The sequence below is a fragment of the Cupressus sempervirens genome, chromosome 5 (assembly GCF_028749045.1).
Source record: "Cupressus sempervirens isolate cs-2001-9-10 chromosome 5, ASM2874904v1, whole genome shotgun sequence".
Taxonomy (NCBI): Eukaryota; Viridiplantae; Streptophyta; class Pinopsida; order Cupressales; family Cupressaceae; genus Cupressus; species Cupressus sempervirens.
The window spans coordinates 636,206,086-636,278,174 of NC_143122.1; the positions used below are offsets into that span (position 1 = coordinate 636,206,086).

At 35.0% G+C, this 72,089-nt stretch overlaps 3 protein-coding genes across 3 annotated transcripts; 2 read left to right on the forward strand and 1 right to left on the reverse strand.

Annotated features, from left to right (window-relative positions):
* Positions 1 to 561: 561 nt before the first annotated feature.
* LOC149557505 (ankyrin repeat family protein) lies at positions 562 to 50,403 on the reverse strand. The gene is made up of 6 exons (XM_089832160.1): positions 50,011 to 50,403; positions 49,257 to 49,490; positions 1,755 to 2,733; positions 1,591 to 1,627; positions 1,331 to 1,464; positions 562 to 1,229 (listed from the first exon to the last, which is right to left on the reverse strand). The coding sequence occupies exons 1-6, from the start codon at positions 50,366 to 50,368 to the stop codon at positions 902 to 904; spliced, it is 2,070 nt and encodes a 689-aa protein (XP_089688286.1). The 5' UTR covers positions 50,369 to 50,403; the 3' UTR covers positions 562 to 901.
* On the forward strand, positions 6,629 to 7,897 carry LOC149557506 (uncharacterized). Its single transcript, XM_089832162.1, has 2 exons — positions 6,629 to 6,754; positions 7,026 to 7,897. The coding sequence occupies exon 2, from the start codon at positions 7,049 to 7,051 to the stop codon at positions 7,835 to 7,837; it is 789 nt and encodes a 262-aa protein (XP_089688288.1). The 5' UTR covers positions 6,629 to 6,754; positions 7,026 to 7,048; the 3' UTR covers positions 7,838 to 7,897.
* Positions 9,228 to 40,098, forward strand: LOC149557507 (uncharacterized). Its single transcript, XM_089786023.1, has 3 exons — positions 9,228 to 9,398; positions 9,494 to 9,724; positions 39,917 to 40,098. The coding sequence occupies exons 1-3, from the start codon at positions 9,248 to 9,250 to the stop codon at positions 40,096 to 40,098; spliced, it is 564 nt and encodes a 187-aa protein (XP_089642149.1). The 5' UTR covers positions 9,228 to 9,247.
* Positions 50,404 to 72,089: the final 21,686 nt, after the last annotated feature.

Here is a 72,089-nt window from a genome sequence, read left to right on the forward strand (position 1 = left end):
TGTGTAAAACATCAATCACTTCAATATATGTTATGGCACTAAGTGAAAATAAGTCTCTTAAAATGTCATTATGATGTTACTTGTAAAGGATAATTGATGTTAAGGACAAATAATTTGATGGTAATTGATTGGAAGCCTTTTCAATGTTAAAACAATTCAACTCGTTGAAAAGAAACGCATTTAGCAATGAAGTTGTTGCATTTACTTTAGTCAATCTCTATCAAGCCGTGAACAGAATGCTCATTTGTGCAGCTACACTCCATGCTTGTGCAGTTTAAAGGTAGGCATCAATCTGGATGATGAGATTCATGGAAGTCAACTTATCTGAACTTCTCCTTGTTGACAAAACATCAATTATATTATATTGCCTAAAATTCTTATTATCTGCAATACCTTACCTAGATCTTTAACCTCCAGCAAGCAACACGCCGTGTCTATTATTTTCGCGTATATTTGGTGGCACGAATTTATAGGCATTGTATGTGAATTGTAGTCGAAGAAATCATTAGTCCCAGTAAAGAAGAGTGGTCTTCTACAAAATATTTTTGAATAGAGACACAGTTCAAGGAACTCCAAGCCTGTATAATTGAGTTCAAACATGAAGACCAAAGAATGAAATCACACAAAAACAAACGTCACAACCTGTGAGTTTCTGCAACTATTAAATTTGCATTAGATATAACACCTGGTGACAAAAACTACTCAATTTGAGCCTAGCTCGCAGGCACAAATTTCACAAATTTCTCCTTCTCACCAAATCATAAAGCAAAAGAATTACCAGTTCTTGCTATGACAATGTTAAACTGAATTTGGAATACCAGCTTGCCAATTTCAGAGGACCAGTATCCAACTGGTAAGACTAGAATACATATAGATGCCATTACTAAGACCATTGTAGTTCTTAGGAGGTGGTGGATTGATTTTCATGTTCTGCTACTAGAACAAGCATTTCCAATCTTTTGTCAAATTGCAAGGCACTCTCATCTCTTTTATCAAGTTCAGCTGCTTCCACCTCAAGCCATTTCTCACGCAAGTCGTCAAGAATATTTTCTTGATTGGACTTTTCCTGATCACCAGGTGCACTGGGAACAGTTGTACGCTGTGCTGTATCACCAGAAGGAGGTGGCAGTGTTAGTAACATTTTCCGGAACTCTCTTGTTTCAGCAAATGTCTCAAAGTTCAAAGCCATCGCATCCAGGCAATGCTCCCTGATCTTCCATACCCCGTACCTATGCAAAAAATGGTTGTTCAAAATGAGTAGTTAAGAAACAAATCACAACATGCTAAAGGATGTGGCAACAAAGAACTCCAAACGAAAGATATAACATACATATCTGCAAGCATTAGCCAATCACACAATTCTGCAGGCGATGCATGTTCCAGATGTGGCAACAATGCATCTGCGACAGCCCGTTTCAGGGGAAATAATAAATATCTTGATGCAGCATCGAACATCTCTTCTGCCTACAGGTACACGTATTTATAATATCAAGTAACAAATGTGTAAGGAACTTAATCCATTTTATTTACCTAAGACAATTCCAGTTAGATAGAAGTAAATAACTTGATGACACTGAGAAGATGACGTACATGTTCTGAGTCAACATCTGCCACTTTGTCTGTGTACCTGGTTATTCAACTTGCACTTAAGAATGCTGGCGTAAAATTAGCTTAATTGCAGAACAGTAAGCAAATATTAAATTTTTAGTAGTCAAATGTTTCAAAAAGTCACAAGCAAAATAAGAAAGACTCACATGTACTCCAGTAACTTTTCAAATGCTTCAGCACTCAGATCATGCTCCTCAAGTAGCATAAGATCCCCATCCTGCAATCCATCCTTTCCTTCAAGAAAATCAGTAGTTCTTGACAACCTGGCCTTGAAGTAATCTGACCTTGAAGCTAAAATCACTTGGTGGCTCCGGAATTTTTTCACTTCAACAATGAAACAGACATCAGCATGATCAGTCAAAGCATCATTATCAAGCTTGCAATACATTTTCGACTCTTGAAACCACTTTTCTTCCTGATTGCTGTTTGAAACTTCACATTTATCTTGAAACTGAATGTCCATTGGTATCTTCTGGCCACACACAGGCACATCCTGTCCAAATACCTCCTTTAAGTCCCCATTTTCACTGGAAGCTTCAAGGTTTCCCCTTCTATTTTTCACAATCTTGGATATATCTGCATCATCGACTGTCTCTGAAAAATTAGTAAGGCCAGTGCTTTGTCCTATATTTTCTGAACTTTCCATGTCTCTCTGAGACTTCTCAAGTGACAAATGCAAAAGCCGGTGCATGGCAGCAGGAAGCCTCTCTTGTTCTGGGAGAGAGGATCCCTGTAAAATGAATCTCTTTTGAGAATCATCAGCATCCCTTAGCAATTTATAGTTAGCATATTTTTGATGCTTAAGTTCATTCTCAACAGCAGTTTTCAGTCCCTCACATTTGCAAACCTTACAAATTCTAACCAAATCTTCCATGTCATCCACAGCAATATCAAGTCTGTCAGAATAGAAGAAATGAATCAGACTATAAAGTGCAGGAAAAGACAATTTCTGCTTAGAAAACCTAATTTCTTTGCGGTACTTCCAATCGGTCTGGAATTTCTTCTTGAAAAATGGTGAACGGGCTACTAAAATGGCTCTATGGGCTTCAATTGGCTGTCCTTGAACATAGAATGTAATGTCTGGTGCAAAACCACTGCCAAAATGCTCACTCAGAGATCCATTACCTACCAAGTTATCAAGAACAAAAGAGTTTTAGTGTCCACTAGCCAGTGATAATTGATTTGCCTAATTTCTCATTAATCCGTGACTTCATCAAAGTTATATATTAATAATATATATATTGCAATATGCACATAGAAGAAGGTTCATTAAAAAAGCTTTTCCAATAGCTGCTAATAAAATTTAAAAACTAGGACCTTGACTGATTTCTGTTAAAGAGTAAAATACAGCAGGTTATATTTACTAAATAGTTTAATTTCAAATGATATAAAAAGGACTCAACTTATGGTAATTGCATATACATACTATTATTCAGTGTTACCAGCCTCGGACTCAGCTCAGACTTGGTCAGGGCCAAATTGGGCTCAGACTATATCTCGGTGGCCGGAGTCGGCAAATTAAAAAACTCATGAAATTCAAAGATTTTTAAGGATTTTAAGTTTTTTTCATGCATCATTTAACCAATTAACATCAAATACACAATAATTGAGATAAATAAAAGCTACTTTGCACACATATACAACTTTTCATAGATCACTAAGTATAAATGCGAATTTTTGAAAGAAATTACATAAAGTTTAACTGAATCACATAATAGAAATCTGAAATATAGTGTAACTGCCAAATGTCTACAATATGTCAATATCCATGGAATCAAAAGTTCAAAACATATATCAAAAGAAAGGCTCATAGTAGCCTATGTCTTTCTACGAGTACGCCTAAGATAGGTCATGGAAGCCTCTAGAGCCATCCTCTCTCCTTATGTCTAAGGTTGAACTTCAGTGACATGATCATCCTCCTCATCCTTAGACTCATCCACATCCTCATAATCCTCATCATCAAAGTCAGATCCATCACTCTTGGCCTTAGGGTCTTGCACTGGGTATCCTCGTGCTCTACCCTCCTCCTCTACCATCGCCACTGCCTCTACCTCTTGATCCACTTGATCAACCCACTCCAAGTCCTCATCGTTAAAGATAGGTTCATCAACCTCTGTGTTCCACCTTGCTTGTATATCAACCTTCTCTGATACAATGAGAGATGTGTCGGTGCCCAAAATCTGTCTGTGGCGGAAGCGAAGGTTGTAGTGAAGAAAAACAAGACCATTCAACTTTTTTTGCTGCAAACATGTTGCGCCTCTTCGAGTGTTTATGCTCAAACATACTCTAATTGTGTTCGCATCCTAAAGCACTAGATGGCTGGCTCAACATACTCCAATTGCATTACCTCTTCAAATTTTCTCTAGAAATGGATATGTAACCCAAGTTTGAAGGAGCCTCCTCTCAATGCTTATATGCAAGCTACAAAGTGGCACAAACAATCAGCAACTGATAGATGAGAGTCAACCGATTTGTTAAGGTATCTCCCAAAACCACAATACTCTTCTCTCAACTCTTATTTCTCTATTCTTTGTGCTTGCAAGTGATAGAATGACCTTTCTAGGTCTTACTCATGCTTAACATACCAAAAATAAACAAAGAAAAAACATTAAAATTTAGTTTTTTTGTCTTTTCCAAATGATGCCTATTGGTCGAGTCAAGCTGACAGGACTCAGCTAGGACTTGGTTGAGTCCGAGTCCAAAGGCAATTAGCCTCGTTTTGATGGGCTTGCCTTGGGACTCGCCGAGTCCTGTAACACTGCTACTATTTACCAAACTAACATTAAATAAGTCTGATGATTTAATGGGCTGGTACTTGTGAGACCTCATCTAAAATCTAGACCTTGAGTTTGTTTGTAAGAATTCTAGTTCATAACTTTATAGGCATAAGTGGCTACATCTGCAGAAAAAATTGAGTTGTTACATTTAACAAGTATCCTGAATTTACATGGCCTAAAGTTGCCTATTTATAGGAATTCAATGTTGTTGGGATAACGTGTCATTATTAGAATAGTTTAAATATTTTTAGTGTCTCGCAATATTTAACTTATTATTCTAGAACCATAGTTAGTGGTTATTTATGCTATTTTTTAGTTTGCTCATTCAATTCTATTTATAGATGACGTCTTTATTAAGACAACCTTGCTTTTTTGTTCACGCTATTATTAATGTTTTTAAACTCTATTTAAGAGTTCATTTTAATGCAATAATTTTTCCGTTTTCTCCGTTCATTCAGTTTTTAACAGTTTCATAGTATTAGAGCAGGTCATAGTTACACCGCCCTGGGAGACGGGGGGACGGGGGGACGGGGGGACAAGTTTCCGAGACGGGGGGACAGAGGGGCCTTGATTTGGGGACGGCAGGGGGACGGCGGGGGGACGGCGGCGGGGGATGGGGGGGTGGCGGAAGGAGTAGGGGTGTATATACTATACATATGGCATAGCATATACCATATCAACTGGAATATCATGATTCATGATCAAATGACAAACAAACAATGAACATTAAACATTGAACATCAGCAAATAATAAATATTAGTCTAAACTCTATATATCAGCCTTCAAATCAATAGTATGAGTATCTAGATTCTACTATCTAATAGTAATCAATGATCATATGAGTCATGACATAAAGATGATTACAATAAGTATCATGTGCCATGAATCATGATATCAAAATAAGTATATAATGCAAACAAAAACTACAAGTCTCCTAGAGTCCAAATCAAAATGTCAAATCAATGGAGACTCCTTGGCGTCCCCCCACAATGAAGGAGACTTCTTGGCGTCCCCCCTCAATGAAGGAGACTCCTTGGCGTCCCCCCGCACCCCCACACTCCGAGACCTCTAGCCGTTTCGGAGACGTCCCCCCCGTCTTGGAGACCTCTAGCCGTCTCGGAGACGTCTCGCCGTCTCCGGCGGCGGTGGCGCTCTAAGTGGCGCCACCCGAAACGCCGAGACGCCGTCCCCCCGTCCCGGGGACGCCCCCGTCTCCGAAACGGCCCAATTTTGGGGGGGGGGACGCGTCCCCGTGTTACACTGGAGCAGGTCAATGGGGTTTCTAAAAAACATTGGTGTAGCCTCTTTATTTTTTGGAAATTTTTCTACAAATTTGTTTCTTGAAGAAGAAAATCTAATGGGTTTATTATTTTTTCCCTTAAAAATTCTTGAGAGGGTTCTAATAATTTTTTCTCAAAAGTTATCTCATGGGTTTTCATTTTTTTTTTCCCTTCAAAATAATTCAGACCTAGTATTCTTTGATCCGTATCTATGGTTTTGTTTGGTTTTGGTCGATTTTTCTCCTCAAACACCGTTTCTAGTTTCTCTAAAACATGAAGTTCGTGCATAATGCTATTTTCAGTTTTTTCAACCATTTTTCTCAGCAAAAACAATGCTTCGTACTCTTCGAATTGTGATATTTTACAATCTATTTGGGAGCAATCTGCTTATCTACAGTAGTTTGGAGGGTTTCACAGTTGTTCTTAGTGTATCTCTATTTCTAGGAAAGGAAAATTCAATTATCCAACATCAAGTTGGATGTTCTTGTGATGATTTATGCCACCTATTTTGCAAATTCTAGGAGGGTCAGTGAAAGAGTCAACGGCAGGCTCTACTCTCTTGTTGCAAACCATTTTGAAGAAGGGAATCATCTTCTCTATTTTTTCTTGGCTACTCTTGGTCATGGACAATCTGCAGATCCAGGGGGGGTCTTAGCGACAACAGAATGTTCAAAATTTGTAACTACAAGACATGTATTGTCTTATGCAGGGTAGTTGATATTATAGTTGGAAAACTCGCCGAGTTTCCTAGCTCGGCGAGTTTTTCACCAGTTAACTCGCCGATTTAAAAACCCAGCAGACTGGTAAAAACTCGCCGAGTATTCGGTGAGTAATCGTGAAAAACTCGGCGAGTTTTTCATAAAAACTCGCGATTTACTAGTGAGATTTTCGCCCGCGGCCTGTGACGGATTAAAGCAGCAGTGAATGTGTTTTTTCTCATTCTTTCTTGTATTTGCATTGTTTAGAGCCTTGAGGAGTGAAGAGAAGAAGGTTTGGAGGCATTCTTGGTTGATTGCAAGTGATTCAAGGCGGATTTGAGTGGATTGTAGAGGATTCTAACCGATTTTAGAAGACAAATTTCTTTCCAGGTATGTTCATCTTATCATAGTTTAAAAACTTTTTATAGTTTTATAACAAATGTTCTTTTGTTTTTGTTGTTGTTAACTTGTTTGTAAATGTTTTCAAATCATTTAAAATCATTTTGAATCATTTGAAACCCTAGCTTCTAAGGATATGGTTGAAGTTTGTTGTTTGCTAAGGATATGGTTGAAGTTTGAAGTTTGAAACTTTGAATCATTTGAAACCCTAGCTTCTAAGTTCTAACTTTTTTTATTCATTTTTCTATATATTTATGTGTAGGGCAGCGGTCAACCATTAAAAAAATGACAAACTCGCAAGAAGAGTGGCCACAAACACCATACCCATCTGGATATATAGGCACTCGGCCTAAAAATGCAAGAGATAAGGCATGGCGGTATGCCTATGAAGCTCCAAATCCAAATGATATTGGGAAGGTGATATGCATTCCCTGTGAGAGAATTATTTTTGGAGGCATAAACCGCCTCAAATACCACCTTGCAGGCATAAAGAAACATGACTCAAATCCTTGTCTCAAGGTAACTGATGAAGAAAAAAGATTCATCCATGCCCTACTTGCAGCTGCTGAAGACAAAAAATTGAATAGGGAGAGGGCAAAATTAGCTATGAGGGCAGCCATAGCTGAATCAGAAGGAGGTCCTTTTGATATGCAAGAGGGAGAAGAAGCGCTTGAGAACATACCAGGATCTCTTCGTGGCCCACGGATCCGCAAACAAAATTTCTCATTTACTGGTTCCACTTCTTCTACATCTCCTACTTCTTCATCATCACCATCCGGATCCCCATCAGGGATAGGTGGTTATTTTGTGCCCAGGAACACACCTGGAGCACAACCATCATTAGAGGGCACTGCATGGTTTAAGGAGGTGCATGAGCAAACTGATATTGCAGCAGCTGATTTTTGGTTTTTCAATAATATCTCAATGAATGCCGCTGATAGTCCCTATTGGGTCAATATGGTGAATGCAATGACAATATCAGGCAAAGGGTACAAGCCGCCTAATCGCAAGGATATGAGTGGAAGGTTAGTATTTTACTATTTAGTAATTGTAAATAATTGTGATTCACTTTAGTTCATTGTTATATTTTAAATCTTAATTGTTATAACTTATTTCCTAATTTTTTACTAACACTTACACTTTATTTAATATTACACCTAAATTTTGTAGGTTGCTTTACAAAGCAGTTGGTAGGGCAACATTGTTGATAGAAGACCAAAAGAAAGAGTGGAAGAAGTATGGCTGCACCATTTTATCTAATGGGTGGACAGATGGAAGAAGTAGAACCATTATTAACTTCTTGATTGTTTGCAAAGATGATGTGGTGTTTTGAAAATCTGTCGATGCCTCCAACAAAGTGAAAAATGCAGCCACATTGGCTTTAATGTTGGAGAATCTTGTCATGGAGGTGGGAATAGAGAATGTGGTGCAAATAATCACAAATAATGCAGCAACATATGTGGCAGCAGGTAGATTTAATTTTTTATATTTGAATCAATATGAATCATGAATGTAATGCTATGGATAATGGTATTATTCAATTTAGATTTGATGTAATTTGTAAATACTAAATATGGAAAGTTTGTTACTGATTATTGATTTTTTGCTAATCTTTTAAGTAGAATCCTCCAAGAGAGGCATCCCGCACTTTTTTGGTCACCTTGTGCAGCACATGTCCTTGACCTTCTTTTGGAGGACATAGGAAAACTTGATTGGGTGAGTCCAATTGTGGAAGATGCTAGGCGAGTCACGAAATATATCTATAATCACCCATGGGTTCTCAGTTTGATGAGAAAAGCCACTAAAGGCAAAAATTTGATGAGACCTGCTATGACAAGGTTTGCAACGGTCTTCTTGACGTTGCAAAGTATTCTTGACCACATATTGGCTTTGAAGCAAATGTTTGTGTGTGCTGATTGGGTTGCTTCACCTTACTCAAAGAAGCCCGAAGGAGAGGCTGTGGCACGAATAGTGTTTGATGATAGCTTTTTTACAAAGGTTAAGGAGATTGTGGAGGTAACTTCATTATATTTTTAGTTTATTCAAGTTTCATTATCAATTCATAACTTACTATGTTATTAACTAATTTGTATTTTTCAAATTTCAAATGTAGATGTCTCTGCCCCTGGTTCTAGTCTTGCGCACATGTGATGGGCAGCAATCCCCAATGGGAGGTCTTTATGAGGCCATGGATAGGGCGAAAGAGGCTATTAGAAGTTACTATCACGGGGATAGGCTCAGATTTGACCCCATTTGGGAAATAATTGATAGGAGGTGGAACAATATGCTCCACCAACCTATTCATGCAGCAGGCTACTTCCTCAATCCCAAATTCAGGTACTATGATAATTGATTGTCCTTGAAGTTGGGATTTTAATAAGTCTTTATTTTACTTTACTTTTTAAGGTTGTGTAGTAAGACTTGATATCATTTTCTATTTGTTTTAGGGCTGATGATTCCTACTCAGATCCTAATGGAGAGGTCATGGAAGGTCTCTCTAAATGCATTGAGAGAATGACATCAAGTGAAGAGGAGAGAGACTTTATTGTGACCGAACAACAAATCTATGTGGAATCAAGGGGTCCTTTGTTCTCTTCTATGCTAGCAAAGAGAGCAAGATCTACTCAAGCACCAGGTAAAGCGTCAAACTTTAAAATTTTTGCTAATTGATAAGTTGTGCTTCTAATTTTTTTTTTATTGCTTTATAACTTTTTTAATTTTGTTTTGCAGATGCTTGGTGGGCAAGTTGGGGTGGCAATACCCCCAATTTAAGGAAATTTGCTCTCAGAGTCCTATCCCAACCTTGTAGCTCATCCTATTGTGAGCGCAATTGGAGCTTATTTGAGTCCATCCATACAAAAAAAAGAAACAGATTGACTCAAAAACGGCTTAATGACCTTGTTTATGTGCACTATAATCTTAAGTTGAGCATTAAAAAGGCACAACTCTTAGAACTACCTGGTCCGCTTGATCTAGATGAGATAGATCCTTATTCTGATTGGACAGCACAGGAGCCAAGTCCATTGTTTACACCAGATGAGATCGCTGATTTGGAGAGGCAGGCCATGGAGGGGGAGGCTAACACTGATTTTCAGTTCACTATGGATGACATTGAGGATGAGGACGAGGATGATGATGATTTAGGCAAGGATCAGGCATTACCATTAGGAGGAGATGCATTCTCTTCTAGGACGCCGAGCCAGTCAGTAGAGAGGTCGAGCGAGGGGGCTCAGCCATAGAGTTCATAGTCACGCAACTCACGCCCTATCCCAGTGCGGGGCACTTCTTCTAGGACTAGACCCCCTCGCTTTCCTGCTAGTGTAAGTGGAAAGAGGAAGATGTGATTGACATTGTCACATTGTATTGATGTATTTAGACTTTTAGTATTTACTTCCAGTTTGATAGATTGAAACTATTTAGTAATTTACTATTTTGCTTCCTACCATGAGCATTCTGCATGAGAATGCAATTTTGTACGCATTATGCATTTATATATATCTAAACTTCGTTTCTTTCTTTTGTATTGTCTTTAATTAACTTATTAGATGCATCTTCTCATTAAATTTTGCAAAATAAATGTATTTTTAATTAAATTTAAGTGGTTTTTTAGGTTCCCGAGTTTTTTCCAAGTTTTTTTTTTAAATCGCCGAGTTTTTCCCAATTAAACTTTTGGGGGGCTTGGCGAGTTTTTGCATTTGGCGAGTTTTCCAACTATGGTTGATAGAATAGCCATTAAGGGAGGGTATAAGAAAATTTTGATTATTTTTAGAATGTTGCTATATTTAGCTTATACTTCTAGAACCACAATCAATGGTCATTTAGGATTACTTTTAGTTTGCTCTTTCATTTCTATTTATAGACATTGTCTTTATTAAAACAACCTTTCTTTTTGCTCATGCTATTATTAGTGTTTATAAACTCAATTTAAGAGTTCATTGTTAACGCAATTCCGTTTTCTTCGTTCATTCAATTTTTAACAATTTTATGGTATTAGGGCAGGGCGATGGGGTTTCAAAAAAATTTAGCAACTTCTTTTTTTTAATTTTTTCCAAAAATACTAATGGGTTTATTATTTTTTCCCTTCAAATTTTTTGGAAGGATTCTAATAATTTTTTATTATTTGGTGGGTTTTCATATTTTTCTTTTAAAATACTCAATTGGGTTTTATTGTTTTCCCGAAGAAATAGAGTTTTGTATTCTTTGATCGGTATCTCTGCTTCTGTTTGGTTTTGGTCAATTTGTCTCCTCTGTTATTTCAAGGTTGTTACCATTTTTCTCCAAAAAAAACAATTCTTTGTACACTTCAAAACATGGTATTTTGCAATTTGTTTCGATGCAATTTTCTCATTTGTAATAGTTTGGAGGGTTTCGCAATTGTTCTGAGTGTATCTTTGTCTCCAAGGAAGGACAATTCAGTTATCCAACATCAAGTTGGATGTTTCTGTGATAATCTACAATCAGTTGTTTTGCAAATTCTAGGAGGGTGAAAGAGTCAGTGGCAGGGTCTCTCTTGCTACAAACCATTTTGAAGAAGGGGATCACCTTCTCTATTTTTTCTTGGCTACTCCTCGTCATTGACATTTTGCAGATCCAAGGAGGGTCTCAACAACAAAATGTTCAGTATTTGTGACTACAAGACATGTATTGTCTTCGGCAAGGTAGTTGATAGAATGACCAAGTGAAGGTATAAGAATATTTTTAGTAACTTGCTATATTTAGCTCGTTCTTCTAGAACTGCAATTACTAGTCATTTAGGCTTTCTTTTAATTTTCTCATTCAAGTCTATTTATAAACATTGTCTTTATCAAGACAACCTTGCTTGTTTGCTCATGCTATTATTAGCATTTATAAACTCTATTTAAGAGTTTATTGCTAATGCAATAATTATTTCGTTTTCTCCATTCATTTAGTTTTTAACAATTTCATTGTACAATGTGCATAATATTTGTAATGTATGTTTAATTATTATGTGTTGCATCTAGGTGCACCTAGATGGACATGCATCACAAAGAGATTCCATTTTTGGGGCCACCTTGTGTTCAATTCTAACATTGGGGATTATATTTAAAGCAGATGTCACATTGGGAGATGATCATAGTAACATGGGGATGCGTCCCCCCCCTTTTGTCCCAACGTCCCAGAGACTTGGACGCACCAAGGACTTGGGGTCTCTGTTCCCTCGTCCCCAGTAGCACCACCAGATTCTGCCACCTTGGATGAGGATGGGGGGCGTCTTGGTGTTGACTATTTGTTGATTTGACTATTTATGTTCAATATTCGATGTTCCAATTCAGTGCAATGTTCTAGTATTAACTCTTTTACATCTTTATATCTTATATTGCAATACATCTTTACATAACTAGCATTTTAAGTACCATATGAATAGTATACACAACCCCCTCCCAGTCCCCCACCACCATTCCCTTGCTGTCCCTCAACTATCCCCAAATTAAGGCCACTCTATCCCCCATCCTGTAAACTTGTCCCCTTGTTCTGCCGTCCCCCAGTCCCCCAAGGCAGTGTAACTATGGAGATGATATTGTAATTATTTAATACTAGGAAAAGATATTTAATAAAGTGTAAACTTAGTACCCAATACCAAATGAGGGGTCAATGGTATTGCATTAACAAGGCTTTCCGGCACATGATTTTACTTTACCACTAGTTTACGTGAGTTTGTTCCTATAGAAGCAAATACATGCTAGTGGTTTGGGTTGGCTAGTTGAGTGGGCTATCATTATTGAGTATTTCAGAGGGTTACATTTGTGAAGCATGACATTGGATGTGTATTTAGTAACTATTTACATCTTTGGACACATGGGAATGTATTAGAGGGTTTGGAATTTCAAGGTGTTCATTGCAACTATGTAAGTGCTTTGGATTGCTTTACAATTAAATAATACAATGGAGTATAGAAGATTTTGGACATTGGATTATTCCTCGTGAGTTTTCCTAGGATGTATCTTGTATTATCTTGTGGCTTGTCTATTTAATCTTTGCATAATGTTGCTTTTGTAAACTTGTATATATACTTGTCTCTCATGGGTTATGTAGGAAATAGATTAAATATATCTCAGTATTCACATTATTTCCTAACAATTGGTATTAGAGCTTTCATTGTTGATTTATAGTTATAACCTTAGCTTGAGTAGGCAAGGTGCAATGTTGAAGCCATGGGTATGAGGAAGCATGTGAAACATTAAAAGGTGTAGAACAAATTTGAAAGTAATTTCCAAGGGTTTGGGATTTGCTATTGTGATGGGTTGTTTGCAGATTTGGAGTTTGAGAAATTTTGGGTCAAATAGATCTTTTTAGTATGCATTCACATAAGGGTTTTGTAGGAGAGTTTAATAGATGATCTCTTGAAATAAAAAGAACCTCACCATTAGATCCATGTTGGCTAACCAGTGGATTGTGATATATAATTCAACCAATTGTGGCCTCAATTGAAGAATAACCCAAACAATTAATATGATGGTCATACGACAAATTTATGTTGTAAACAATAAAAAATAAAAAACAATATCTTGTTGGTGACAAAATCCTGCAAATATTTCTAAAAAATAAAATTATTTAATATTTTTGCCACTGACACAACCCAATAACAAATATTAACTACCCGAGGTAATTTTTAATATACGTGGCTTGATTTAAATTTTGAATCCGCAATTTTGAATTTTTAAAATTATTTTGATATGGGTAGCCCCATATTAATCATAATTTTAAAAACCTTTCAAATCCAAACTTAATCAATTTGGGGAAATCTTTCAAATCATTTTTTGCTGCCCCTATAGCCTAATCGGTTGTTTTTCTTCAACAAAGCATAACATTGTCCTCGGGAGTCCCATTTTTCACTCATTAGAAAGCTGGTTGAAAGCACAATGTCGTAATATGCATTTGGTTCTTTGATTTTTCTGTTTTGACGAGATTTTTAGGCCCGTAAGCCAAATGCCCTCCTTTTTAGAGGTTTGTTCATAACTTTTGCATATGGAATCAATTTACAATTTCGAATAGACATTGGAGAGCATGTTCAGTCTACTACATAGTGGAGCTGTTATTTTATCAGTTTGATGAGTATTTAAAATTGTGTAATTAATAAGTAGGAGATGTTTCCCACAGTTGAATCCTGATAGCAATATCATTAGTTGACTATTTGTTTGATCACATGTAGGCACCTATGATTTAGTGTGTGATTGTGTAAGCATATAGACAAGTCTAGAGGCAAAACATTGAGGGAGTGCATATTTTCATGAGATATTTATGATGCTGTAATTGATTATCAATTTTGGTGCATCCTAGTACAAGTTAATAGGGTATTTTTTACAATAGGACTTCCATGGTGACATGAACACAGGTTGTCTTCAATTTGAGGACATGATTGAACATGTTTGAGACTTGAAGTCTCGTGCAAGTGAATGCTGAGTGCAAGTACAGTGTTGGATGATGATTATGGTATCATGGTTATGCATATACACTTTATGCATTAACAAGACAGTCATGTTTGTGGTGATTTTGTTTGATGTAAGGAGGTTGTCTCTTATCTCCTAGATGCTTATTTGGTTCCTTGACTATGGAATTGGTTGTGGACATGTTGGCAAATCAAATCAGATGTTGATTAGGTGTTTGAGTCATTTTTTCTACAGCATTATTCTCTTTGATATCTCAATTTGCAGTTTACTAATGTGAAGATAATTTTGCATGTTCAATTTTTGTATATACAAGTTATGTGAGTGGTAGGTCCCGAAGCCTATTTGATTGCAATGAGATGACTTAGATATCAACAGCACATAACCACTGGGTTTGAATCAATGGCTATTTAAACTTTGTTAGTTGAACTTGTTTGTGGTCAATAGTGGATTCGTATGTTTGTTTTGAGATGAGAGAATGGATGATTGGAGTACCTAAATAGTTAGTGTTGGGACTTGTCACATGTGGTTTTACCATAATGTCATGAAAGCTTGGTTATTCATTGGTTAAACTTTTCAATGCGAGCTTTTGACAATAGTGTAGAATTGAGCACTGATTGGTAATTTGTTGGTGGTTGTATGTATCTTCTTGGTATGGAGATCTTGGTCTCACTTGATGTTATTGAAACTTTTGTTGTACGTCTGTAGATCTAAGGGATATACATTTAAGCGATGGTTCGAACACTACCATGTGTGACTCAATATTATGATTTAGTAGAAGTTGTTGGCAGTGATGTAAAATCTTCATTAGATAGTGGATGATCTTCTTCAGTGTCGGAAAAGTTTGGAGGATTTCTTAGATCCTATTGCCATTAAAGGGTATTCCACACATGTTTATTCATTGGTAGGAGATGGCTATCTTATCTTCATGAGATTGTAGACGTTGACACTTTGAAGCTACAGGGGACTCCTGGAGGCTTGGTTGAGGCGTGCTTTATGCTTTCATTTGGCATGTTATCCTTGTTTGATAGCACGGTTGCTACTTTATCATGGTTTACTCTTGATACAAGTTTACAGTTTCGGCATGGTATAACTATATGATATGTTCATATAAAGCATGTGATCTCCTAGGAAGAGATGATTAGATAATGATGTCATGTTTATATTCCTGATTTTGCAGTTGGAGCTTTGGCATTGATCTTGGATTGGTTCTTCTATTGAGTACATGATCATTTTCTTGGTTATTTCATGATGATGGGATGTTGCACTTGAAGTTTGGCATGGATTGGTCAATTATAGGTGCTAATGGATACATGGAGGCTTATGTGAGGCTGGGGTTCTCTTGTGGTAAGTGTTGAAACAAATGATGATTTCAGTAGGAATACCAAGGAGCTTTCATCACATATAGGCTTGAGAGGAAATTGATCTTAGAATAAATTGTAGCGGACTTCGATAAGTTGAGGAGCATTCTTGTTCTCTTGGTCTACTCAATGATTTTCTACTTGAGAAGCATTGCCCAATGTTTGGCATTGATTATCTCCTTGTGCATATAGTTCAATTATGTGCTTAAAACAACTTTTGAAAACTTTATCAAATCTGATACATGTAATCAAAAGATGCAACAACCATAGAAAGATAACCATGCACAATAACACCAGATTTGTTAACTAGGGAAACCCTTGATCAAGGGTGTTACATCCCAATTTTTGACCCAATTTAAAATATTCATATAGCCGTTGAAGTTCACATAAAGTCAGTTGACAGTTAAATTTGTTAATCTTGCGAAATGGTAAGATGGTTAGTCATTATAATTTCATATGAAAATAACATGCTAGTTGATTATTTATCATAAATTCATGGAATTGAAAAGGCGGTTAGCCATTATGATATTTATGATTAATAACTTGTTATAGTAATTACGAAAAAATTTCTTGTAGAGAGCATGTCAAAGGGGTGGAAGCATTGTTAGAAAAGAACTGGGCATAGGAGCATCACCATCATTGGGCAAATGGGTATGAATCGTGAATCACCATGGTTGAGGACCTAGTGACTACGTAACAAGATACACACATTAGACACGCATGAGCTATTAAATAAACATCTAAAATATTAATCATTTTAACCTAATTAATGAATACATCAAATGGCTTTTGGTTGACTTTTCCACCACATCATTATAATACATATTTATGTACGTACACATAGATATAAATTAAAGGTGACATCATAGTATTATTTTTATACAAGATTTTATCTATTTTTATAGGTACATTTAAATGCATGTACAAGAGGATAAAATAAATCTTTCAAGATAAAACATGTATTTAGATATACATATTTGAAAGGTACGATGTTGGATAAACATTTAATATGTGTCACCTTAATAAGATATATTTACGTGCAAGTAAATAAATATGTTTATAATATTCTTTTGATTTATAAACTTCAAGTTCTTTTTCATTTTTATTATTATTTCCTTTTAAGAGGCTGAAATGAACATTTGGCATTTGATATTGATGAATCAAAAAGATAAATCTTTAAAACCGTTCATTAGTTACAGCTTGCTTCTTCGAATACCTTTATTTATGAAGCCACGAGAAACCATAGGACATCATGAATTGAATTCTCCTCCCTCACGATTTGATCTCTGAATTTCTTGCCACGTTATTTTCTTCTCTTTACTTCTGTTGGAAGTTGCGATTGATAATTACTCTGAGTTTGCGTTCAGAATATCCTATGAGAAGGGACTAGTTGATAGCGTCCAGCAAAGTTCATCTATTTCACAAGCTAATCAGGTTATGTGGTCGGCATACCATATCCGAATGAAATATAGTATTCTTTTTTATCAATTGCTACTGTGCATGTATTTACAGCAGCAAGGATTCTTTCCATAGAATGTCGTACATCATCTATGTTTAATGTCACTGGATAGTTTCTTAGTGAGTCAAAACTTCCAAGTCGAGTCAAGAACCATTGATCATGATATGGTTTTGCATCTTTATATTACTGCTGTATGACAGAATCAAATGATATTCTTTTGCAAGCCTTAAGTTTTCCCCCAGTCATATAAGCTGTGATGTATTGAAACATGAAATATTATTATATAAATTGAGGAATCAGCAGAATGATTTGGCTAAACTCTGAGATTTAAAAACCTGGGACTCACCCCATTCTATGGCCATGGAAGAGGTGAGAAAGAAATCTGCAAATAACATGGAAGGAAAATCAGATGTGCCATAACAAATATATAACTATTATTTTAAATAATAAGGAAATCATTTAATAGCTCATGCATGTCCAATTCATTCTTTATTGTCAAGTTGAGTGGTGTGATTAAGTACCAAAATGCTCAGTGGCTGATAGGGTGTTCCATGTCTATTCCAAGTAGGGAGGGCCTTTCTAGTTAAAGAAAGTGTGGGGATAAGTCTAAGGTCTCTGGTTGAGAGGTTAAGCTCCTGACAATGTTTCCCCTCTCCACGAGATGTCAGGGCGTGCATCTAATAAAGATGAGTATTCCAACATTTATTGATAACTGGTATTTTTACTTTTATGATATTTATACAAGTAGAAGATATGATGGATTAATTTATATTGTTGAATTCAGTTATTTCCTTTGATAAAAGCAACCTTTCTCGTCAATGTAATTGGTAACCAGTTAGATCGGTTGACCTTCCAACTGAATATGGAATATATCTATAGGATTGTTATTTCAGTCTTTCATTTATAAAAATAATGATTATGAGCAAATCTTCTAATCCTCTATTATTGCCACAGTTAGCATTAGGAAGAATAGGAATGAAACAATGGTATTTGATGCCCTAAATGATACAGTGGTATCTGACGTCCCAAATGATACAGTGGTATTTGATGCCCTAAATCATCCAATGGTAATTGATGCCCCAAATGATATAGTGGTACCTGATGTCCCAAATGATATAGTGGTAACTAATGCCCTAAATGATCCAATGGTAATTGATGCCCTAATTGATATAGTGGTATTTGATGCCTTAAATGAAACATTGGTATTTGTCATTACAATAAAGTAGTATAGCTATTTGTTCCTTAAGACGTATTTTATGGACTAACTTGGGTTTTGCAGAAGCATCTCTAGACGATTTTCGGTTTTGAATTCTACAGTATGTAGATTTTAAATTCCTTGGTAAATTCATCGATGGTGTTTTCAATTGTTAGTTATGGAATTTCGTTTAACTGATTGTAATCATTAATCTCATTCACATGAATGTAACTGATATAATTGTCTTCCTATGAAAATGAAGTAATAACTATATTTCTTTGATATGTTAGTTGTTAGTTAAGACCAGGGTAATGTGGTTGTTACAAGGGGGAAAACCCTAGTGGGAATGATGCCCATAAGATGATGTACTAATATAGAAGTTCCTTGTGAAAGGATAGACTCTATTAGGAGCCAAAGAAATACATTCAGTACATATGAGTCCCTGCTAGGAGACTTTGAATCCCTATCAAAAGATTCCAACCCTATTAGAAGTTATGCCAACCCTATTAGGAGTTGATAGGAAGACAACTAAACCCACTGTCCAAATTGCTTCAAGACTGTCTTCAGTAAACAATCTTCAGGATAACACATTCAAGTTAGATGAACTAACTAAATAGCAACTATTTTGCCAATATAGTTCCTTTGAAGTTCACAGTACATCCTCAACGTCAATCTCTGCTTTGATCTTATACAATTCGCATCCAAAGCTCGCATAAGATAACATATGATCTCACTGATGATTACAACCAAGGAAACAAACTTTCCATTATACCAAGTCCTAAAACAACTATTGAGTTGTCATTGAGGCTTTCTCAATTTACAATAAATAATATAGGACCACACTAAGATATTATATTACACTTTACATTAAAAATAACACTTTTCATTATGATATTAACAATAGTCGGCCTCCTGGGAACAACACATTGAATAATCTTCACAAATCTTCATGGAATGAACATCTAATTCCGCAATGTTAATCATAACATCCTGAACATGTCTTCTACCATAATCCAAGCGCGTTGAACGATCTTCAGTCTCAACAAAATGATAAAACACAATTACTAGTACTTGCTTTCCAGAAACTCGATCTGAGAGCAGTTTCCACAAGATCTTTTGTAACTAACACAAATCTGCATCTCTTTCCATGAACATAGACACAGTATCAGAATACATTCCTAAATTCTCCACTAAGTGCGTAGAACATAACACTGACTTCGAACCTCGCCGAATGAATCTTCCTTTGTAACTCTGGCTGAATTGTCCAGAAAACTGATATGTTGACATCAATGACAAACATAGTCATGAATGCAACACATAAGCACTCAATCATCTCTCTGACATACTGACAATCTCACCACACAATCAAATCAAGCATTCATGCTTAACAATTCCACCTTCATAAAAAAAAGGTTTCAATAATTTTTTATAAAATCATGATTTCTTTCACATTGATTGGGTTGTACCTCGGGTTTCATGGACAAATGTTCCTAAAAAATGCATTGGAGTTTATTGAGGTTTGTAGGTGTTGTTACTTGTGACATTTTTTGGCAAAATCATTGTTTTTTAGAGTAACAAAGTTTTTTGAAGCTAATCTCAGTACCTCTGGATAAAGGGAGGGATAGCTTTGTTACCAACATCAAGTTAAAAAGATTAAGGTGAACATTATTATATCTAGAAGTTCTATAGCACCTAGGAGAGTCTTAATAGAAGGTTCATATTGCAAAGTGTTCTAAAGAGAAGAGAGCAACCTTCTTTGTATTCATAGCCAAAGAACTTAGAATTTTTGTCAAGAATCTTCCAGGGTAGGTACTTAATAAATTGAATATTAAGGGAGGGTATTAGAATGATATTGTATTATTTACCTCATAATGGTCTTTTAAGCCACTTAATATATCTGGTCAGTTAGATAGTTTGGTATAATTCTATTTTAGATCTCAAGTAATGATTGTCTCTTTAAGAAAATTGTTTATGTATTTCATTATTAAAGGAGCCTTTGTTTCCTTTGTAATTACTTCATTCAATCAATCGTTATCATTTCACCTCCTCTAAAGATAAGAGATAATCTTTAGCTGCTTCTACTTTATTTTTCACTATCACTATGCTTGGACATCTTGGACTTCATCTAATGACTTCTCCATCACAAATTCAACTCTCTCGTACAATCTTAGATTGATTCTAAGTATCTATGGCATGCAATAATAGAATCCAACCTCTCTAGAAATTTTCCACAAACACCTCATTGTCCTCTCCATATTCACATGGCATTGGCCTTCTCTAGACCACTACATCTCTTTCAGCATAAATCTTTACAGCCATTGTTACATCCCAAAATTTTTTCAATTTAAATAATCATATAGCTGTTATGTAATTCATGTGAAATCAGTTGGCTAGCAATCCAATTGAATAATATGATCATGTGAAACGAAAATATGGTTGTTCGTTTTAATTCATGTGGAGATGACATGTTAGTTGTTTGTTACATTTTTTTCACAGGAAAAAAATATTTGTTATTTTAAGAAGTTTCGAAAAGTTAGTTGCTTATTTGAAGTGGTGGTTAACCATTACAATGATTATATAAATGATTTTTTATTATAGTTACCTTAATTTATATTAAGGAACATGTTATTATCGTGGAAATTCTTTTTGGTTGCCGAACACGAGAAAGGGGGAAGTATTGTCAAAATGGGAGCTAGGGTTGGGGCACCAAATGTCCACTGGCAGGCCATCGCATATGGATTCTAACCATCTTGGCTAAGGTTAAATGACTAGGCAAGGAAAATTATACCTCATACAACATGAGCTAACCAATCAGTTCATAACACTTATCTACTAAAGAAAAACATTAAGCATTTAATTAATAACATAAGTTGTTACCTTTTTATCTGAGATCATTATGGAACCTCTTGTTATACTTCATATATTGACACCATGACATCATGATACCTATACTTGCACATACATGTGTGTGTGTGTGTGTATGAGTAAATCAATATAGTGATACAAAAGAAATAAATGATTAAATTTACGCACATGTATGTATATGTGTACGTACAAATAGAGGTAGCATAGATATCACAATGGCGATATTTTTTTAAAATATTTTGGAGGGAGAACCTTTATAATTATCATTATTATTGTTCCCAGCTGATTTGAGGGATTGTCTACCTCTTCATCGAGCTTTTATTTCTCAAATGTTCTTTTCAAATATTTCAACCGATGGAGTTTATTTATTTTTGAATCAATAGAAATGTAATTCTTTATGGAACTGATGTCTGGCTATGTGTCCACCACCTCAGCCTTTCTTGTAATTGAGCATGCATTTGCAGACTATTTTATATATCTTCTTGCCATAACTTGGCGAGCATTCTTCTTCTAGTTTTAGCTCTGTGATTTTATTCACTCTTGCGGCAGTAATCATAAGCCATATACTGCAAGCATTGTTGTTAGTATTGTGTGCGCGCTCTATATCTTTCAAGAGTGAAGCATTGTGGTACCAAACTTGCCAAGTCCTCCTTAGCATTCAACTTTTGCAGATTTTTATTTTTGGCTACCAGACGAGGATAGCAATTTATACCCGCACAAGGCAGCCACCTCTTTCTAGCAACACAATAAGGTTATGCATTACATTATTCCATTATTTATGCTACAACAGAAGGATCGAATGATGATATCATAGATGTGAACTTCATATGTTGTCAATGTATTATTGCAAGTAATCTGCTATGCATATGTTATTTACAAATTTTGTGTATGATATGATGTTTCAAAGCATTGAAGTACTTACTGTGAATATTGATAAAATACGTTCACTTATATAGAGGGGTTGGCAATATGCCTCTAAGATAAGTATAGTGTTTGATGCCATGATTAAAAAAATTGTATAATGATACCAGCATCGAACTTTACTCAAGAGATCTCCTAGGAAGCACCCATAAGGACCAAAATGGTCAAAATAAAGGGCGGGAGGAGAGTACATCCTTGTAATAACAAAAACAAGATGAAATCAATAATGTGTACATAAATATAACAGCATTAAATTACTAAGTCAGCTCATAGTTGTCCAATATATAACTCTTGTTGTCAAGTCGAGCGATGGGTGATCGAGCATAATTAGTAGCCTACTGAAATCCTTGGCCAAGGTAGCTTAGTGGCATGCTTGTCAATATGATCACTAGAGGTGAGAATGCTAGCTAGTAGAGGATAGGTTGATGGAGGATATCTACAGCCTCGACTGCAATCTAGTCGACACTCTAACACCTAGATACTCAGGTGGCAGGATTGTGGTACCCCAAGCCTAACCCCGAGGTTGGGAGGGCCTTTCTCGGATGAGATTGTGTGGGGATAAATAAAGATCCGTGGGTAGCAGGTTAAACCCATGAAAATGCTTCTCCTGTCCACCAAATGTCGAGGCTTGCTCAACACAATAACCGTTGTCTGCTTCATATCTAGTACTTGATTCTTTTTGTATTTTCGTTCATCATTAACATATTATTATGTAATCATGATTATGTTATTTCCTTATGTTATCATTTGAAAGGTTGTATTAGGAATGGAAAAGAAATAGATATGGAAGTTATAATTGTATTTCATGTGAATTAGATTAGTACGTTATTGATCTCTTTAATATGAATTGCAAAATCTGAATGAGTTTATTAAATTCCTCTTTCATATGAAGTAGCTGATATAACTGTCACTTTGTCATTCTGTTATGTATATAAATGTATCTTGAATTATAGTTTTAAAATGGCTACTGGTAAATAGCATGTTACAACCACTCCCACATAACACAATCCCAAAGACCCTTGCTCCTTGAGCCAATAACACACACATACAAGATGAAAGCACCAAGATACCATTTAATGGAATCAAGGTTTGTGGGACAGATGAAAGACAACCTTCTCCTAGCACAATAACATACAACCCCACCAAATTGGAATCAACAAAAATGTTGGACAACTTGCACATCATCTACTTTTAGTCACACACAATCACATAGTTTATTGAATTGGAAATCTTTTCTTTTGTGCACGACTCCATGGAACCAAAATGTAGACTTATACTATTGATTATCACACACATTTACGATAAATATGTAGGCTTTCTCAATTTACAACGAATAGTATAGGACCACACTAAGATATTACATTACAAATAACACTTCCCATTATTATATTAACAATAGTCGGTCTCTTGGGAACAACATGCTGAACAATCTTCATAGAATGAACATTTGATTCCGCCATGTTAACCATAGCATCCTGAACATGTCTTCTACAATAATCCTAGCCCATTGAACGATCTTTGGCCTCACCAAAAAGATACAACACAATTACCAGTACTTTCTTTCCATAAAATCGCTCTAAGAGCAATCTCTACAAGATCTTTTGAAACTAATGCAAATCTGCGTATCTCTTTCCACAAACATAAACACAACATCAGAATACGTTCTTGAATTCTCCACTAAGTGCACAGAACATAACACTTTGACCACGAACCTAGCCAAACGAATCTTCCTCTGCAACTTTGGCTGAATTGTCCAAAAAATTGATATGTTGACATCAATGAAAAACAAAGTCATGAATGCAATACATAAGCACTCAATCATCTCTCTAACATACTGACAATCTCCCCGATAGAGTCACATCAAGCATTCATGCTTAACAATTCCACCTTCAAAAAAAATGTTTTGATGATTTTTATAAAATCATGATTTCTTGCAAAGTGATTGGATTGTACCGAGGGTTCCAAGGACAAACGTTCCTACAAATGCATTGGAGTTTATTGGGTTTGTAGGTGTTGTTGCTTGTGACAATTTTTGGCAAAATCATTGCTTTTTAGAGTAACATTTTTTTTTAAAGCTAATCTCAGTACCTCTGGATAAAGGGAGGGATAGCTTTGTTACCCAACATCAAGTTCGAAAGATTATGGTGAACTTGGTCGTTTCTAGAAGTTCTATAGCACCAGGGAGGGTCTTAGCAAAAGGTTCACATCGCAGAGTCTTCTAAAGAAGATGGGGCAGCCTTCTACGTATTCGTAGCCAAAGGACTTACAAATTTTGTCAATTATTTTCCAAGGTAGGTACTTGATAAACTGATTAGAATAATATTGTATTATTTACCTCATAATGGTCTTTTAAGTTACTTAACATATCTAGTCACTTTATGTATCTAATCACTTAATAGATCTTGTCAGTTAGATCATTTGGTATATTTCTATTTCAGTTCTCAAACAATGATTGTCTCTTTTAGGAAATCATCTATGTATTTCATTACTTAAGGAACCTCCATCTCCTTTGTAATTACTTCATTCAATCAATCAATTATCATCTCACATCTCTTCTAAAGATAAGAGATTATCTTTTGCTGCTTCTACTTTATTTTTCACTGTCACTATGCTTGGACATCTTGGACTTCATCTAATGACTTCACCATCACAAATTTTACCCTCTCATCCCATCTTAGATTGATGCCAAGTATCTATGCAATAATAGAATCCAGCCTCTCAAGAAAACTTCCACATAACAGCTCATTGTCCTCTCCATATTCACATCTCATTGACCTTCTCTAGACCACCTCATCTCTTTCAGAATAAATCTTCACAACCACTCCCACATAACACAATCCCAATGACCCTTACCCCTTGAGCCAATAACACACATACAAGATGAACCCACCAAGATACCATTTAATGGAACCAAGGCTAGTGGGACAAATGAAAGACAACCTTCTCCTAGCACAACAAAATACAACCTGTAATGTCCCCACTTTTGGTTTAAAATTGTAAACTATAACCTGTAACAATTTGTTAGTACGAAATAGAAAAATATATATTAAACATGTTAGAAATAATGAACTAATTACACGTTAGGCTAACTACTACCCTTGCTAGCCCCTCTTAATCCTTCGGGAGAGGTCCTTTCGCCAATCACTTAATCCTTTGGCGAGAACTACATCTTGATTAGTAATTGTCATAGAAAGAACTTCTCCCTTAGGCCTCTTTGAGATCTCTGATAACACTACTTGGTAGAGATCCCACCTCTACCAAGTCTCTTATCTTTGACATATGCATATGTTTAACCACTACAATATATATTGTCTATAAGAGATTCTCTAAAAATCTCTCTCTTGGATTCCAATTTGGAATCTTGACATTCGATTACAAATGCCCTCTAGTCTCTAAGTTTTTTCTATAAGAACTTGACATTCATTTAGAATGCTCTTTTATCATCTATTAAAATTGATCTGTGATGGTATCTCTAACACTATCAATAACTATTGTTTGATAACCTCTCGCTATTCTGATGGTACAGTATGCCAAAATATCTGACTAAACTCCTCATGTTTTTTGTATGAGGCTATCATGGTAGTAAATTAACTCAACATATAAGAAGCCCATTGAATATTGATCCTCAACTCTATATTCTCAATTAACATTCTCGTATTCTTTATCACTATCAACTCTTGGTTAAACATAATAGTAAATAGACCCACTTGCCGTTGATGTTTAGTATGTTGGTTACTACGTTTCTTCAAATCTTCTTTTAACATGTAATTTATACCTTGGGGCTCAGATTGTATTGTCTTCCCTTTATCAGAATTTCATCCTTTTGCTAAAATTCCATCTACGTAGCCTTCCATAGCCTTGGAACTCGTAGTATCTTCTATTGCTTCTTATTCAATGTCCTTGTTTTTGGCAGCAGATAGGATTGCAAGTATCTATGATTTAACATTCGAGACTTGGCTACTTATCCTTTGTATTCTCGTCTTTTGCTCAATTCTCTAATTTGGTGTATTGTTGTTGTTCAGTCTAGCAAGCGTGGGTCTCTGCCTTCCTTCTAATGTTCGATACTTGTTGGCCATCTTATTGACTCTGCTTGCGATATTGATATTGTCACCTTGAAGTAGATGTCATTCCTATTTTAATTTTAATGGTGTTGCTCGATTTGTTTGCTTCTGTTCTTTATTATTTGACGATAATGATTATCAATGCTTCTTAGTTTTGTTTGTATTGTGTTTGATTCTATGTTTGTTCCCATGTTAGATGGCTATCCAACTGCTTCCAAATATCATCTTCTTTTGTTCCTTTGCGTTTGTAGTTTCCTTAGGACTGGATGTATTCGCATCGTGTGTGAGTCCACTCTGTGTCTCTCCTCTATATATAGCCTAATCTGTGCCACTGCATGTATATTGTTTTGTGCCTCTCGTACTTTCTTATCTGCACTAATTGGAGATGTGTAAGCAACTTGTCGTTTTGCCAGGAATGCGAGTATGCCCTCAATACTTGTTCTAGCCTCTATTGTGAACCAAATTGTATATTCCCATGCTTTTTCTTTTTTCCCATGTATTCCTCTGTATATATTATTTTGTCTTTCTAACAGTTGTGTCTATACAAGATCCATCGTTATTTTTACTTAACCCAATAATACATATTATCCACAAATGTTTATCATATTTAGTTATAAAATTTATTAATGTTTCCCATAATATTGACTCATTTATATATTGTATGTTTCCATTCTTTATAATATTTATAATATATTGAATAATAATTTATATGATTATTATTATATTTATATTTTACTATTTTATTTAATTAATCAATCAATTATACTATCTCTTAATTTTTTAAATCATAATTTAGTATAATTATATATATATAATTATATCGGGAGAGGGGATATTACACGACCCCACCAAATTGGACTCAACACAAAGGTTAGACAACCTGCACATCATCTACATTTAATTGCACACAATCACACAATTTAATGAATTGAAATCTTTTCTTTTGTGTGCAACTCCATGGAACCAAAATGTAGACTTATACTACTGATTATCACACACATTTACGATAAATATTTGCTGACATAGACCTAATTTTAAACACACCCAATAGAAACTAAATTGCTTGTGGAAATCTGGTTTTAAAATTAGAATATTCCCAGCATCATTTGCTGATTTGCTGGTTTTTGATACTCAACCATTGGAACCTCACATCAATTTCATTTCCCTTGCATGAGACACCAAACCATAAACCCAAACCAAATCTCAATGTGCCAGCCCTTACAAGCTTCTAAACATAATCTTGCTTATAAATGACAGAAAAGTACTATTTTTATCTTCCTAATTTTATATTCATATTTTTTGACTGTTGCTCCTATTTTTCTTTTGGTGTCCAACTAATTTTGCATTTTGCTATTCAATTCAGTACTCTATTGTGGCATTCTTGCAGTTGTTTTGGTTGTCTTTTTGACATCAAATTTTCTAATATTATTTCCTTTGATGTTGAATCATTGTATCTACGTCCTTGTCCTCAATTTTGAGGGTATTGCCAAATGTTCTTCTAACCCACAAAAGTGAACTTCTACTTTCTCGACTTATACCCTATTGCATAATTGTGCATCAATTCCATCAGTTTTTTACTTGAAAAGTTGAATGAAATGGTAGCTTTGTATTCAATTGTATAGCTACACCTTTGTTACAAACTTTTAAAATATATATATATATATTTTTTTTTCTTTTCAATTTTCCAAATCTCTTCTTAATGACATTGTTTGTGTCCATGGTGTTAATGCAACATACTCTGCTTTTGCATTGGATAATACAACTATATTCTACTTCTTCGAACTTCATATAATCAGTAGACTTTTGTTGGCATAATGATGCCATGCAATTATGTTAGACAGAAGTTTTCGGTAGATCATCATGTGTGTGTTGTCATTACTAGAAAACAAGTGATCTACAAGTGTTAGATTGCCTATACCAGTAACAGGATCGATCAGAGAGTTAAAACAGTTTAGGATAAATTGAGCAAAGGCAATTAGATTGAATGTTTTGGATGTGAGATGAAGGTTTTTGTAAGTTATGAGTTATGAGTTCTGGCTTATAGGATATGTTGGTAAGACATGTTTGAAGATGTTTGTGAAGAAAAATCTACTAGGTATGTCCAGGAAGTCAAGTTACAAGCTATAGAATGTATAACTGTTGACGGGCAAAGTTAAGTTGGAAAGATTCAATGAACTGTACAGTTTGTGATCGAGTTATGTAAAGTGAGTGTTATGGTAAATTGATGTTGTTGTCGTTGTATTAAACAAAGGAGATGATAGCTCCTTATATAGATTTACAAAGATGATGCTTCTAAACAAAACAATTGTAAACTAAAGATAAAAATAGAAACTACCTAATAAACTAAAGACTAATACCTAAAATGACCATTAAAGAAACATTATAATACTCTAATACCCTCCCTTAAAGGTCATTGTTTAACCGATGTCTTTTGATCACAAATTCTTCAAAACATTTTGCTGCTGCTGAGATCCTCCCTGGAACTACAAAATGTTAATGACAAAGAAGCCAAATCTGTGCAAAAAATAATAGAGAAGGGTTCAGAATGCTTTGCAAAACGTGACAAGAGCTTGCCACTAACTCTGCCACTAACCCTCCCAGAATCAGCAAACCATCTAACCATAAATATCAAACAAACATCCAACTTGATGCTAGATAACAAAGCCACTCTTCCTTGGAGACAGAGACAAACACTAATAACAACTAGCGCAATTTTGAAGAAAAATCGGCAAACCCTCCAAACTTTGCAAATGAGCACGATGCCCCAAAACAAACTCCAATAAACCACGACTTTTTAGGAGAAAATCAGAAAAAAATGAACACGATTTTTGTGGTGAAAAATCAATCAAACCCCAACATGATTTTTTAAGTGAAAAATCAATCATAACCAAACAATAAAAAGCTTCATTATTTTAGGAAAAATGATAAAATCCAAATATGATTTTCAAGGAAAAAATTATTAACCCACAAAGGAATCTCATGCAGCTTTGCGAATTACAAAATCAGAAATTTTTCGAGGGAAAAAATTATGATAATCTATCAGAAAATTTTTAAGGGAAAAATGACGAAAACCCATCAGAAAATTCTCAAGGGGAAATATTATGAAAACCCACTAGAATTTTTGAAGGGTGGCAATATGTAAGACTTCACGTGGTAAACCAACACATGCAAGCAACCTGCAAGCACATGCAAATACATGCAACCCTAAAAAATCAAAAACTTTTGTTGTGACCAAGAAATTGCAGGATCAAAATCCTTAATCAAGCTTGCGATTTCCAACAAAAATCTTCATAAAATACCTCTAGCGATTTTTATTTCTAAAAATTTTTAAAAAATGGAAAAAAATTCCAAATCAAAAGAGGCTCAAATTTTTCTTTTAAAATCCTCCAAATTTTATGAAATCCCATTGACCTGCTTTGATACCATGTTATGTTAAAATCGATGTTGTTGTAGTTGTATTAAACAAAGGAGATGAAATTTCTTTATATAGATTTACAAAGACGATGTTTCTAAAAGAAACAATCATCAATTAAAGACGGAAATAGAAACTACCTAAAAAACTGAAGACTAGCTAAGATGTCCATTAAAGAAACATTATAATATTCTAATAGTGAGTTGGAAAGTCTGAAGAGGTCAACATGAAGGCATAGATTTCAAGGTATTGATTATCACTCTTAAGATTTGAATCGAGTTTGAGGCTGACCATTGGGAACACGTTTACAGGTTTTCCACCACCTCAAAGAAAATTATAAAAGTGATGATAAATTGATGCGCAGTAAGAGAGAATGTGTAGAGGTGTTATGATGTGAAGTTTATAAAGTGTGATTGAAGTGCACTGTGTCTAAGCAAACAATTGATCAGAAGCATAAAGGATATGTCATGCAATAGGTGCAATAACTAGATCAAAACAAACTTGTTGATTTTAACAGGTTGATAAGCAAAATCCTTTAACCATTAGCTCTTAACAGGGATGTGTAAGATCCTAATAGATTTGAAGAAGAAAATCCTCTAAAGTGACTCTTAGGAGTTTTGAATCCCATAACTAGGTAGATATAATCGATCTTATTGTAAAGCTTCTAAGAAGGCTTAACACTCTTAATTGGGTTAAACCCTAACCATGTGGATGTAAAAAGCTCGTAATAGGGCAACTTGATTACTACAATACTGAAGATTTGTGAATCACAATTCTCACCATGGATTTTCCCTATAACCAAGGGTTTTCCATGTGAAAAATACTTGTTTCATGTGTTAATGTTTGAATTACTTTGTTACTATTTAGTTATTTCATTTGCATGTTTCAGACTAAGCAAATTCGTGGTGAAATTGTTTAAAGTTTTAACTACACCGATTCACCCTCCCTCCCCCCAGCGTTTCCTAGTATTAATAGACTCCCTAATGTAAAGCAACATTCTAATCAACTAGTGATCCTAACCAATCTAAGTCTAATAAAATAGACAACCATGAAACTTCAACCATATGATAATGAGTTCCATGATCCTTTACTCCTTTCACATAGCTTATTATTCTTTATGCTACTTGTAAATGTCTTTTTGTTAGTTCACCTATCTCAATTGATAAAACAAACTTAACATCCAATCTATCAAATATATTAACTGCCCAACAATATTTTTGTATTTCCTTTCCCCTACTTTTGGTGACCCGTCTTCTTTCATCAATTTTTCTCAACATGCGATCGATGCATCAATGCCTTTGCAATCTAGCAAGTACTTTTGCATTCTACTTTTGATGGTCCATATTCTTTCATTGTTTTTCTTCATGAGCAATTGGTGCATCGATTCCTTTACAAATTAGCATGTTAAACTTATTCAATATATCATGTACCTACTTGGCTTGATAGATAAAGATCTTATAAGTAGATCAACATAACTCCATGCCATGAAAATACTGTGCAGGTTCAAATTCAATTATTTCGAAAAAATCACTCCCTTTCAATTCTTTCTTCATTCTATTTGAGCTTCTTCAAAACACATTTATATAGATTACTAGCTCAAACAAAGTATTTTACTTAAATACTTCAATTGTTTGTTGATAAGAATAATTACGATTACAAATATATTAAGAAAGAGAAAATGCCACAATGTTAAAATTCGCTAAGCTTAAAGTGCAATAGTAGTAAAGTTGCCCTCAAGAATCCGATGGGATTTCATTCTTCAAACTCAAAAACAACAACAGGATTTGTTCCCAAATCTCTACAGACAAATATAGAGAATTAGCCCTCTGTGAGTTAAGCTTCTCCTAATATAGAGTGGATGAAGCTTAGTTTTCGTAGGGTCTTCTATGGCATCCCTAGTCTCCCCTATTTGATCTCACAGTGAAATTTGCTTGGCAACCTCCATCATCTTTCTTTGTTAGGGAACAAAAAATGAGGTAAAGGCTTTAAATGGTGGATGAGCCCCGATTACTTATCTCAAGGAGTGGATACATTAGTCTTAGAAAGGAATTCCCAAATTGCCATCAATGCAAAGATAATAAGAAGCCTTCTACCTAGAAATTGAACAATATTCTTCATATGGAAGTGGAGCTTATACAATCTTTCAACATTTCTCCTTCACCCGATGCTTCAAGAAGTGAACCTGGGGAGAGTTTCTATTGGTAGATACAATAATAGTAAATGTTTCTTAATACATGAATTTAAGAGCACCTTAAAATTGATAGGCAACTTTCAATGCATATATACATATGTAAGAGTGCCTAGAAATTGAGCAATATTCTTCATATAGCAGTGGAGTTGTATGCAAATTTTCAACATTTCTCCTTTACCCAATGCTTCAAGAAGTGAACCCAGAGAGAGATTTTATAGGTAGATGCAATAGAAGTGAATGTTTCTTAATACACGAATTTAAGACCACCTTAAAATTGGTATGCAACTTTCAATGCATGTACATATGCAATTAGTGGGTAGATTTTTCACCTTCACTACTCACATCCTCCCCTTTAATGCTTCCAAAATTGAATGTACATGTGCTTAATGACATTCTCCTATAGGATATTGCACACCATTTAGAGAGGAAATTAGGTATAGGAGATTGTCACTTTGTTTCACATTTAGCAAAGGTATGGAGGAAGATTTTGTGTAACAATTGTTGTGTGAGTGCAATAGGGATAATGTAGGTATTATAAGAACTTATTTTTCCCTAAAGGAATATTTTCTTGTATAACTAGCCAAATTCACACCTATATTTAAACTTTCAATTCCTCTTCAAGACCTTTATTCCACTTGGCTTTCTCCCTTTTGTACTTGAGCTGAAATTCCTTTCAGATGTCATTTCCTACTATTGACCTTTTGATGGTGGATAGAGATAAAAAAAATATCTTAGCATGCTCTTGCTCAAGACCTCGCATGTAGCCCCCAATTCTTCTCTTGAAGTGTTAAAAGAGGCAGATTTTTGGTGGGGTGAAGCAATAGAAGCTAAACTATAGATTGGAAAGCAATGTGGGTGCTTATGTTAACTACTAAAAGTACAATAACAATAAATAAATTGTAGTACAAGATATTGATAATTACTCAGAACAAGTATAAATGCACAAGCATGTAGCTAGCAATGGTTTATTCTAGAAGTAGCTTTTAACTTGATAATCCAAGCACTACAAGGAGTACCTTCATAAATCAGTGCACTTCTTTGATCACGGAGGAACTATTTGAAGGACCAATGATTAAGTGAACTATTCACAGCCATTGAATGACTTACACTACCTTGCCAACAATGAAAATAATGAAACTAAGTCACAATAATAAAAATTTACCATCTAAAACTTGTATATCCCAATGTGACAAATTGTGGGACTCTATTTGCTCTCTCAGAATTGTGGAGGAATAAAGATCTATTTATTTGGTTAATAATATGGAAACATTAGGACAAGTCCAATTTCTTCATTGTCTCCATCTAGGTGAAGAAGAAGATCTATCTTATAAAGTTGAGACAAGGAAAGACGGACTTGTGCCAGTGGGTATCCTCTTGGATACAAAGTAGATCAAGGAGAGGAAAGATTGTAGTGATGTTGACACTATTAAATGAGCCTTACATGATGATTGAGCCATCATGCCCCTGCCAAGTTCCTTCTCGCCCCTCCTTGAAAGAAAGTAAAAATAAATTAAAATGGATATGCATCACTGATCAAAAAATTGCCTTATTTATAAAATGTCACAATTTTATAACATCTAATAGACTCCCTTATGTAAGCGCTTGAGTTTAAATAAAGAAAATGCTGGCAAACCTTAATGGAAATGAATAAAATGACTGCTGGCCATCATTTATGAAAATGATTAAAATGACTGCTGGCCAACCTAGCTTGGTGCTCATCTTTGATGTAATAAAATAAAGTACATGATTGCTTAGCTGGCCTTCACCTATAGGCAATTTGAAAAGTAAAATCATATATGCCTTGTTCCAAGAGGCTGGTCTCTTCTGGAAAAGCAACTCTCTTTATAGGGCCAACCAAATAAGCAGTTAAGAATAACAAACAAAACAGAAGAGTTGCATTCCTTGCATATATATATATATATGTATGTATCTGTGTGTGTGTGTGTGTATAGGAGGACAGTTCATTTTCTGAGGAGCAGAAAAAAAAGGAGAATAATAATCAGAGCAGTCTTAGTACAGAAGACACATGAATACATATTTGCAGAACACATATGAATACAGCAGATTTGAAAGTGGCATATACAGATCAAGTAACAGGCATCAAGTAAAGTAATTTTATAAGTTTTTGTATCATAAGAGCAGATCAACACATAATATATCAGTGCTCAGGATCAGATTAGACATAATTATTTGGTGCAGGCAGTAGCATTCCTGTTCTTTTGTGTTATGCATGAATATATGTTTGATATGCATGCTTAATATAGCCAATATGGATAAAGGCTATCTCATACGTCTGTGTTCTGCTATTATCTCTTACTAGATAATAAAATTCTTATGATTCACAATCTATCCCCATAAACAATCATATCGGAATGGAAGAAAGTGTGTTAGAGAAGGGTGGTATACCTTGTTGATGTGAGTTTTATTCTACTACAACATGCAGAATCAAACACTCAATGCTCCAGGATGAAACATCAATTACTCAATCCTCTCTTGATATAAGGTCACCTCTCATGCTATGCTTGCAAAGTAAGATCACGAAATGACTTCAAGGTTCCTTCTATTGTGGATACTTGCTCAATGATACGATGTGATTTGTTGGTAATCACTTAGGGGACTTGCATTATTCATTCAACAGATATCAACTCTTGCACTCCTAAAGATTTGGCTTCACAATGGTAAAGATAGTATAATTTTGATTTTTCCAATTTCCACTTCAACTTAAACTTAAACTTCCTAAGTTCGATTACTATTCTTAACTATGAATGCAAGGTTCATGGATTGTCTTGGACTCTACTAGATGTAGCTTGATCAGTGACTCCACCTACCTAATGCAAGCTTTTGAGGAATAAACAAATCGTTTTTGCATCAATATCCCCTCTTCAATCTCATCAAATATATGCAAACTAAATATTGAATATGAATTGAAATTAAGTGCTTTCAATCATCAGCTTGCCACACAAGGCACACTTACAATCAGCAAGAGGCAATTGGCCAGGAATTGTCAAGTCAATCAAGTAAACATCCACAATCTCTTTCATCCAACTAAACTACTTCTACTTAACATGAAAAGAAATCCTAATCCAAGTGAGAGATGCAAAGAACCAAGCAATACTCCAAAATGATCGTGCATATCCACCATGCAAAACACAACAATGAATATAGAACAATTTTGGTAGTACTTTGTCAACAATTCTCCAGCTTAACTCTCCTTTTAAAAAGAGTGCCAACAAGCCTTTATATGGGGAGCTCAATTACAACAAATGGCTAAGATTAATTTGAAATCAAGGGCCAAGATTGATCTACATTATCCCTAATCAAGGTTCAATACCCACCCACTACAAATATTAAATTCTTGTCCAATTACAATTAGGCACCACCATGTACGCCAACTAGAAAATTACATTGCCTTCACGGGCTAATAAGAATATTGAAATGCATAACAATCCAACAGGGTGCAATGAAAAGTGGACCAATGAGAAGAGAGCATTTGTAGAAGAAGCCACCGCCTAGCAGAACACTTTAAATGCCTTGAAGAGCCAATCAAAATTAAGGCCATGTTGGGCCTATGCCACTTAGCACCAAATGGCTAATCAAAATTAGGCATTCATTTTCAACCAATGAGCAATTTTAGGACCATGTGAGGCCTACGCCACCTCATTGCCTTGGGAATTGTGTTCCTCATCCTCTTTTTCACATTCAATGAACCTAAACATAATCTCATTAATCATCTCCATGGGACACTTGGCATGTTTTTATCGCTTGAGAAAAGGATAATCACCTCCGCATACTCATCTAAAAACTTGATAAATACATTGATGAGAAATCATTGTTGGCTTTCAATTGCGATGGCTCATCTTCTCAATTACTTCATCCTATTGACAATTCTTCATCTTCTTTGCCTTACAGTCTCTCTCTTGTCTTAATCTTCTAAGTTGTTCCAACAAATGGATTTCAACTTAGCCTTCCTTCCAATGTCAAATCTCTGTTGGTGTAGATGGAGGGTTTGCAACCATCAATACTTTGATTGCTTAAGTTGCTTTCTTAAATGTACTGATCCTTTTCAACTCACTGCTGATGAATCCTCTTTCATTCTTCTTCATCATCTTTGTCTTCTATCCTTTTTAAACTTTTGATTCGCCCTCTTTGCTTTAGCATGTGGACCTTTCCCCATCTTCTTGGCTTTAGACCTTGAGCTCTCACCACTTTTCTCTATAGTAGAACCTGCAACAAACAACCCTTAGTCAATTTTAGTTCAATTCATCAAACTTGGCTCAAGTGGCAAAGTTAAGAGTTGTTGAAGTGTCTAAAATCAGACCTTGGATTCTATCTCAGAATTTAAAATTGGCAAACCTAAGGCTTAAGTAGCATAAATAACTTAGGAATTTTAATCATTTTAATCCTAGGCCTCATCTCACCTGTTTCGAATCGCTCTCACCATACCGCTAACAAAGAATTTAACTGAGATCTGAGAAATGTAAAACTATAGCTCTGAGTGTGATGACAAATCATGGTCCGGAATAGCAAAATGTTACGAGGACAAAATTCAAAGTTGAGGACAGATTTCAATTGATCTCAAGCCTTATATGCTTCTGATATCAGTGAGATCAGTCTTTAATTGGCTGGTAAATATCTGAAATTTGAGAAGTCGGAAGTTAAATCACTAATCAAAAAGCTTGAAATCAGAACCTAGTTTGTTGCTATCAGACCTTGCAAGTGTTTGTAATCCAATAATTGCTGAAGAAATACATTTTGAACCTGCAGACTTGGAGAATATGTGTTGTAGATTAGGTTGTATTAGGTCCAATAAGAAGCCCTGCAAGAAAACTGCAAAATGAACTCCAAAATCTGTCCTTGCTGGCTCAAACTTTTCTAGATCCTCCTGCAATAAACTAGAAAAAATTTTAAAATACTTCTTTGAATTGAAAGCATCACCTGTTTATATACAAATTGGCTTGAGTTTGCTTCTTCAACACAACATTTATTGATTTTGAGGCCTTCTCACTAGATCAAATTACTTTCCTTTCCTTATGAATGGAGGCCATCATTGGATTTTGAATGCCACTCATTAAATATCCAAGCCTTCTCCTTGCTTAAATTGATGTTTTGCATTGAATTTTGTTCTATTTGTTAGATAACTAAGAGGGGGGTGAATCAGTTATAACCAGTCATCCTACAGGCCTTAAAAACACTTTTCTATTATCTTAAACTCTTTAATCTTTCGGACCACTCGCTTGGTAACCAGAACTAACATTCAACTTAATCATTCAAATAACTTTTAACTTCTTCTATCAAGTATCAGAGTAAACTTCTAGCTTATACCAAGTTGCAGCAATAAATAGTAAACATGAAATAAACATGCAACACAATAAGCATCCACACAATTATGACACAAGTATTTAACGTAGAAATCTTGTTAAGGGAAGAACCATCTACGTTAAGGGAAGAACCACTTCGGAACCGGCAACCCAAAAATTTAACTCTTCTGAAGTGAGTTGTATTAGGAGCCAACCTTGTTAAAGGTTACATACACATTGTTAATGTGACCTTGTTAGAGGATTTTCACCAAAGATCATCTAGACCTTATCACTCCTTGCAATATCTAAAGAGTGGCCCGCTCTAAAGGACTTACAAAACATTCAACAGAGTGTCACCATACAATGGATTTACAAATAAGACTGTTAGGTCCACTCGATTAAGAGATTTTCTACTACAATGGTTAGAGAGCAACAGTGAAATGATCTAATAGGTTTTAGAACTACCTTGCTTGTTCAAATCTTTGTGTCACTCAATCTCTTTCCTCTTTCTTCCTCTTTCTTCCTTCTAATCCCTTCTAGCTGATCCACTTACACATCAACTTAGCAGTTTTCTTGCTTGATCTTCACAATGCAGTTATGCTCAATTATCCTTCTGGCTATCACTTGCTTCTTCAACTTCATTAGCAATAATGAACATCGAGTTCATCCATTAAATAGAAATCTTTTGCCACTCCTCTAGAATCGTCCAAGTTCTGCGGCCTAAGCTCAATAGTCAAATCTTCATCAAGTTCAGATTCATTGAATCTAGACGCTCAGGTAATATAGTTTTATCTTGAACTTGGTCTCCAATTAAAATCATCAAACCTCCTTCATCAGATTTTTTTGAATTTCTCAAATCGTAGATCTCATAACTAACTTCATAGTTCATCCTTATCTTCGAAACTTCTCAAACAATCTTTATTTTCATCACATGTCGACCTCAGATTGAATCTTTTCTAAATTGTTCTTCCTTTTTATGCTCGGTTAGCATTATATCTTGCTCAGTTAACACTCTAATTGCTCGGTTAACATGACATATCTTTCACTACTTCACTAGGAGTTTGGTGACAACTGTAATAGCTTGGTTAGTACTGTGGTTCTTCATTCACTAACCAAACTGTCTTGCTTATACATGATCTCAACACTTACCAAAACATGTAAAATAATCAGAGTCTAACTCATTCAAGTGCCCATTGAATAACATACACTTACATCATCATTATACTTTCTTCAAATCCTCTTCATCAATCAAATGATATGGCAGTCTACTGAATTAGCATAATGTCTAACCAATTAAGCCTTGACATCAACGACAACATAACAACTGATATGACTCTTTCACATACATTAACAGCATTATCAGTTGGGGCTAACGCCATTAATTATCCATTCAAGGGCCTTAAACTCAAATATGTATTTAGAACTTACCCTTTGCATTCAAACTTTGAGTTTTAAAAGGAGTTGGGGTTGCATTTGCATTGAACCTATAAACTTCGTTTGGGACCCATACATCGAGTTTAGAGCCCATTTAGATGAAGTTGGGGAGTCAAAATTCAAATTAGAACTTGGACGCCTAGATTGAGCCTGGTCTTGAATTAATTTACGGCCTAATTAGGCCACGCTCCTTATGCTTGGGGTGCAATTAATTTTATTGAGGTCTGATCTGCAATACAAGCCCACGCATTCCATATGGGGCAGGGCCTAATTCAAATTAGGATCTGCATTGCATCAAATTATGTGCCTAGATCGAGGCTCATTTTAGGGCCATATAGGCCACATGCTACATGTTATAGGCCTAGATTTAAGGCCCCGATGCTAGACATTACATTATAGGGCCTGGCTGAATTTGATTTAGGTCTTATCCAAATGTTTTAATGTACCCACACCTCGAGTTTTGGTCCAGATCTTGCCCACGCTATGTGAACAGGACCAGAAGTTTAAATTTGGGGCAGGGTCTAACTGAATTTAAGTTTGTCTTAATAATCTCAAGGCCACACACTAGCCTTTGGGCCCTGTTCTATTGAGTTTTGTGCCCGAATCTGCTTTAATTTTAGCTCAATTACCCACACGCTAGGCCTGATTTATCCAATCAGAGCCATACACTCAACTCAAGGGGCCAATCATCCATTGTAGGGGCCTTTCGACTCGCCTTAGGTCAGCCCTAACCATTGTTTAGCTTCCGTGCTAGCCTTGGGGTCCCTTTCTTTTGTTCTAAGCATGTTTGCCCCTTCAATTATGTGAACTAGGGCCTGATTTAATTATCGAGGTTCACAAATTGTAATTTTCAAGTCTTTAGATCGAACTTTGAGCTTGAATCCTTGAGCTTTGCGGCCCATGCTATGTGTATGAAGCATGGCCATTTAGATCTAGGCCACCTTAGGCTGATGTTTTAGCCTTTGGGGGGCCAAGTAAAGCTTAATCCCAATAATTAAGACCCGGTCCACTTGGAGAGGCCCACATGTTTTGCATTGGGCTAATTATATTGTAGTAACCCCCAACCGGTTAGAGTTCAAAAGAAACACTGTTTTCCTCACTAATCAGTTGTTTGACATTTTGTCAAACATTTTGCAAGCAAACTCTTTATCCAAAGATGACAGCTAGCCATTAACAATGCAAACTTTGAATTTTAAGAGTGAACAATTTATTATTTTGCAAATGTGATCCACAATAAAGCCAGGCTAAAAGTTCAATAAAGTCACTATATTTCAGATATGAAAACTTGTATTAAGTAACAAGTCACATTGATTCTCAGAATTTCATGCAATCTATTTATTTACCAGCCTGATGCAAATTAATGAATTACAAACTGAATCATGAATAGAACTTGGTTACTGTATAGCTTCAGACCTTTGCGCAACCACAACCTTTCAAGTCATCAATGTTGTTGCTGTAGCAAAGACCTTCTTCCCCAGTTTGTGGCTTGAGTGCAGACATATAACCAGTAGAAGACCATGTAGCAGTGATGCTGATTTCTGGAAAATGCAGCGCCAATTATAACAATGGCAATCACCCTCTATGCAGCAGCATATCGATCAATAGCAGACCTCAGAAATCAGAAATGTCAGTGGAGTGCCAATAATCAACGCTCATCAACAGAGAAATTGAGCTTTCAATCAGCATATAAACAAGAAGTTCCTAAGTTACAGATTTGTCTCGGTATCGCCTAGATGTGGAATCTGACGTGGACAGGTGTGTGATTCGTTTGGAAGCCCTATGGAAGCTAGCCGGAAGCCTATGGCTGGCTTCCGGCCAGCGTCCACAAGGCTTCTGGATGCATCCAGGAGCACCCACGGACCCAACAACTCAAAACATTAAAAAAAACATAAGTTGCCCCATATGCATGTGTTTTAATTGATTTTTTTAGGTTGTTTTTTGCTATGAAACCCTAAAAGGACCCTAAAGGTGAGCCTTGAAGCATTCACAAATCATTTTGGAACTTTGTTTGCACCTATAGCCACTTCTCATTTGGTCTCTAGTTTGCATTGACATTGTAAAGCCAAGTTCAGTATTTTCAAAGAGGATCGATCGAAGGGCAAGAGATAGCTTTCTCAAAGAAGTTGAAATCATTTGAGGTAAGTGATCAATCCCATTCTTGAGTATTTTAATGAAGTTTTTCGAGTTCTTGAAGAAAATTTTAAAGTTTTGATTTAAAATTTTTTTTAAAGTTTTTTAAAGATATAAAGAAGCAAGTTTAGTTATCTATTTTCATAGTTTTTTTTTTCACTTTTTTCCACTTGTACGCATGATGTTCATAGTTGTTAGGACCTGATTAAAATTTATTTATTTTCTTATAGAATAGGTTGCAAAAAACTAGGCAAGAATGGTTGTCAGTGGTAGTGCTGGTCAAAGTTCAGTGGGGGGCTAGGGAGGCCAAGGGACTGATAATTTCAATACTAATATAGGTTCTCCTTTGTGGAGACATACAACACGGATATCACAGGTTGCAAGAGGTGGCTCTAACTATTGGAAGTGCAATTATTGTCAAAGTAACAAAGGAAAACCTTTCAATAGCTCATATTCCCAGGTGAAGCTTCATTTTATGGGCCCCGCTAGCAAAGGATTTGGAATGTGCAAAGGCAAAAATGGTATTGGGATGACTAGTGCAGAAATACTTTCATTTGTAAGAGAACAAGAAGCTGCTGATGCATTGGTCAATAGATCCAAAAAAAGCTACTATCAAGGTCTATCCTCAAAGAGCAAGATGCATGTACCCATTGAACCAATTGTATCCTCCCAACACCCATTCTTGCAAGTACTTGTACTAGGAGAGAATGAGGAAGAAGTAGGAATTTCAACCCGCAAAAGAGGCCCATTGCACATAACATTTAAAATGGAGGCAAGAGACCGTGCTGATGAAGCTATTGCATGTTGCCTCTATGCAAATGGGCTTCCTTTCAACTTGTGAGATCACCATATTGGAAGGAAATGGTGGCAGCAATTAAAGAATCATCGGCTGACTACACAAGCCTGGGGTATGAAAAGGTGTGTATGACTCTATTGCAACAAGAGAAGACAAATATATAGAAAGACCTTCAAACAATCAAAAAATCTTTGAAAACTTCGGGTCTAACTATTGTGTCACATGGTTGGAAGGATACAAAAAACCGACCATTGATTAATGGAATTGTAGTTTCCCCCAAAGGGGCAATGTTTTTTGAAGGTTGTTGGTTGTGAGAGGCAAGTGAAGGATTCTGAATTCATTTCTAGAATTCTCATTGAAGCCATTGAGATGGTGGATAGTGAGAATGTGGTACAGGTGGTCACAAACAATGCCAAAAATTAAAGGGGTGCGGGTGCTTTGGTTGAGAGTCAGTATAACCATATTTTTTGGACCCCGTGCATTGTTCACTCCTTTAACTTGATCATGCAGAAGATTGGCACTCAAATAGATTGGGTGAAGAAAATATACCAAGAGGGGGAGAGATACAAATGTTAAAAGATGCATTGAGCCAAATGGTCATCGATAATCAATAGGGCATATGGAAGACCTCAAATTTAGAAAGAGCACAAAGGGTCAGGGATTTGGTCTTGAATGAGAGTTGGTGGACTCGTGTGGCATATGTATTGGATTTCACTGAGCCCATCATGACTATGCTCCGCTTTGCTGATACAGATACACCTTGCTTGGGGGATGTGTATGATGGCATGGACACCATGGTTGAGAAGGTAAAACATTCTATACAAGCACATAAGAGTGACCCCACACAAAGCAAAGTCTTATGCAATCAAGTGGAAGCAATCATCCACCATCACTAGAATAAGATGACTACCCTATTACATCTCCTTGCATATGCCTTATCTCCTAGGTACTATAGTGAGGAGGTACTTAGTATGTGGGGTAGAGTTGCACCATTTGCAGATGAGGAGGTTGCTTAGGGGAGGCACAAAGCTCTTGCAAGACTCTTCCCACTGGACGAAATGCATGAAAAAGTGAGGGTAGAATTTGGACTGTTTGCTTCGGGGTTAAAGCATTTTCCATTTGCACTAAAGGACCAAAATAGAATGGGAGTTATCACATGGTGGTACATGAATGGTCAACCTTTCAAGCATCTTCAACCTCTTGCAATCAAGGTCCCATCACAAGTAAGTTTTTTATTTTGTTTTGTTTTAAACTTTTATGTTTACACTTGCATTCTAGAATTTAGTGTTTTACACATTCTTTAAAATTAATTTGCTTTTCATTTGTATGTTTTGTAACAACTATCTACATTGCTAGTTCTTCTGTTACTAGAAAGAATCACAGTACATACTCCTTTATCCATTTAGTGAAGTGCAACCGGTTGGGCTCCAAGAAAGTTGAGGACTTGGTCTTTGTCCACACCAACTTGCATATTGTGTTACATAAGAATGATCATTACAAGGAGGGGCAACAAAGCTTTGGGATGTAGCCCTTGAGTGTGTGGATTTGGATGCAACACTTTATGATCTTACTATAATCGGAGATGGTGATGATGATAGTGTGGCACATGGTGCATCTAGCATAAGTGGAACCATGTTTGCTTCAAATGATCTTTCAGCAGTTGGAGATGATGATAAGAATGTGGATTTTCTTGTGAATCATTATGATTCAAACTCTGATGCATATTAGTTGATTGAATCTTCAATCATTAACTAAGTTTTTATTTTGTTGGAATCTTGAACATGACCTATTTGAACTTATTGTCTAAGACTAAACTCTAATGTTGGACAAGCATATATTGATATATCATATGAATTTTGAAATATCTTGAATTTTGATAAAGGGTTAAGTATCATACTCATACTATCAAATGATTTGTTTCTGTATATTTCTTGCATTTCTTTGCATATATATATGCAATATGTTTCCTCTTGCATCTACATCCAAAATAAATAAATAAATTCCCTGTATCCCGTATCCGCGTTCAGAATCCACATCCGAATTGGCAACTTAGACAAGAACCAAAATCACCAAATGAGTCGTGCCAATATGTAGGTAAATGGTACCTAGAAATTGCAGCAGGTTGATGCTAGAATGACTAGTAATTAGGCACCCAAACTCATGAACAATCTGCCTAGGTAAATAGAGATATAGCTGAGGTAAACAAAGATGTGATATAGAGCCTAATCAAACTCGGAGGTTTATTCAGCATGGTTTTCTCCCCATATTATTTCTATGGGGGTTTGGGGGCAGCGCCTCCAAGACAGGGGTCAAGGGGTAATGCCCCTACGGGGTCCTGGGGCAGCGCCCCAGGTGCACTCCCTGTCACAGTACAAGGTGGGGTCAAGGGGCAATGCTGCTATGGGGGGGTTTCGAGGGCAGCGCTCTCGAAGCCAAAAATGCCCTTATATTGTAAAAGGCGTCGACTGCTATTTTTCTTATTGGACGACTTATTCTAGCCCTAATTTTGTAAGCGGCAAAAGCTTGTATAAAAAGGCTTAAGGTTAGGGATTTTCATAATGTGTGATGTGAAAATTGGTTCTTGTGGCGGTATTGAGTTGTAAGGGATTACGGATTGTAATCAAGTTGTAATCACTGGATAATAATAATATTGGACTTGTTGTTGGTGAATGTAGCCCAGGGATTGGGTGAACCATGTTAAATCTTGGTGTCTTGTGTTCTCTTTTATGTTGTATTGGTTATACCGGATAACCAGATATAACCAATAACAGCTAGCTGAAGAAGTTAGTGCTCACAAACAGATATGTAAACACCAGAACACTGATATAGTTGGCCTTTAATTTCAAAATATCCAATCATTCCTAATTCCAATACAAATTGTTCCTAAACACAGGAATATAATTCTCCAAATCAGAATCAAGACTTAACAATGATATAGGAAGAGGAATTACCAATGTTCCTGGATTATGAATTGCCGAGAAATCTCTTGCAAGGCTTGCCCTCTCAGCTACAGTTAGTACAGTCAAAGAGAACACCAATATTCAAAAATATAGATCATCATCAAATAAAACCACTATACCTCATCAGTGGTTAGATTTCACCCATTAGGAAAAGAAACCCTCCAAAAAAACAACAAAAGCAAATAAGATAATCGGATGCCTCTTTCCCTCACAAAGAGCTCATATTTATAATCTCCAAATGCCTTTTTGTTTCCAAAATGTAACTTCACTTACAAAGCTTCTCCAACACAACTTTATAACATTCAATACTTGGCATAGGCTTATAATTAATTAAATAAATGGCCCCTTCCTATGATGAATCAACCCTCAACTTAGGTGAAATTATAAAGTTAAATTATAATTGTATAATAAGCCATTTAATGATTTAATAATAATTTGGCCTCTAAAAATTTAATAACTCCCAAAATACTCATTATTTAAATATGTCGTTTGAAATAGGAATTATACTGATTATTTCTCCATGTGACCAAATACACTTTCCAAAAATAGAAAGGGCTCATCTCAATCAACACTTGTTACCACAAATAGTAAGTACACAAAACTAAGCCCAAATGAAGTCCAATCTAAGCCAAATGAAGACCAACCTGTAGCTTACTAAATTGTGGAGAAGACAAGACCCTCCCAAGCTAAGCAACTACCTTAGAAGACCCTCTATCCACAATAATTAGCCTACGAGGATCACAACAATAGGCTAATCTCTCAAACTCCAATGCTGGCAAAAAAGGGGACATTATATATTGACCTTTAAATGATTTCTATGGGCCCAAGGCCTCTAACTTGTACGATGAGGGCTTTCTACTTAGAGTTTGAGCCATGTAGAATGGAAATTTGAGCTCATCTTGCTAGGACCAAACCGATGTCTCATCCCCTGATTTCTTTCATAAACCTTGGGATGGGGAAGCGCTACCTATACCTATAAGTTGAGATAGGAAGAGGTTTGTAGGCAACGAAGAAGAGTCTCATCTCCAATTCATGGGAATGAAGAGGAGTCGTGTCTCCAATTGATGAAAAGGAAGAGGAGTCTCATCTCCATTTGATGGGAACAAAGAAGAGTCTCATCTCCAATTCATACTTGGGCCAAATTTACCTTGCCTTAGCTCAATTTCAATTTTTGTTTCCTACTTTTAGACTTAGCCAAATTCTGCAAGCTCTTCAACATTTTGACATGGTCAATTTTCTCAATCTTTCCCAAATTTTGACACTTGTCAAAAGTTGCCTTTTTTGCTCAATTTTCCCGTTTGACACTCTGAGGAGGCTTCTTACTTCCTGGATTGTTGCCAAACTTGCTCTACTGCCTAAACCTAGTAGCGAAAGAGCGGGTCCCCATTTGCAATAAGGTGATGTTGTAAAAAACTCACAACAAACCTTAGATCAAGTAGCCCGCCCCATGGTATTGAATCATCATGAGATGTTCCTCCACTTGTGGGCCAAGGTGCCAATTCTCTTGGTTAGGTGTTGCATGCCCTTGAGCTTAAAAGGGTTGAACAGTCTTCCTCTATAACTTCGGTTCCCCCGAATTAAATTGCCTACCCTAAGGGATTGAATCATCATAGGTTGTTCCTCTACTTGTAGTGAAAGAGGCAAGTTGTTTTGGTTAGGCATTGCATGCTCTTGGGCTTTAATTGAGTTGAATAGTAGCTAGGCACCCTTTGCAAATTTCCTCTCCAAACTCTAGATATGGGAATGGAGCCATGGCTGGCTAGTGCATAAACCTAAATAGAAGACGATAATTAGTTTTATGTAAATACATATAATTGTTGATTAGCATCCCTAGCCCTAAATGGAAATAATTGGTCTTTTGAATTAATTTTCAAATATTATCTAACATGGTTGTCGGTGCTAAACCAAAATTTTATGTTGAAAACAAAATCCTTAAATGGTAAGTTGCATCTTAATAAGTTATATTTCTTATCTTTATTGTTGTAATCTTAGGGCAAGATCCAAGGTCCTCTCAAAAAGAGGACATTACAAGAGCAACTTATACAAATGGTCATGAGTGACATGATGGCCTATTAAGTGAGCTTCATTTTGATATATTTGTTGGCATAACTGATGCAAATTGTGTTGTACAGGTATTTTAGTGCATGTTTGATGTTTAATTGATCAGTTATTGTGCTGTCATTGATGTCAATTTGAATGTTGTTGGTTGATTGTTTACCAAGAGCAGTGTTCAAGTATGTGCAAGTGAAAATCGGCTTGAAAGTGGTTGTGGAGTAGGAACTAAGGTGTGTGGCAGCTATGGATGATTAAGGGATGTCTCATGATGCTTTATCTACCATCGCACAAGCTGAAAACAAGTTGATCAAGAGTTATGAAGGATTTAAGTGTGACAAAGCAACCGGGTAGTACAGCTAGTGACAAACAAAGAATGATTTAATTGGACTATCAAATCTGAGCTGATTCAAATGTTCTAATTCAAGGTTTATGATATATACTCGGTTATGGGATCAATCTTCCAATCGTACATGTTTTGTTTACAGAAAGACATGTTTTGGATCAATTGAAGTATGTTCATAAGAAAGGGAAAGAACACTTAGAACAATATAAATTTGATCCTTAACTCGTAATGGTTGGGACGACTCCAAGAGATCTTTCGTGATGTAGAGTTGAGTGATGATGTGGCACTAATGAGCTACGTTGAATTGCTCTTATGATATGATTGAATTTCTTGAAGTAATGCATGTTTATTGGAAAAAGTGCAAAAAGGCCAAATGTTTTTGTTGAATAGATGTGCAGATCAAAATATTTGGTAAATAATGGATTAGGGTTTGGTAATATGTTGTGGCAGGCCTTAGGTGAAATTCAAGACTAAAACATTTTGGTTAAGGTGATGGCTGTCCTAGAGATTGAAATGTGTGTTTATATGACAAAATGTTACAATAATAATTATGTAGATTGTGGATATTGTGTATGGTCAAGCATGTATACAAGCAATTGAGAAGTGCTAACAGGTTCTCAAGTCTAAATCCCTTGGATCATTATTAACAAGGTGAGCAGCATCCTGACAGATCTAAAGATTAATTCCCTTAACTGGGTGGCTCATAAGCTTGAGTTAGAAATCCTCCAACAAGGTTACCCCTAACATGGCTAGAGGCAAATCCCTTCACTGGTCTACTCCTAATAGGGCATTATTGTGGGCTAAGTCTTTAATTGGGCGCATTTCAGAAGAGTGCATATGTTTGTGGGTTATAATTTGCACCATGGTTTTTCCCCTAACCAAGGGTTTCCACATGAAAAATACTGGTGTCTTTGTGTCACTTGTGTGGATGTTTTATAAGTTGTCCTACTTATAGATTCACAATTTTACATTGCATGCATGTTGTGAATGGTTAAATGATTGAGATCTGTTTTGGTTGATAAGTTGGATAAAGTTTTGAATCTGATAGATTACTGATTCACCCCCCCACCCCAGCCGCCGCTAAATAATCTTGGACTTTAAGTTTATTAACAGTATTTCAACAATGTCCCGAATTTCGTTTAGAAACAAACAAATTTCTTAGACCCAAGTACCAGAGAGCAATGTGGATGCTTATTTTGACTAATAAAACTACAATAACAAAAACAAATGAAGTACAAGATATGACTATTTATTGAGATCAAGAATGATTGCATAAGAATGTAATTGTCAATGCTTTATTCCAAAGGTAGTGTTTATAATGCAAACACTATGAGAAGACCTTTATTAAATCAATACTCTTCTTTGATCGTTGAGGTAATATTTGAAGGACTGATGGTTGAGTCAACAATTCACAACCCATTTGATAACTTATACTACCTTAGCCAACAATTAAAATAATAAAATAAAGTTGGCATAACAAGCACTTTAATATAACGCCATTTACAATTTGCATATCCCAATGCATCAAGTTGTGAAATTTTGTTTTTCTCTCTTAGAATTGTGGAAAAACAAATCTCTTATTTTTCGTTGTTAATGAGACGATATCAAGACAAGTCCAATTTATTCATTGACTCCCTCTAGGTGAAAAAGAAGGTCTATCTTAAAAAGCCCAGTAGCAGAAATGCGGACTCAAGTAGGTGTGTAGCTTTGGCTGCAAAGTGGATCAATGAGAGGAAAGAATATAGTGATGTTAAGAATGTTAAATGAGACTCTCATGAAGATGCAGCAAACAATAGAAATGGTCATGAGTGTTATGATGGCCTATTAAGTGAACTTTGTGTTAGATAAAGACAGTGTCTGAAACTTCTTTTGGAGACAAACAAGTTTCTTAGACACTTGGGCATTGCTTTCAGAAAATTCATACCCTAACATTGAGTCACAAAAGGGGTGAGGAGGGTGGTTGGTGCCAAGGTGGCCAAAGGCTTGGTTGTTGTGAGCAAGAGGAATCTAGAGGGTCTATTTTGGTACGCTTATTTCAGTGAGGTAATTTTGGGCCAAGTGAAGAAGATTATGGTCTGTTGGTAGAAGCATCTAGGTGTTGTCAAGTTGGTCATTGGAAGCGTCGGTGGTGGGATGATATAGTGTTGCAGTGCCAATAGTAAGTGGTGACAACTTGCTAGTCAATTTTGGCACAATGCAACATCTCTTTGATCACAGAACTGGAATTACATGTGAGTACCCTTTGTTCATCATTATTGACTCTGCGGTAAATTCATTGATTTATTATGTAATATTAGTCCTCTTTTCTATTAGGATTTCATTTCTAGTTCCTCTAGGACAGATGATGGCCCCAATAGAATTCCTTGTTTTATAAATTAAAAAAAAATTAGTTTTTGAACTTTGAATACACTCTAATCTTTAATATTCTAGAACTTTTCCATGACTTCTAGCATATTTCTCCTCTTCTAGGCAACCAAATCTTTGGAAAATAAGTATTTTTGGCAATTCAATAGAAGCTAATTTAATAGAACCTTGCCAAAGATACCTAGAGTTTGTAGAGAGTAAACAAATTTTGCACAATATATATTCTCAGAATGTCTTCTATACCTGCACTATAACTTGCATATTCGTCTTGGAAGAGTCTATTGGCACTGCAGCTCAAGAAGACCTCACGTAGTGCACTCTGCAGTGGCTCCAGAGGCGGTGGTCTCGCCTCAAATGTCTTCAGCAGTCTCCTCACCTTAAGATTGAGTGCAGCATAGTGACACCGATCACCATCAAAGGTGTGCTCTGCACATATAGCTCCATTCTCCAGCAACATTCTAGCAGCATCCAGGTGACCTGCCAGTAGGGGCACTTGCATCAACTGAATATTTTTATTAAAATATTCCCACTTAAATTCGATGTAAATGATGTTTTTTTTATGTTAAAGAAATTAATCTTGTGCAGTCCATGTTTGTTGAAAATGAAAGTTCATTACCCCAAAATATAATTGCAATAAAATCCCTCTGAATGCAAAGCATAGGACTTTAAATCGACCTTCGTGATCGATCCACCGTCAACAGTAAAACATACAATTAAAAATTTAACAGAATTTTATATAACATACGTGATCTTTAAAAGTTCAAATTCAAATTCGAAAAAGAAAATCAGAATGACAAATACAACTAACCGAGAAACCAAGATAAATTTACCCAAGTGCCATAATCTCTTTACAAAAGGTACCAAAACATTGAAAAATTATGAAAATAAATAAATAACGCACATCTGATCTAAAATTGAACACAATTTCATACAAATGCCATACACCCCTTACAAAAGACACCAAGACATTTGCATAATTGAAGAAGAAAGATTCTACCTGCGAGGCAAGCGTAGTAGAGTGCGACAGAGTCCCAAGCATCCCTGGCATTGACATTAACGCCTGCCTCGAGCAAAACCTTGAGGCGCTCCACATCACCTGCCCGTGCGGCCTCGTAAACGTTCCCCGCGGGCACCTTCTTCAATGGCAATGGCGCCTCTTCTTCCTCCTCTGCTCCGTAGTACAAGCTATGTAAATCTTCGTCGATTAATCCAGGACTGAGCTCTTCCGCCACCATTGTTTCAGCTGTGGTTGATAAGCTGCGTGTCGTACCAATTTTGTACTCTGAACCCCGCCGTCCGGCAGTCCAGGTGAGCGGCTGTTGTCGGTTCCTGTTATAGGCCTTCCAAATAACCATGGAATAATAAAACTGAAATTACAAGTACTGCCAAAATTGCAAAATTGTGCCCAAATTTTGAAAATTATAATTATAAGAAATCCAAAATCAACTTGTAAAAGATCTAAGAAACCAAAATTCAAATATTAAAAATCAAGATACAGTTAAAGTTAAGTTAGGCTCCAAGATCACTAAATTCTAACAATTTTAGGAAAGCACTCGTCTCATACGATCTAGAGATTACTGGATAGACTTTCGTCAAAAAAATGATTTAGTTACAATTTAATCATAGACAAAAAAAAAATTTGATTTTTGCAAGCAAAGACAATTACGAACCATGCTATTTCCCCTTCTAATAATTTGCAACACATGATGATGTTTTAACTCAGTCGTCATCGTAATTGTATGAAATATATCAAAATAGAAGATAAAAAGAATTATTATAAAAAATAACAATTAATGGAATTAAATATATTTTATTACATTGATTATTTGCATTTAAAAAATAAAGAAAAGTAAAATCTGTAGATAAAAGAGATTAAAAAAGAGGGTGGGGGTGGCAATAATCTACAAAAATATTTATTTATCAACGAGAAGCATTAGATCCCCAAAATCTATAATGATTAGTATGCAACTGCAACCTTCAAGAACCCCAGTCCACCGATATTCTAAATTTCCTCTGGAGTCTTCAATCTATACTTTTCTACATGAAATTCATCTGTCCATACCTCTTTTGCAAACTCTGTTTCTTTCTCCTCTCTACTTGTTTTTTAAAACTAATATAAGGTTGTATCTGTGTTGTGAATTAATTGACCTGCCACGTTTAAAACACTATCCAAAACGTGTAGCATGGATAGCACATACACTTTTGGCAAGATGCCACAAGTTCTTCTAAACTAAACTACAGAATGGGAGATAGTAAGTATGGGTATATAATTAGTTGCAGGTTTTGAATTTCGGAGTTAAAATTTATTGAAACTTGTAGGCAATAATAAAATTGTCTTTTTAATATTTGTTAAAGTTTTAAGGAATAACTGCAATACATGCATTCAAGGAAATAGTTAAATAAGGAATGATAAATATTATATTATTCCCAACTGTAGACCTTGATGTTCCCAAGAGGCCATACCATTTAGAGAGGCATTAAAGACTAATTAAAAAGGGTGATTTATGTTATGAAAGCTTTTTTAGCCTTACGCAAGCTTACCCGGTGCCTATTGTGGAGGAGCCATACCCTCTATAATCCATACAAACACATTTCCAAGCTTCTGTAAGCTTTGTGAAGGAAGGTTTCAGTCTTGAGGAGGGAGTTGATTCATTTTTTTGATGATATTTTGTTAATCTTATTACAGCTATCACAATAGGAAGAATAAACAATTATTTTAATTATTTTTGGACATTTAAATCAACAATGCAAGTAAAAAGATGCAATGCTCAAAGAAATCCTACCTACCTTCATGGGTGGTCAATGCAGCAAAATGAGAGTCAATCTAGTCCAAGATAGCAGTTAGGAAGACAAGCAAAGCTGTCAGGACAGATCATCACTGGTAAAAGAATTATTATACCTTCGACCTACACTACAGCCTATGAAAGACTTGAGCTATTGGAAGGAATTGCCATAGGTTTTCAAGATAATTGGGCTTTGGATGGTCATTGATTCACATGAGTAGAAGTTAAAAGATATATCAATTGATGTTAACTTTAAAGTTTAATATGGGTGCAATGACATATTAATTAGAAAACTCTTCAAAAGGTTGAGCATAAACTATTTTGATGAAAGGCCTGTACATTCAAAACTGGCATAAATTTGGTATAGAAATCAAAGCAATTACAAATTTTGTTCCATTGTGTTTTTTCCTTTTTGTTTGTTTGTGAAATATTACTTAGTAAATTTGAAACTCTATTTATGAATGGAAAACTAAAATACAATTTCACTGTGATCATGAAATCAAAAAAGCTTCTATCAAAAGTCACAAAAATAGGTGTTTGTTTGCATGTTGCGTTATGTGTTCAACATAGCTGTCCAAAGCAACCAGCTTGAAACTCGACATTTGTGTACATAGTATCTGTCAGACTATGTCACACTTTCATATGATAAAAAAGGCTATATTCATTGGAATCTGTAACGAGATATGAATAATTGTAATTCATTGATGCATCTTGCTGCTTCAAGGTAAACAACGTCTTGATAAAATGACTGCTAAGGACACAGTAATGGGTTTCCTGCTCTAATTCAATGAGGGGTAAGAAATTCATCTCTCCTTGAAAACAAACATTCAGGTAAGAAAAACTTGAAGGGGAGATGAATTTTGAGTTTAAGCGCAGTCCTGGGTAAGAACTAGTGAGTTTTCAGGTCAGCAAGTTTTAAACTGTAAAACAGAGGAAAATGTCTGTTAGATTGTCGACTTTTATTTCTCTCGTTGATACATAAAAGATGGAGATTTTCAATTGCAAGAGTCTAGGGGTTACAATTGGTGGTCAGCTGAAATGTTTAACCCCAGCCATTCAAGAAATTTATATAGCTGATCTGAAATTACCTAAAGATAAGCGAAATCCCATTTTTCACCAGTTTTATAATACTCTTGTAAGAGGCGTCGAGCTGGCAAAAAAATGTGAAAGCATAAGCATTTTCAACCTGCCTCTCAATTATAGGTATGCCTCACAAATACTCAAGTTTGAAAAGGACATTAATGGCTTCCTGAGCTTAATCCCAGCAAACATATTCCTTGATACTAGAGTTCTTTTAGCAAAAGTGAAAAACAATTACCCAGCAGGGGACTGAATGATTTCATCTTCAAGCAGGCTTCCATGCCAACAGATGACCCTTCCCAAAACACCATGATGGTTCAACAAATGATTTTAGATGATTTATTTGGCAGTAGTGAGATTTTAGGAGATCCTGGAAGCTATAATCATGATAATGGTTATGGAAAATCTGAAAAGATTTTTGATCTGGAGAAATCCATTGGAGATTTGAAGGAGGTTTTGTTCAACGATGAAGTGTCTGTCATAGGAGTGCAGTGTATGGGAGGAGGTGGCAAAACCACATCGATTCTGGCTCTCTCTAACGATTCTCAAATTAAAGGTCTCTGAAAATTTCTAAGTTTTCCTGCCTTGCATGCCAACATATTCCAAGATTTTGGGTGCTTTTTCTTCCATCTTCAAAGATGAGATGAAAGTTAATATCTTCATAGTCATAAGCCAAAGGTTTCCTTTGGAAGATGTTTTCCCTGAAATGAGTTCCTTAAAATGTAAATTTTTGAATTTCCTATAGTAGATTATAAATATATATTTCTGGTTTGCAATTTTATGTATTATTGTCATTCTCTGTTTTATTTACACAGGTCTATGTAAATCTATTGTACTATCATGTTTTTCTGTGGCTTTATGTACTTATTATTGGTTTCAGACCACTTTAATTTATTTTTCTTGCATGTTAAAAGAATTACTGAATAAATAGTTTTGGTTCAATATATATATCAAATTATTTCGGAAGCAAAGTATATTGCATCACAGTTTCATAGTCCCCTAATCTGAAGGGCGTTTTAGAGACCATGTGGGAAAAGATAACTGGAAGATGCACATATGCAGCTACAACAACAGCTTCTGAAACAATTGACGCCAATTCTTGTGATTCTGGATGATGTTTGGGACAGAGTAAGCCTGAACAATTTGCTATTTGAAGGCCTAGGATACAAAACCCTAATCACAACTAGGGACAGTTCCATTGTACCAAAAAACCCCTTTACTCAAGTGTATCAACTGCGGTTGCTGGGCCAGAATGATGCTGTGTCACTTTTCTGCTTCTGGGCATTCAGAGGGAAATCAATTCCATGCACTGCAGAGGCAAATCTCGTGAAAGAGGTTTTTATTCCTCTCTTAACTCTTTAATGTTTTGTGTGAGTGTAATATTCAAATATGCATGATTTTTTTTTTTGTTTTTTTTATCTGCAATTTTTACTACAACAAAACTTTAACTCTGCTGGCTTTTTTATCGATTAGGCAGGAGGAAATAAGGAATGGTTGCAAGAGTGAGAAAACCAAAAAAAACATTGTTATCGTTAGCAGCAGTTGCTAGGGAATCACTAAAATATTCGATGCAAGTTCCTCATAAATTCGAACGCAAAAATTGGACTTTATTTCGATGGCCCTAAAAAAATAGGAAATGTAGTATTAAATATTCTGCACCGTTTTTAGGATTTTCAGACCAAATTTTTTCTACAAATTTCTAGAGAGACGAATCAAACAAACACCTCCAACGTTTTGAGAGAGGAATCAATACAAACAAACATTGTCGGATGTCAAATTCACAAAACCATACCTTTAACAAACACACTTAAGTTGCAATCGCCTCACTGCAAATATGCACAAGACAACAATGACATAGAATGAGTAAGGATGTGGTCATATTACACAGCAGTTGCAAACCTAAAAAAATTGCAATGCTTCACTGCAAAAGCTTACCACTTGTTCTATGCATAGCACGAACAAGATCATGTGAACTAAGAAAACCAGCTTTCCTTTCTATAAATGCCACCGAGACACATTCTCTCATGTATTAATTGCCTTATGACCAGATCGAGATAGGTGTATCTAATAATTACTGCCATGAACAACGAAATGAATTTTTAGTCCACAAAAAAAAGATTTGATAAGATTTTGCTTCATTCATGTCAGAAGAAAAAGGATGACAAGAAATGCCGAAGTCAAAAAACAACAACTCGATCACCTAATCCGCACAATCTCAAATTAAATGAGTACATTCTGTGCAGTCTAAAATTAAATAACTTGTAGTGGAAAGATTTGATTAAATTTTGTCTAAAATTAAATGAGTTGTAGTGGAAAGATTTGATTAGATTTTGTCTCCATTTGTCGGCCAAAGACATATTACAGTGCACACAACAAAAATGAAACCCCTATTGTTTAGGTAATTGGTCAATAGCTAATTGACACATAATCATTCCAATAAAGATGTAGCTCAGCCCAAACCAAAAATATTATCCAAAAGGTTTGTAGATTTTAAATAAACTATTAGTATTGGCTAGAACAAAATTGAAAATAACACCCAGTCGGATGCTATAGTATTCTGCTAGGCAGGAACTAATAATAGTAAGTACAGTCAAGGTATTATTTTTGGTTTTTGAAATCGATATTTTATTTTATTCTTCAACTTCATAATGATTTTGAAGGATACAACTTTTATCTTTTTCTTTGCTCTAGTTGCTCTCATCTTCATAAATGTAATGTACTGTAGCTTTTTACTTTGGTCTAGGATATTAAATGTTGTTTTTGCTATTGTGATAAATGTCAGTAAAATATTTAAGAGATAATAGATGAAATAATATATGATATTTAATTTGAAATTATAATGTAGAAAAATTAATCAGGCTAAAAAAATATGTTGGAATCAATTAGTAATATATTTGTCACTTTGGATTATTTGTATAATTATAGATTTGATCACACACAAGTGAATCTAATTGGACGTGGAAATCTAATACATGTTGACAAATATGATTTTTTCTAATGTTACATTTTTTATTTTGACTTGACTCAATGTCCTCAATGTATAATTTCTTAAAAAATTGCTTACAACTAGATAAAATATCATGGACAACGTTGTTAAAGAATGTGCTATGCAAATTACTTGATAATGTGTGGAAGTGGTAATGATAGCTCTAGGATGCCAAAAAAACTCAAGTAATATTAAATGCCTCGAAGATGAATTAGGGACACCCCATTTGGTGCAATGAAGTTTTTCTTGTCTTGAATCAAAATAAATTGGTCATAAGAATAGGTCAAGTCATTCCAAAACTAGACTTCTAAAATTAAAAAGAAAATGGGTTATTTTTGTGAGTATGGAAATGATCAAGTTCGCATGCATGATTGTAGATCTAACCTAAAGGGATAAGTTGAGAATTGAGACCAATCCTTGAATAAAAATGCAAACTAATGAATAAGGCTTAGTTTGCATGAAACGTCTTTATAGGAGATATGTCACTTGTATATGTGCCATTACAAAGAACTAACTAAAAGAAAAATGAACCTAAGCATAAGGGATAAGATCATGGGCATATAATTTTCACCATATCAAACTGGAGAAGAAAAAAATTATATTTGTTATTTGAGCAGCTTTTTGGGATGTAAATAAGATCTTATGGTTATGGCTTCTATTAATTTTTTTTTTTGAAGAAAAAAACATCTCAGTTTTGTAGTTGTTGGAATCACACTTGTGTAATTTTTCCCTGTGTTTTCGGTGGACTAGAAATATATATATTTTTATACATTTATTAATGTTCGAATTGATTTTTTTATATGGAAGTTTACAAATTACTTTATTCTAACCTATCTTACCATCACTAATTCTCATTATTTAAGTTCACTACACACCTTGATTTAAATTTATAGGTATGAAATTGTTGATAATTTTTTTTTATAGGTATGAAATTAATCCTTGAAGCCACTTCTATATGAATGAATTTGGACTCCAATTTTAAATTTAAATGACATAAACCATAACTATGCTCCCCTCCCTTATTAAGAATTATGAGCTACTTGAAGGGCGAATTGTTTCAAATAGAAAACAAGGTCTCTATTAGTACTAACATTAATTCATTTGAATTGTTAAGGAGAATATAACATAGAAATACATCAATAGACATCAAAATAGTGTACAAAAGGTTCATCGGATATTGATGGAGGAATGCTTAGGCCTTGAATATATAATATATAAGAGATGAAATTCACCAAAATAAAATATGTTTTCTTATTGAATTCTAAACAATGTGTTGTATCAATTGACAATGAACTTGAGTTGAGAATTTACACACAAGAAAACTCTATTTACTCTTGATTACAAGTTAAAGGCCCCTTCTTCTATCATCCTCTAATAATTTATACAATTTTTCTTTAGCTGCCAAGATCCCAACAACCATATTAAATTCTCATATCAAAATACCACCATATTTCCAAATGCCTATATTTGAAGACCTTCAATTTAACTATGCATGTATTTAGATGAATGTCACCTTTCTGCTCTTTGCATTAGCCCTTCTATGTTTTGGATAAAGGAAGTGTGTTGATTATTTAATTTCAAAATGTAAATGAAGTCAATGGGCCCTTGGTCTACTGGTGAAGTTGAATGGCTCACAAAGAGCCCACTAGGGATCAAGTCTTGTTGAGTGCAAGGCTTTGACATCATAAGGGATGAGGTCGGGATCGTGCCTCAGGTGATTTTGACAGCGCGGATGCCCCTTAGTCCTTGGCTCTAAGTCAAAGACGTTTTAGGCATGAGTGGGCCCATATTGGGTTCCTAAAAAGTCTATGTGTTGGCCTTTGTTGGTTGGTAGTTCGCAAGCTTTGTGCCTTGTTGGGCTACCTCGTAGGTTTGAACCCTTCATCCAAAAAAAAATGTAAATGAAGTTTAAGTCTCAAATCCTTGTTCAATTTCTTAGCAGCACTAAAGACTAGCATATCATTAACATAAAAATTAATAAATAAAATTATTGTCACTCTATATATAGTAAACATAAGGATATGACTAGATATGATAAAACCCAACTCAAAACAATATGTATCAAAAATTGTTAGAACTTAATAAAGTATTTTCTTATTAATTAAATCATATTGATTTAATTATTAAGTCACTTATTATCTCTATTTTATTTAAGCTAAACTTTGGGCATATAACAATTAATTCTTTTATTAATTATTATCATGCAACCTAGGTTAGTGATGAAGTACTGCTCTGCTACCACTGACAAAGGTATGCTCTGATAACACTGATGAAGTATTGCTCTACTACCACTAACAAAGGTATGCTCTGATACCACTTGATGGGGACACAACCCAAGCACAAAATGAACACAACAAGAAAGGGAAATTTTATTAACTTTGTAAATAAGCTAATACATCCAGTACAGAGAAAATAGACTTCAAAACATGCCCTATGGGCTTACAATAGCATAAATCTGGAGATAATTTCTCCTTTCAGTACCTCTTCTCAAACTCCACTCCGAACTGCCTTTTACAATCCCATAAATGTTCTTAGATAGGCCCCGGAGGGTTAAGGATTAAGAATACATTCTAGAAAGTGCTAGTAGGCATCCACTGACCAAATAGAAGGCTCAAGAAGTTGCATTAGAAGTTGATGCAAATCTAGAAGAATTCAGAAATGGTAACCGAACTTTCGGGAGGCATAACTTTTGAACCGTAACTCCGATTGACGAACCGTTTACATTTTCGAAAAGCTCTCGAAGCGCTCTATAGCCCTATGGACAGCTTTTCTTGTCCCCCATTTTTTGGCCCTTTTTGAGGTCATTTAATGCCCCTAACCTAACTTTGAAGCATTCTTAGGTCTCCGAAAACTGAAAAATTGCAATAACTTTCAAACCATGGGGCCTTTTGACCTGATTCTTTTTTTGGAATGCTCTAAATTACAATTACCATCATCCAACCAATTTACACCTTCTAGTTCACCAAAATGATGGCTCAATTACATACTCTTATTTTTTTAGCATTTACACGTTTCCCAAGGTGATTAAAAACTCTAACCCAGAACACTAATAGTGGAACTGTGAGAGTTGGAACCCTTATTTGACCCAAATGGGTATCTAAAAATGAAAACACATGAAAAAGAAACTAAGTCTAAGTACATTTTTTTTTGGGTGACACAGGATTGCCCTTATACCTTTGGATGCTCCTGCATCAGTTAGATTCTTGCTAGGGTTTTGATCTACTTTATAGGAGTTGATCTCTTTGTAATTTATTCATTTAGCTTTGATTATAGCAATTTCTTTTTTTACTCATTAAGAATGTCTCATCTACAGATCTGGGAATTCTAACCTCCATAGTTTTTGCTTCTCTCTTTTTGTGACAGGTTTTTACATGCAGGTGATTCTTGGGAGTTATGGGGTTGATCATTCATCAACTTCAACATGGTATCAAAGCTCCAGATCTTCATGCCCATGTTTTGTTTATGAGAGGTTTGATTTGGTTTCAGACCTATGTTTTTTATTTTAGAGGGTTTCATTTTTTAGAGTTTCTTTGTATTGGATTTGGGGGGTCACCTTTTGAAGTACACTTTGAGCCCAAACAAACCTTGCCATTGAGCTCAAAGCACCAAAAAACCTCTATTTTCGTATAAAATTTGTCCAATTTGGACATAGTTGGAATCTAGGGCAAAAAAATATTGCTCCTAGATTGGGAATGTTTCCCAAGGTGGTGATTTTATGGTTTTTGGTATGGAAATCAAGGTTTTCTAGCACAAAAATTGAGACTTTTTTTCTCAAAAATAGATTTTTTGGCACAGAAATCAAAGTTTTCTAGTACAAAAATCAATATTTTTTGGCACGAAAAATAAGATGATTTTTGGTATAGAACTAACACACCCTGAAGCAATCTTGGTATGAAACTAGCATGCTTCCTAAGGTGGTTTTGGTAGGGAGTCTGCATGCTTCCCAAAATAATTTCTAGTATGAATGGGCATGCTTCTCAAGATATTTTCTAGTACTTGTGGGCAGACTTCCTGAGGCATTTTGGCACGGACCTCAAGGTAGTATTTTTTTGCCCTTTTGACTCTTTTTTGACCTACCTGTGGTGTTTTGGTCATAACTTGCTTATTCAGACTCTATTTTTGGCAAACAAGATATCGTCGAAAGGATAATTCTAAGCCCTTAATGATGGAGCTATTTATTTGGAATTTTGATGTTGTTTGGTTGTCAATTTATGTAGTCAAAGTTAGAGGTTTTATTTTGAAATCTGGGAGACATATCTTGAGACATTCTTTTTCTAGATTCTGCTCCAGGCACATCCCATTCAATTTTTTGCTTTTTTTTTTTTCATTCTGGTGGATATCTTGGTTATTTCAAGTTTGAGTATCAATTTTTTTGCTTCAGATGATTCATCATGGTTTGTACTATCTATTATATCATCCTTATCTCTCTTTTGATCTTTGTTGACATCCTTTTGTAGTATTTTTGCAAAAACACTGAGATAAAGTGCCATACTATTGCATTTCAAGATCCTACATATCTTTGTGTTTTGTTGTACTCACAATACATTATAAAGTGCCTTGGAGGGTTTCATTTTGGCCATATTTTCTATCTTCCTTTGTCAAGTGAGTGGTCCTTCCACGACATTAGCCTCATGATTTGTCGATGACACGTGTCATTATAGGTGTTTGTACTTCTTTTGCACTCTCAATGTTCCTAGTTCTTTTTGCAAGAGACATTGCATTTAGTTTCAATGTTCATGTCGTACTTCTCAACATTATAGTGGGTTATGTTGGTTCTATTGTTTTCTTGGTTTGATGAAGTGAGCTATTTATTTAGTATTTGATCATATGTACTAGGCAATTGCAGTGGCTAGATACCTATGCATTTCGGTGAGATTGGTCATTTACCATATAGACATTCTCTCATTCCTATTTTTGAAGGCCATGAAGATACCTTCCATCTTTGATTGATCAGTTGTTCAGGCTTAGTCTTCTCTACCTAGTCATGTTCTATATAGTGGAGGTTCTTCAAATCAGCAGTTTGGTAGTGTTTGCAGCTTCATGCTTTTGTGGCATTCTTCATTATCATCCTTTTGTTCCTATCTTCTAGAACATTTTTTCCATCTCTTTTTGGAGTAGGGTTTTTCCCATGTGGTTTTCTCTATTTCTCCTATTTTTAGAGATTTGGTTGTGCTTGGGTACCTCATCAGGCCTTGTTGGCAAGACCCAAATTTACTTTCAGTAATATAGTTTCTAGTTTTTTAGGTACTTCCTAAGTTTATCTTAAGGGGGGATGCTAGAGTAATAAAGTATTTTCTTATTAATCAAATTATATTGATTTAATTATTAAGCCACTTATTATCTCTAGTTTACTTAAGCTAAACTTTGGGCAAATAATAATTAATTCTTTTATTAATTATTATCATGCAACCTAGGTTAGATTCATGTTAGGCTTTTGATCTCCTTTATAGGGGTTGATCTCTTTGTAATTTATTCATTCACCTTTTATTATAGCAATTTCTTTTTTTTTCTCAAAAAGAATATCTCATCTGTGGATCTGGGAATTCTAGCATCCATAGCTTTTTCTTCTATCTTTTTGTGATAGGTGTTTGCATGCATGTGATTCTTGGGAGTTGTGGGGTTGATCATTCAACAACTTCAACAAAAATTATATACCACAGAGAATATTTAAAACAATGGAGGAATTTTAAAACTAATGAACTAAAATTTAATTACCCTTTTGAATGTAGTGTTCTATTTATGACATGTAAATATCCTCCAAATACTCATATAGAAAAATTATCCTAGTGTCCATTTGCTCAATCTCAAGTTCAAAAAAGTAGTGGCACAAGATAAAAATATTTATATAAATGTAAATTTTGTATTTAAAGAAGAAAAAAGTTCACAGAAAATGTTCTCCCAACTTGGAATAAAAATTAGCAACTATTTTTTTACGTATCATTATTATCACTTGAGCTAAACAACATTTTCAACATCAATTTATATCCAACAAATATTTTCTTCAATCAAGTAAGTTATGTCCTAAGTATCATTCTTGTTAAATGAAACCATTTCCTCATCCATGGTTGTTCTCCACGATTCATAATTGACCATTTTTAATGTCTCTTTGATTTCTTATTCTCATCCATATTAAAAAATGGAGAAAATATATGTAAATGTAGGTGTACTCTATCTTTTTTGTTACCTCATTTTCCCTACAATAATGTTCAACTTTGTCTTTGAACTCTTTGAGTTGTCAAAACTATCATCATCCTTTAGCAAGTAGCTCAAACCATTGATTTAGTATTTAACACAACAACCTTTGTCTACAATGACACAATTGACTTTGCATCCTCCTACATCTATTCAATTTTAAGATAGAACTCAATATTCTAAGTATCATTTTCCAATTGTATAAAATTAAATCATCCATATGATGTTAAGGCTTTTATCCCTTTACACCAATGACATAAGAATATATGTTTTGTTGTATTGTTGTCCAAATGAGATTAGTTAATCTCAAGAACATGTGCATATATCTCTTAACCAAGTAGATGAAGATGTTTAAATGAGATGTTTTTCCCATTTAAACCTCCATAGGGGTTTCTTAAGAAGTTTTCATACAGGAGATAAGTTAACCAATCAAGTAATATGCAATAGTATCTAGCTCTACCCAAAGATTTTGATGGGATTATTATGGCCATCAAAACCCTAAATATTAGATTTATCAATCTAATGGTGTTATAGTCATTTTCAATAATGTAATACAAGGGATGTTCTAAATGTTTCCTTAAGTTCAAATAATAAAGCCAAAGATGTATCTATTAGAATAATTTTGTTGATTTAAATCTAATATTTTGGACTAATAAAATCATATACTTTACCATACTCTTGTAAAATTAAAATATCTAAGAAAATTCACAAATTTCCAAAATTGAAATGATTAAAATATCTCACACTTATAATATACCATAAAATCGCAAATAAACATAATGTGGGAAACTTCGCAAAAATAATGAAACTATTTTTTTTTGTCTTGTGATTATTTTCTTGCTCTTTTTAGGTATAATAATTCATGGAGATAACACATGCTTTCACCAAAATGGACCAACAAATCCCTCATCAAGTAACTTAGTAATGTAAAGGTCTTACAATCAACTATCAACTAGGGAATCATAATCTTAAGATGAAGCCAATAGTGTATGGACAATAGAGATTAATAAATTGTGTAAAGAATGAAATACAATAACAAAATAATTGAAGTAAAGAATATATAATTTTAAATTATAGTTTTTTTAATATGTTCATTGGATAAGTGCACTAATTTGGGGGATCAAAAGGATTCTAATTTACTTTTTTTCCCCATAAGAGCATCTAATGCTCTCCAAATTCGGCACTCTCCAAGTGACTTGGAATGGACAAGACCAAGATTGGTCATTTAAAAAGTTTGGAGAGTACTTTAAATGGAAATGGAAAAAATAAAGATGCATTGACATAATACTAACTCCAAATTGTCTTTATTGGACTCTCTCTCTCTCTCTCTCTCTCTCTCTCTCTCTCTCTCTCTCTCTCTCTCTCTCTCTCTCTCTCTCTCTCTAGATATCTCATTTGTGCCTTGTTTGTCTCTCCATCCCTTGTTGATTAACCCTTTATTTCTCTTTTTGAACTCCTCTCTCCTCTATTATTATCCCTCCCTCCCTTGCAAAGGGTTTATATGATGTGGTGTAGTATATAGGGTTGATTGTGCAAGATTTAGGTACATAAGGTTGAGGGTATATCCTATGTTGAAATTTCTCTCTCTTTATCCCTCTCCCTCTATTTATTATCTCCCTTATCCAACTCTCTCTCTCTCTCTCTCTCTCTCTCTCTATATATATATATATATATATATATATATATATCCCCTTCACTGCTATCTCTTATTTTATATCTCTATTATTTATGTTGTTGTGCCATCATAAAAAGTGTACACTTTCTTTGTAAGACCTTTTAGCCCTCCTTAGTGTGATTTGGTACATTAGGACCCCCTTTTGGATTTAGTAACTTAAATTTAGGTCCTTTCCTCTTCCAATCTTGCTCAAAACACTTAGTTGGTAAATATTTCTATGTGTGGCTTTCTACTTATCCCCTAACCAAAAAAAACATGCTTTAAATGCATTTTTGACCATTAATCCCACATGTATCATTATTTTTATCTAACCCCATAATATTTTTGGGACTTTACACCTCTAGGTTACGAATGAGGTCCTTCATTACCCTGATGATTTACATTTTGAAATCCTAGGCTCGATGTTGAGTATCATTGTTTCCTTCCTTGTGTAGTTGGCCTTTTAAATTTTGGTGCCCAAGATCGTTATAAAATGAGGCATTTTCACTTCATTTCATCATTCATTTTTTATGTGAGCTATCCATCCAAAAATCTTTTAAAGAATCTAACATACACACAAAATTCATGCAAAGAAATCCACGCTCAAGTAATCAAGCTAGTACATTTAAGGTGTTTAATCAAGAAATCAAGACATCTTTCTTAACTCACCCAAGCATTAAATATCATCATCATCCATCATGCATTTATTCTCTTATATCTAGCTTCTTTGTCCATTGGAGATAGTAGAGTTTCGTCATCAATGAGGGGATCCACTTTCATATAAGCATTCATCATCGAGGCATATTGCAAGCACATACATACATGAGGTTTTGGCTTACATGATTTCCTTTTGGTTTTGTGTTGGCCAAGGTTATTGCATCAACATACGTAATCTTATATCAAACATAGTTGCATCAATATTTCTATGGAATTCTTAATCACTACATTAACTTCTACTATGTGTTAGCATTCCTCCATTTACATCTATTTCAATTTAAGGTTGATTCCTGAATTGAGGCTTGACTAAGGTAAGACACTCCCCACCAACAAAAAAATCCCTCTCTATTATGTGCAGGTGCAGATTTATAGGTGGTCAGATCAGACTTGCAGATCTAAGGTTTTAGCTTCTAACACAATTTTTGGACTTATAGGTCTAAGGTTTCAACTTCTGGCATAAATTTTGGGTTTTGAATTTATGTGAAAAGCAAGTCAAGGTCAATATTGACCTTGACCCAAGTCTTCATCAACCCCAATTTTTCCTTGACCTTGGAAGTCATCCCTATCTTGAGCCTCTAGATTTAATAGGTTTGAAAATCCAAGCCATTATAGTGTAGATCTTGAACATCAATTTTTGCTTCAATTTGATAGTTTGTGTTTGGTATTATATCTTGGTAAGCATTCTTTCCTTTTGTCATTTTATAACACTTTCTTTCATAAAAATAGATTACATAATTAGTCTCATAGCCCTCATTTTCATCACAATATTACAATTCCTTCTCTTAGGGAAAGGAATAACCCAATTTATTCCTTACACCTAGGGAGATCACTCATTGGTACTTTTCCCTTGTACCAATCAGGTTTCCCTTATGCATAGATATCGGTAGTCCTCCTACATTTGTAGTGGTTAATCCTATTTTCTCTATTACATTTTTGGTAAACCCACCACTTTCATGCATATATCTTTTGATTTGGTGGTTGGTTGTTCATTCCATACATTGGTTCACCTATTGCATTTTGGTGAACTTGACTTGATCTACATTATTGCATACACCTTCTTGATCTAGTACTTAGATCACAATTTGGGTCTTCTTTTAGATCTAGATCTATGTTTTCACTATTAGATCCTCTACACATTTTTGAGATTTGGTTTTGTGTTTATCAATGTGGAGCTTTCTAAATTAGCTTATTGTATAATCATTTTCATGGTCACTTTTATCCTTACTCATCTTTATCATACTTATCAGGTATGTGAGAGTTTATTGTATTTTGTAATGTTCTTGTTCTTACATGGTATAATGAGATTAACTAATACAAGGTTTTTGGATAAGGCATACTTTAGGCATATTATTAAAATTTCATATTGTTGACATTAAGTCAAGTTTGTTATTAGTGACAACACTTATTCAGATTTTGTATGGCTACCGAGATCATTGAATAGTCTACACTATTTGCCATGTAATTCAGTAGCCATCGTGCCTTACAGTTCCTACCGAGCATCCCAGTGGTTACCAAGTGAATTCAGGTAGTACAAAGTCCAACAGTTCAACCCAAGTAGTTCAGTGGTTACCAAGCTTTGTAGTTTGTACCAAGCCAGTAGTTCATGAGAAGTGAATATAGTGTTAACCGAGCTATGTGATGATCAATGTTTACCAAGTTCAGGTATGGTAAACATTTAATTTAGTTTCTACCAAGTTACACAATATCTATCGAGTCGCCGATGTAGACTGAGTTTGAGACTACTCTAAGATGATTAGTATGGATCGAGCTTCTACTTCTATCGAATGCATGACAATGTCGAGTAATGACAGTGGACACCGTGTATCAGAACTTCACCAAGTCAGTCTTTAGAACCCGAGTATCTTCATTTGAGCTGACTTTGTAATATTGGTGTTAACTTGTATATTGGCCAACTCTGTAATTTTTTTAATTGGATTGATATATATGTAATGTATTTTATCATAAGAGAAATATAGAAGAATGTATGAATGTATAATAAAAGGGTGAAAGAAGCATGTGAATGTGAACCAGTAGCAAAAGTATATTGTAAGGCCATATCAACAAAGGAGTATAGAGACATGTCTATCACATAGAGGTGATCAGTACTTCCAAGAATCTCCATCAGAAAATCAATTGTAAGTCAGAGATATACTGTTTCATTCTAAATGGTGATCCAGTCCAAATCCTCTAACAAGGTATACTTAACAGTCTTTTGTCAAATCTCTTTACCAAGTGCATACTTCATTGTATGTTTGTAAATCCTCTAACAAGGTGGACCTAGCAGTCCTAATTGCTCCTAATAGGAAAAATCATCAGAAGTGATCATTGTAAGCCTTAATAGGCCAACTTTATGCTGCAATATTGAAGTTTTGTGGGTATCATGCCCACCCCAATTTTACTTTCTATTTGTAAGGTTTCTAGGTCACCAAATTATTGTGTTCATGTGCCATGAACATTTTCAGTTTCTTATGCATGTAGTTAGATCTGATTTATTAAATTAAATGGTTATTGGATTATTAAAATTAAGATCAGAATTTGATAAAGTTTTAAAGTTACTGATTCACCCCTCCCCTCTCAGTAACTTAGCATAGTCTTGAATATTTCCAACACATATATCTTAGATCACATTAGGGATTTCATTACTGCACCTAATGTTAATCTCCTTAATCGTATACTTGATGCTCAAGATCAATCCCCTCATAACTTTTTTACATTTTCAAAAAAGTCTTCATGATTTGAATATTAGAAAATTCTTAGATGAACCCTCTTCTTCGTGACTTCTATGGATAAGCCTACTCCTCCCAAACACAAATATTTCTCCCACCATTCCTCCATATACTACACTTTCTCATTCATCCTAAGATAGATCACTCTCTCCATCTACACTTTGAACTACTTACTATGGGTTATAATCTTACTACTCAACGAGGTTACAAAGGTTTGGGACATAGTATCAATAAAATGGAATCAAGGCTCCTATTTATTGTTAGAATTGGAGGATGTTGTAAATGTACAGATATTGCCTTTATATTTGGTATGCATGTTCCAAAGAAAACTATCCTCATATTAATAAGCATAAGCCATGAGTAGACATGTCTATTTGTTAATTAATAATTAATATTATAACATATTTATAATAAATATAATCATAGTTATATATTATTATTATATTGATTTATTTCATATAATAAACATGCATATATAATATACCTCATTGTAATGATCCCATCTTTTGGCCTTCACGTTCTTTTAGTAGTTGACCAAGTGTGTGTGCGTTAGCCTTGTTCTACATGGTCCCGAGGGCTAACGAAGGGTTTAATGGGATCTTGGAGTGTTTTGGCCTAGTCATTTTCAGTTTGGGCCAAAACGAAGTTGATTTACTCAGTTTTAGGCATACTTACTATTTTTAGTAAGTCGGCAAGACACAGTGCAGGTCAATTTTGGTGATTGGATTCGATACTCCTCGGTGAGAGCTTTTCGATGAGCTATCACTCGCATTATTCGGAGTTCGATTGCTAATACATTTTAATGCCTGAAGTTTTATTAAAGTAATGTCTAATTTAATTGTAAAATATTAAAGTGTTACTTTAATATTTATTTTATGGTGATGTGTACCCAAGGGAGACATAAGGGGTATTTTAATATATGTTTTATATATTACACATCTTTTATCCCACATTGCCCATATGAGTTGAGCGGACCCTTGGGAATAGAATAAAAGGAAGCATTTGTGGCTTCATTAGATAGGTTGAATATGAGAAGAAATTGGTGTGTGAGTTGCAGCTCCGTTCTTGGCATTTGAGGACATCTATCCTCTCTTGTAACATTCTAGATGTCATTCCCTTAGGGTTTGGCCTTTGGAATTATTTTTTATTGGCTTCATTATCAAGCAGTTTAGTTGCATTTCCGACTACAGGTAAATTTGGTATTTTGCTCATATCTTCTTCACTACTTGTCCGACGCTTATGCCGCTTTGAGGGAATGGTATTATGAAGGTAGTGGACTGATTGAAGGACAAAGTATTGTCGCAGCAAGTTCAAAAGCATGGGCTGGAGTATTATGTCAATACTGCTGAAGTAATTAGTGAGTTGATAAATCTACCATGTATTTGGTTTTATGAATTCTGAAAATAACATTTTATTAGCAACAGTTCATTTCCACTTTGCATATTATTGTAGTTTCTTTCTTGTTTATGTTGTATGATACCAATTCCATGCACGAAACACAACAAACAAATAAACATTTGATTTTCAGAGTTATAAGGGGTTTAAACATTAAACGGAGAAATAAGAAGTTGAATGCAAACTGTTTGACATAATTCCTTTCAGCAATTTGGTTTAGTTTTGGGACATCCAGGGGTGCCCATTACACTCATGATATATAAAGGCATCTGAATTGACTAAAAACTTTAACACTCCCTCTTAGTCAAGAAGGATTAATACAATTTGATAATCAAGGATAATGATCTATCACTATTTTACTAAACCCATAGACATTCAATTTAATGATATCTAAGCTCTTAGTTGGTAAAACACTTAATATACATTTATACGAATAACTCAAAGACATTATCTCTTAGTCATAAGTCTCACAAAATGCATACTTACCAATATCTCTAATATGTATTTATACAAACAACTCAAAGATAGTCAATTTAATGACATCTAAGCACATAGTTGTAGGTCTCACAAAATACATAATCACATGATTTAAGTACAACACTCACTCAAAAAGTATAGCACAAGATTTAGCTAACTGAAGCTACCACACATCAACATTCCCAAACAGTTAGGGAGGATAAAAACATGATCATAAATCACCTCAATATAAGAATATCTTTGATAAGAAGATATTCAAAATTTTGAGATCACATTTGATATCAAGAGTATTGGTCTCCCATAATATCAATGATATTCACCATGTACTCAAAATAAGGTTTGATATCACATCTGATATCAAGAGTATTGGCCTCCTAGAATATCAATGATATTCACCAAATACTTTTAAAAAAATGTTTAATATCACATCTAATATCATGAGTATTGGCCTCCCAAAATATCAATGATATTCACCAAATACTCAGTAAGGTTTGATATCACATTTGATATCAAGAGTATTTGTCTCCCAGAATATCAATGATATTCACGAAGTACTCAAAATAAGGTTTGATATCAAAAGTATTGGCCTCCCAGAATATCAATGATATTCACCAAATATTTTTAAAAATATATATTTAATATCACATCTGATATCATGAGTATTGGCCTCCCAGAATATCAATGATATTCACTAAATAATTAATAAGGTTTGATATCAAGAGTATTGGTCTCCCAGAATATCAATGATATTCACCAAGTGCTCTTTGAGTAACGGCCTCCTAGAATGTTTAGATGCAAGACATTCACCATATATTCAATTTGTTTGATCTCATAATACAAGTTATAATATTGTCACCTTACAATAACTTTTACAAATACAAGTGACATAATTTAGAAGTTGTCAGTTCCTCTTGATATACATAGCGGGGTAGGCCCATTAAGGTCATACAATCACACCCAAGGACTTTTGAACTCCTTCTGAATATCAATCATCTGAGCTCCTTGACCAAAGTTTCCTTCAATGAATTGGCATTCTCCTTCTAAATCAGATATGATCAAGACACATAGCTCATATAAGAATACAAGTAAAAGAGAGACCACAAAAGTAAGTATACATAATATTGAATAAAGTAATCATTAAATACTTAATCTCATTTGGAAGCTTGAGGAAAATTCCACATGTCCCCAATTCCATCACATCTTTCTCTTCATGTAACTTGATATTTTTTTCCTTTTATTTATTTTTAGTAAGGGGAGATGTAACTCTTCCATGAGTCACAAATTCAAATCTGTGATAGCACTCTTTTATCACATATGGAAACCCACCATATGTTAGAAATTATTATCAATGTGATTTAATACTTGCTTTCAAACTTCATGGCACCCAATTTATGCCCCATAGGATTGTATTTGTTTCAAATATATCTTGATGAGAAATCAACGTCCAAGTTGATGATTTCTAATGTGAACCACCCTATGTGATACAACATGGTCAAAAAACAATTCACTAACTTCTAATGCAGATCTGACTTGGCGTGATTATGGGTCTCTTACCCCTTCGACTTCTGTTCTTCCTTCTATACTATTAACAACGTTTATACAAAGCATGATTTTCATCAGACATTAGAGTTGTACAATCTCCACTGCTCATCTTGAATAATTTCTTCCCAAAATAAAGATAGTGATGGAGTATAGATATTTTACTGCAACAGCCACCTATTTTGGCTAATATCATACAAGATGTAAAATTGTGTTCTACCTTCTCTTAAATATAATCCATGTGGGATATATTTTATTCCTTTCATCTCCTCATCATTTGCCTACATCCTTTAGTTAGTGTCTCGCAAAACATAGTGAATATGACGAAAAATTTATTAGTTATACTAAGCATTCAAACTATCTTCCGCTGCATGAACTTTAGAAGGTTGAATTACTAGGGTGTCAACCATTTTGGAATGGTTTCCTCTACTCACTCTTATCCTAAGTGGGTTTGATTCATTTGCCTGAGCTCCAGAGTCAGCATATTATGTACATCAAGCTTGAGTCGGCATCCATTTTACTCATAGTTGGGAGTCTGTGAAAAATTTCAACGCAGGAGGTCCACCATATTCAGTCTGACACGATGCAGAATCACTAGCTTTTACATCAATTCCTCACACACGACGGTCACAAAGAGCATTGCAATCTGGTTCCAATACAAAGTTCAACGTCCTCATCTGTGTTCCCACACGAAAAACTCACCTACCTTAAATTCCAACAAAGAGATCATCAATTTTGCCTTGGCACAAAGGCATCAGATATGCACATAGTGCACGCTTGTGGAGAATTGGAGTCAGTTCATCCTTGACATATAGAGCTCGACGGGAGTACTAAACACCAACATCCATTCACAGCAGTTCCAGATCATTCACTTCTTCCTGCAGCAATCTCCTCTCACGCGTCTAGCTTTTTTCCTTCTGCACTCCCAATATCCACACGCAATTCTGAAAATATTTAATATAAAGTGAGATATCATTTCATCTTTGATATTAAATATTTAAATATTAAATTTAACATTTATCCTCCCCAACATGGACATAAATATGGTATAGGCATTGTTCCCCTTTATAATTTTCCTCTTACATCCACTCTACCATGACTTCCCCTTCATATTATCTTACCAATCCCATCTCTACCTTCTCACATGTACAAGAGAGTATATAGCCATCTTATGACCAAACCTAAAGTGAGATTTCAAACCTTTGTCAAGAATAATAGATTTTCAAACCCTTTTCATTATAATGATACACATTTATCTTGTGATTGTGATGATTTTCTCTTATACATTCCTGATAAGGTTGAACATGATAAACTTTATTATACATAGGACATTTATTTATCCTTCATAAATATGGTTACCATTACTATCCCCTATTATGTCATTCTCCATCATGTTATGTGATGAGTTTGGAAGCAGAGAAATGGGTTCTTCTCCTCATTTCTCTTAACCTAGGGGAAATGATCACATTTTGCATCTATTCTTGTGAGGGGTCTATTATCTTTCTTTATTTGCATGTTTTTGTATCC

What these genes read in the sequence shown, in the direction of transcription:
- LOC149557505 (XM_089832160.1), bottom strand. Translation starts at nt 50,368, where the DNA reads ATGGTTATTTGGAAGGCCTATAACAGGAACCGACAACAGCCGCTCACC. An exon ending in ATATGCAAGTTATAGTGCAG is followed by an intron (nt 2,734 to 49,256) that starts GTATAGAAGACA and finishes ATAACTTGGTAG; the next exon opens with GTAATGGATCTCTGAGTGAG. An exon ending in GAAAAGTTACTGGAGTACAT is followed by an intron (nt 1,628 to 1,754) that starts GTGAGTCTTTCT and finishes TTGAATAACCAG; the next exon opens with GTACACAGACAAAGTGGCAG.
- LOC149557506 (XM_089832162.1), top strand. Translation starts at nt 7,049, where the DNA reads ATGACAAACTCGCAAGAAGAGTGGCCACAAACACCATACCCATCTGGA.
- LOC149557507 (XM_089786023.1), top strand. Translation starts at nt 9,248, where the DNA reads ATGGAAGGTCTCTCTAAATGCATTGAGAGAATGACATCAAGTGAAGAG. An exon ending in AAGATCTACTCAAGCACCAG is followed by an intron (nt 9,399 to 9,493) that starts GTAAAGCGTCAA and finishes TTTGTTTTGCAG; the next exon opens with ATGCTTGGTGGGCAAGTTGG. An exon ending in ACAACTCTTAGAACTACCTG is followed by an intron (nt 9,725 to 39,916) that starts GTCCGCTTGATC and finishes TGGAAAATGCAG; the next exon opens with CGCCAATTATAACAATGGCA.